Source organism: Magnolia sinica, chromosome 9, assembly GCF_029962835.1.
Source record: "Magnolia sinica isolate HGM2019 chromosome 9, MsV1, whole genome shotgun sequence".
NCBI classification, from domain to species: domain Eukaryota; kingdom Viridiplantae; phylum Streptophyta; class Magnoliopsida; order Magnoliales; family Magnoliaceae; genus Magnolia; species Magnolia sinica.
Genome location: NC_080581.1, coordinates 33,528,201 through 33,600,289, shown reverse-complemented (window position 1 = coordinate 33,600,289; position 72,089 = coordinate 33,528,201). Strand labels below are relative to the sequence as shown.

Below are 72,089 nucleotides of genomic sequence, written 5' to 3'. Positions count from 1 at the left end.
AATACACTAATCCATTCATCATTCAACATCAAATCAGTGTTTGTCTTTCTTTGCTGGTCTACTTGATGCCTCTTCTCCTTATTTTTTTGGGAACGCAGCACCATCTGCTCTTGTCTACAGCAGACAGTCATATGCAATCATCTTTCTAAATGTTGGAATTTCCTCCTACAGAATCAGAACGAACTGGTATTAAAACAAGGTACAAAGCAATCAAGATTGAACATAGACAAATAAATATATACTTACATGCATAAAATCAAGTGCACTCATACTGCACAAGAAATCTGTATATTTCAGCATGAATATGCCACAATCGTCCGAGTTTTGTTGTGTAGGCCTGTCAGCGGATGGCTTCACAATCCATGGCTTCTCCCACCTAACTAATCTGTCATCAAGAACATGAAATAACCACCTCAGTCTGTCCATTACCTACATGACAACTAGCTCATTTTTCTCTTCCAATTCGGTACTCAAGCTGTCGTACAAAGTGACCTTGGATTGGCTCGGATAAACAGCAGCCATCAGCCAGTGTTGCCCCCTCACATTAAGACGGATGCACACCTATGAAGCACAAGAAATATGACAACAATTAAAGCATTGCCCTTCCAAAAATGGATCTAATCATTTAAGTCTATGTACATGTGTAAGAAACTAAGATCTTACCACATCATACCTCCATAGAGGTTTCGGTTTATAGTCGATTATTTCTATAAGCACTTCAAACAACCTTTCAAACTTCATTGTCCCACGATCCTTATGGTTCCCAGCGCCATAAGTTCACAACAGGTCAAGTTGTTGTTCCATGCATTGCTATTGATATATTGAATATTGTTAGAAACATAAATGATTGATGACCTTTTAAAGATAACTATGGTCCTCAAATTCACATTACCGAAAATAGCGACGAGACGAATGCGTAGTCCTGTCTACCTTGTGTTAGATCGTCCTGACGCACTGATAGGTATCTTACATATAGGTCTATGGCCTACGTAATGAGGAAAATGTGTGATGTAACTATAATATTCATACATTGATATGAAACAATGAAGGAGAAAGGGTAGAAACTTACCTCAGAGTCAACCCATGTATTTAGGTCATAGACACATTTTAACCAGACGAGGGAACCTGACTCTCTGACAACTCTCAACTCGTCATCTTCGGCATCGGTTAGAGCTCGGTAGAGTTCACTGAGCCCCTGACAAGGCTCTTTTACAGTTAGAGCTCTGTCAGGATCCGCTGTATCGTGATGTGGTTTCCCTTCCTCACTCAATTGTAGGGCAACGATGTTGAGGTATAATAAAATAACATATTATCTATGGAGATCATAATATAATGTCCAATTTAAACCACGATCCAAATGTAATTTCACGTACAATTGTCTTATTAACTTCATCCTTTAGCAAGTTCATCTCCTGCTTCTTTTGCACCCGTAGCACAGCATTCTCATCTTTAAGAGGGTCATCCCAGCTTCAAAACTAGAGAGCTGGCTGATCCCAGCCTCGAAATTGGAGCTGTTGACCTGTTATAAAATCATATTAGAAGACATTACATATATAATGACTTGTTAGTTATTAAACCAAAGACAAATCGCGTACATATTTTGTATGTATATCCTATCTCGTCCACATTGGGTCGTGCATCAACTCAACCCATGGTGAATGATAACCATGACCAATCACACATGACAACAACGATCCAGCATTGACATTAACCATTGACCAAGGTGGAACACAACAACGACCAAATTTCTATTTCATATACATTTATTACTTCTACCTCCTCTCTAACCTGCACCATCTCCTCATTTAAGTAAGCATTCTCATGCCTGAGAGGACTCGTTGAATGGGCAAGGACATGTAAAAGCGACCCTCACTGGATCATAACCACGACCAAAATAGGAACACAACAATGACCAAATATGACAAGGGAAAAATTCAATTTTATATACCTTATTCCTTGTATTTCCTCCCCAAGCCACCTCATCTGCTCCAGCAGTGAAGCATTCTCTACGGTTAGAGGGCTGGTCCAAGGAACATTGTCCTGTAATAGAATCGTATATCAGAAATGGTTATTAGGGCCACGGGAGCCTGGTTGTCGTCCATAGTGGGTCGTGGTTCACATCCATGGAGGTTCGTGGATGTCAACAACGATCCACTATGTATGATAATCACAATCCACATTAGATGAGAATAACGATCGTGATGGATGATAATAACAATCCACACTGAACAATAATCACGATCCACATATCATAGAAACCACGTCACTTATGTAGATAGATGACTATCATGTTCTATCAATCGCGACTCATCCACGATCCGGTGTGCATGTCAACCATGATCCCTGGTGTATGATAACAACGATTCAGGATAGATTCAACTTTGTATACCTTCATTGCCCAGATCTTCTCTCTGACTTGCTTCACCTACTCCTGCAGTGAAGAATTGATCTCCTCTCTGAGTTGTTTCACCTGCTCCTGCTGTGAAGCATTGATCTCCTTCCTGAGTTGCTTCACCTGATCCTACAGTGAAGAACTGATCTCCTCTCTATGCTGCTTCACCTTCTCCTGCAATGAAGCATTGATCTCCTCTCTATGTTTCTTTACCTGCTCATGCAGTGAAGCATTTTCTGCTTTGAGAGAGCTGATCAAAGAGACATTGTCCTATAATAAAATCACTATTATTATGTATTTCAATATGTCTTTCTACAAGGAACCCAACCATGATATCATGTATGTGAACCACGACACACTGTGGATGACAACAACGATGAACTAAGCGTCGTGGCCATTACAAACAGTGGATCGTGTTTCTCAACTGCATTAGGTCGTGGTTAAAACAAATGTGGTTGACAACTACGATCAAGATTAGGGTCGTGGTTATTACGACTAATGGGGCGTGGTTATCGTCCATGTTAGGTCGTGGTTCGTCTACACGAACCATTGTGGATGAAAACCACCACGATCCATTATGTATGATAACAACGATCCATATTTCATTTAAACCATGAACCACGTTAAACGGAAACCACGACCCTAGGCCATCAATGTTGGGTCGTGGACCCTAGGTGCATGAAAACGATGACCCTTCTTGTATGGTAACAACGATCCTATGTGGACGACAACCATGATCCATTTTCCATTTTCCTTCACAGTAAGTTATTAACAAATAGGTTAGATAAAGCAAGGCGATTTCATATACCTGGTTTGTATTAATATAATCTCTCATCGACGTCACTTCTTGTATAAAAGCATAATCCTCCTTGAGGTACTTTATTTCTACTCCAAACTCATCAATCCGCTTCAATTCACCCTTTATTCCTTGCAGTATAGTGGCAAGTAAATCAAACCGTTTATTACATTTCCTTATTACGGATCTTTTTTTTATTATTATCTTCCAATACATTCCTAAGATCGGCAGATTTCCCATTAAGCTCAATTGTATCTTTCATTTCCAAGAGAGAGGCTGTAAGATCAGCCTCAACGTTATTTCTTCCGTCATCCTTCGTTGTCTCTGCCGTGGGTGCTAACCGTAAAGCCTTGTCCTTCGTATGAATGTCGTTGTCAGTTATACTCATGATAGCCTCAGTCTCTGCTTCTTCAACCGTTGGTTGAAGCTCTGGAGCTAGCACCACCTACAGGAGCAAAATTGATTTATTAATTATAAACATACTTCACAATTCAAATACACTACTAACTGAATAAATCTTACCGGCACAACTGTGAAGATGACAGATATGGTTTCATATCTACCTTTTTTCTTGGTATCCCAATTTAGTATTCAAGGAATCCTTGTAGGCAGTCTTCTAATGGCCCACCTACGGTCACCAGTGAGTTGAGGGAACCGTTCGTAGGCCCAAATCTGTTTAAGAACAATTATCATGCATTACATATTAGTTGACATGTATGGAGGAAAAAGGGAAAAATTCAAACTCAAAGTATGAATCAGGACAAGAATAACGTACTTGTAGGGCAAACGCGCATCTGCATATGTTGTATGATTTGGGGTACTAGCCAGTCGCCCTTTCCCCCTGAATAATGCCAAACATAGCGTTAACCCCTTTCTTCAAATAATCATACCCCACACTACCCCAGAGGTAGTTATTAAAGTAATCTAAGTCATCAACCATGTTAATAAACTTATCAACACAGTTATTCTTTTGCGAAGATCCAACTAATAGACTCTCAACAGAAATTAATAGAGCTAGCTTCACCATGTCCATATGTTCATCTTTATCGGTGAGTGACAAATAGGCTTCTTTTAGTTTTTATTTACTAACACCCCCTGCTCTCAAGTAGGTCTCCCTAATGCCTTTTCCTACCTCTGCTCTTCCGGCCTCGGCACGACCGCCACCATCTATCCTGAGTGATCCAAACTTAAGAACCATTTTAAGCGTAAAATCGAGGTTTGTATATTTTATCTTGGTGCCATGAACATCAAATTTTAGATCACCAACATGCCTTTGCATCAGGTAATGCATGATCTGAGACTATGCCGTCTACTCGACCACTAGCCAGTCAAAAAAAAATCCAAAACAGGTGTCTCTAAATAGTTTCTTTCTATTAGGTTTCTTCTCCATATCGTCAACCAAGACTTTTAGAAAACTGATGGAGCATTTGGGAGAGACATGTGCCATTTCAAAGTCTAAGCATGTGGTCATAATTGGCTTCTTTCAACCTGCATTCCAATATGGTCGTGGATTGTTAATCAATAATAAGATGGTCTTGCAAAATCTAACATGGGTCGTAATTGTAATACACAGTGGATCAGGGTTGTAATCCATGAAGGGTCGTATTCATCACGACTTCTAAAGGATCTTGGCTATCATGCTACACCCACATAACAGGTGGGCCATGATACATATCATTGATGTCATCTGTATTGAGTCGTGGTTCACAGCCACGACCCACATAACAGGTGGGCCACGATACACTGACTCTGTCAACCACGATCCATTCGGCATATCGACACCGATCACAACAACGTTTGTGATTGTCATGCTATACATATCGTTATAGTCATATACATTGGGTCGTGGTTTAAATCCATGACCCACATAACATAATAACCACCATACACCGTCCCTGTCAACCATTACCTTACTTTACCATTTATATTGACTGAGCTGCACTGAACTTATAGATGTACTCGTTGAGTGGCGATGGAGGGGCCCAGTGAAGAAGATTCAAAATCAGTAAAAAGAATAGGGTTAGGGATAAAAAGTGAAGGGGTCCCAGAGAAGAAGCTCCAATATATAGTTGGCGTTCCGTACGGGCACAAGCGGTTAATGTTCTGTGTTTGGAATGGTAAGCGTCCGTTGATGTTCTGCGTTTAGAATCGTAAGTGTCTGTAAAAGCATCCGTTGATGTTCTGCGATTGGAATCATAAGTGTCAATAAAAGCATCGGTTGATGTTCTGTGTTTCGAATTGTAAGAGTTTGTAAAAGCGTCCGTTGATGTTCTGTAATTGGAATCGTAAGCGTTCGTAAAAGCATCCAAGATATAGTCGATGTTCCGTAAGTCACATCGAACTGCAAATATTCTCTAATTCGCATCGTTCATTTTATCTATAACATCAAGAAACAAAATTACCCAAAGAATAGTCAAAATATTCGAATCCAATAGACCACAACAATTCAACCAATAAATTCCATAAAATCCCATAATTTGTCATATTTACGCAGTGTGGGCCATTGATGGCTGGATACGTGTCACTCATAAGATTTTCGAAGAAATCCATCATCCATGAATAATTCCAACAGATTAGATTCATTTTATGATGGGCCATAGACTTGAACCAGATGATCGACGATTGATGTTCTGCGTTTAAAATCGTAAGTGAACTTCCCGCCTTTAGCATGCCATCTTTAGTGTATGTACATGCAACATATTAATTCAGTACAAACTAATATATATGGAGTCCACAGTGATATATAAATGTCATCTAAAGTGACCATCATATGTAATGTACGTGTATAAAGACATATAATAAAAGTAAGTTTTATCAGGTGGATGTACGGCCTACGTAGTTCTCAACACCTTCTAACTGTTTATTTCGGTTTGATCATGTAACACCCCGGATTTTTACTAACCTGGAGTTAGATGTCCTTAGGTAATGGGTTGATCCTAACACCTTATTAACTTCTCAAAAACTCAATCCCAAAGTCCAAAATCCCTTTTTTAACCCATTTCCTTCAAAATCTCACCTTTCACCACTTTATTCTTCAAATTTTTCTAAGTACTTTCATATTAGACACAAATCCTAAAGTTTAGGTGATGAAGAAAAATACTTAAACTAAAAATTACCATAAATAGTAAATAAATAAATAAAATGGGTTTTTGACCATTAACCGTTTGGAATCTCACGAAATAAGTAGGCTATTTGGATACATCAGCTTCTCTTACCCCAGTTTACATGTCAAATAAATCATTCCAGTTTGTAAAATATACCAGTTTCAAATATCGGGTGGTGAAACCACCACCAGACAAGATAGCGAGTCGGCGATGCCCTCGTCGTCCAGCGGGCCGGGCAGCCCGTTTTCTGCCCCATTTTCTGTAATTTTCGTCTAACTTCAAAAGGTCATATCTCCCTCGTTATAACTCTGATTTAGATGATTCAAAAGCCAAATTGAACCTTGATAAGTCTAGTTTCATATAAAAAAATAAGTTAAAAATTTTAATATATTTAAATATACACCGTTGTGACAATTGTCCGAAAATCATTAGTTTGGACAGCTAGTGCTTTTAGAGTTTTTAGAATTTTTCTACAACACGAATTGTAATAAAAAATTTTAAAAATGAAGTAGACTTGATGGTGAACTACTGAAAAAATAATTAAAATATTATACTAACTAAAAGTGTCAGAAAGGGTCGTAGAACTGCCCTAGGACCATATTCTGTCGTAATTAGGGCATAATTTAGTTAAGTACTAAACTGAATAATTGGTAGAATTAGCTTGAACCACTTTCTATACAAACTACAAGACCCAAAACCTTTAAAATCACTAACTCAATCTTACTTAAAAATATATGATCAATCTCAAAACCCAGTTGCTCTCGAGAGCATCTTGAAACTCCGTATCGAACCTGGACCGCGCGTCGAAAGTCTGATTACCGCAAAACTATACGGTTATCACCACCTTATTAGGCTTGACAACCATCCCAAAAATTAAGTCTAAATAGTATCCTGAATTGTACAACTTGAGCCCGGAGCAAAGTGTGTGAGAAACGCGCATATCTTTAGGAAATGAACTTAAACTTAAGTGATTTGATCCGTTCGCTTGCAGGCCAAATTTATGGTTTCAGACCATCAGATTCTGACCCAACTACACCCATGGATCAGAAAAAATTTTCAACACAGGTCGATGTACTTGTGGCCCTGATCGAGTGTCGATGACCGTTGAACTGAAACTATTCCTCCGCGGTCGATCTGTAAATCTGATCTGACCGAAAACTTAACTGGACCTAGATCCAATGTCGGGAAAAATACTTTTGACCGTACGCAGAAAAGAGGCCTCTGGATGTGCTCTGTTGGACCAAAATAGCCAACTTTTGGCTATAACCTAAGTATATCATGGCCCTTGGGCCATTCCCATCAGTTCTGGGCTTATATAAGGGCCTTAAACCCTTTCTCTCCCTTCACATACGAATTTACAAACCCTAGGAGAGAGAAGAGAGCAAAGAGAGAAGGAAAGAGAGAGAAAATGGGAGACTGTTCCTAGGATACTTCCCTATCACTCTACGTGCTTAACCACCGCTTTCATGTCGCTATATCGGCGATTCCGATTCCGTTCTTGAGTAAGAAATCCTAACCTTAATCTGTTTTAGGGATTCAAATAGAGTGAATGATGAAATAGCAAACCTATTTCATGCTATAGGTTGCCGTTGTGCCGTAAGCGAGGACTTAGTGTTTAAACTGAGTTCGTTACGAGTTTACTGGCGAAAGGTGCAGACTATAAACATTTAGGTTATGGTTTTCAAGGCTTTCAATGTCAGCAATGATTTATGTCTGACTTGATTGCTATCACATATGCTTAGATACGATGTTTTCCATATATTACACATATATGTAAACTATGTTGATTTTAAATGCTTTCCATGTGCTTGTTGAAATGTCTGAATGAGTATGAAATTATGATTTGTGCTTGCCATGATTTTTTATTGAAAATACATGATTATTGTACGTGTGGCAGGATTTGCTATAATATGTGTTTTAACTAATATATTATATGTATGTTGATATGTGTAAACTAAGTGTTTGATAAAATGCCTGAATGAGAAAATGCTTGTTAAAATATATTTAATGAGGGTGTTGAGATAGGATTCTCAATTCCCTTATCTATAGTTACAATTTTCTGTATATAACCTATCTTTCTATTACATGATTTATGGATGAAATGCCTATGTATGTTGACATGTACACTATGCATTTGTTAAAATGCTCAAATGAGATTTATATTTGGATCAGTTGCCACATGTTGTCTTTGACTATCACATGTGAATGCTATTGTTTTGGAGTGTGATTGGGGCTACGATGTAGTCCAGGCAATCGGTAACGACTTTCGATCGAGTAGCTGAATCAGTTTAGCCACCACGGACACGTTCGATGAATCTGAGTCATACAGAGATTAAAGACAGTGGTTAGGCCACAAGGAGTGCATATGTGCTCCATGTTGATTAATTCAATGTACACTCGTACTAGTCGAGCTTGTCAAGTAACCTGATTGGCCTAATGTATGTTCACTATGTATGGACGCTACTGCTTGAATCTAAGGTACCAAACTCACCATGAAAGGCCCGTTTAACCTTGGTACTTCGATCCGGTAAGACTCATGAGCCGGGCATGGTGGTATGGGACACCGTGGTCGAGCTATCGGCCTATGCTGGGTCGAGGAGCCTCCCCGTGGTGACCAGTGAGTAACCTAAAGTCGTGAGCTAAATACGGTGGTATGGGACACTATATTCGAGCTGTCAGCCTATAATCAGGTGACGAGCCCATAGTGACCTCGAGTATACACTGGGACTACGTTAAGGTAACGAGCCTTACCGTAGTAATCTCGAGTATAAACTAGGCCTACGCTGAGGTGACGAGCCGCTCCACAGCTACCTGGAACTGTTCTTCGTATGTGACTAACTAGGATTGACAACCTAGATGGATCAATGTTTGGGTCAATGAAATAAAGGGAGGTACCTTAGCTTTCCAATCTTACTATATGAGTATGCTTAATTAAGAACTTGACTAATCACGCACATGCACCGCAATGCATGTGCCTTTAGCGTTGGAGTTGAGCATAGCGGGAGTGTTGCATGTCGTAATCATGAGATGATGTCACAGAGGGAGTGTAAGAGAGGGCATACATCATTATCGCATTTCATACTTGCATTAACAAGAGTACTTTGGACATGATTATTGTATTACTTTATCATTACTACTTAACTGAATTGATAACATGTTAACCTTTGCCTTATAGCTCCACTGAGTTAATCACTCACTCCCACTCTGGGATGGTGTTTTAAAATACCAACCAAACTCTGGCTTAGTTATAGATGATGGCGATGCTTACGAGGCGGAGCCTAACTTTTATGATGATGAGGAGTTCTCCTACATGTAGTTATCAGGCAGGTCTATGTAGGCCCTATTCTGATCGACGAGGATTACTGGGATACTGACTAGATGACATTGCACATTTTGTATATTTTGGGAATTTTACATGTAATTAATTGACCTGGTAACATGATCATACTCAGGAGTCTTACAATCACTTATATGCTTTATATACTTATCACAGTCTTCCGCTTGCGTAATTCAATTGTCTCTGGAGTATGATATGTTGTTTTGGTATAATTCCACTCATGTTTAATGCACTAATATGGACAACATTTAATCATCATTATCTATGTTGCATAAGTGATGTGTTGGAACTCGGGAGTTGGGCTCCTGCTCGACCCCGATTTTCAGGGCATTACATATCAACTACGTGATATATACAATGAAAACCATGATATATATCATCCTGTCAACTACGACTCATTGAACATTAACACCACAACCCATATAACATAACAACCATGATACAGAGTTGTGGGCCAGAGACTTGGGCTTCAAACTGGATATGGTGAGGGCTTTCATTGTCACAATTTCATCAAAGTCATCTCTACCTTGCACAATGACAAACAGGACCCTTCGTAGATGACAACCACGATCCTTCACGTTGGCAACGGATCGTTGTTGACGCTGTCTATTTTTTTTATTTTTTTAGTGCTTTTCATGTAAAATGGATTGTGGTTGTTATGATATATGGATCGTGGTTGTCAAAGTTACATGGGTCATGGTGTCGGTTTCTATGGGTCATGGTTTTCATATTTTATGGATCGTTGTTGTCGTATTATGTGAATCATTGTTGTCATGTCATGTGGATCGTAGTTTTCACATATTATGGATTGAGGTTGTCGTGTTGTATGGTTCGCTGTTGTCATTTTACAATATATCGAGTTCGTTTGCCTGGAAGCCAGAATAGGCCATTTCACATCAGCCTGGAATATGATCGTGGTTGTAATCTTGTATAGGTCGTGATTGTCATGAAATATGGATCCTGTATGTCATGTTATACGGGTCGTGGTTATCGTGTTGCATGGAACATGGTTGATGATTCACATGCGTCGTGGTTGTCATATTTGTAATGGATCATGGTTATCATCCGTACCGGATCGATGTTGACAACCATGACACTGAGTAAAGCACGACCGATTAGCATGACAACCACGATCCATATATCACGAAAACTACGACCTATGTTATGTACGTTATTCTGATCTTTGGGTTCGTGGTTCATATGCATAAAGGCACTTGATTATCGTCCACATTGGGTCGTGTTTGTCATGATACATGGGTCCCCACTATCATTGTATATGGGTCAAGGTTGTGAGGTTGTATAGGTCATGGTTGTCATGATACATGTACCCTGAATGATATGTGGGTCGTTGTTGTCGTGTTATATGGGTTGTGGTATACATTAATCATTGGTCGTAGTTGATATGGGTCATGGCTGTAATGTTAAATAGGTCGTGGTCACAATGTAATGGATCATAGTTGTCGTCCTTGTTGATCCGACGTTGACAACCATGACCCTAATGAGAAACACGACCCATATAACATTTCAATCACGATCCTTTTTGTCATGACAACCACGACCCATTGTTAAGTTCACGTTTTCCTATATAAGTCATGGTTCAAATGCACAATGGATAGTGGTTAGCATCCACATTGGAAAGTGGTTAACATGCAGCAAAGTTCATGAGTCAATAAGTATATTACAATTCACATTACCTTATCACAAGCAATAAAAATAATAAGTCATCATTAGCCTCCACCTCCTCCTCGGCCAGCAGGGACAAAAGTGCATCAACGCCGGTTGTCACCTATTCGTTTGCATCTCCAACATCTGGGTGTTGGCCTATCTTCTCACTGGGATGTAATAAAAACATTTTTGGTTCTCCCATTAGATCTTCTAGTTTCTTGAGGCTTCATATTCTCACATAAAACATTCACTACGGCTGAAATGTCCCTTTGTGTCTTCTCAAGCACTGTATAAACTGGCTGCACGTAGACTTCATTTTTCTTAGATTCACTACATCGGTTATTCCCCGTGTGTGGTGACTTGCAACTCATCCGCTGAAATCGCAACACATTGTGTCTTTCGGACTTCCAAGTTACATCATCGTACACAACTTTAATTATCAAATCGAATTCAACCGACGCAGTCTTCGTAATCTTATGGTAATGAAGCACACTAGGTCGTAATCTTATGGTAATGAAGCACACTAGATCGTGGTTCTCATACACATTGGATCGTGGTAATGAAGAACACCAGATCGTAGTTGTATCCAGTGCCATATCCCTGACGAGCACGATCCATATAACATCACAGCCGCGGTCGTGACAAGTGGTAGCCACGATCCAAATACTGTCACAAACATGATGCCGTGACTGTCTACCATCCAATGGTGGAGGTTTGATCAAGGTGTGCCCTACGTTACACTCCCTTTCACATGACAACCGAAACCCACAGCTTCTCGACTCTATTCTTCTTTTACCTTGGCAAATGTCTACCTACAATTGAAACAAAATAAAATACAAGCCTCATAGTGGAAGAGGCTGTTAGACAAGTGAAACGACAAGGAGAAACAACGTCACTCTCTTGTTGTTGGTCCCTGGATCTTGGCTTCTCTAGGAAAACAAAAGAAGAGGAAGGAGAGGGTCTTTCAAATGTACATAAGTGCAACATTTGCCCCTTCCGAAGCTCGTGGTGCAAGTGATCGGTGGTCTATGGGCCCCAACATGATGTATGTGCTTTGTCCATGTCGTTCATCCAGTTTAAAATATCACTTTATGGCTTGAACCGAAAAATGAGAGTGATACAACTCTCCAGTGGACCACACTACAGGGAAATTATAATTATTGGATATCCACCATTAAAATCCTCCTAGGGCCTACCATGATTGGATTATGCTCATTTTTGGTCTCCTACCATAAAATGATCTGTAGAAATATATGGACAGCATGGATGAAACACGTACATGGTGGTGGGGCCCATAGAGAGCTGAGCACCAACCATTGGTCAGTGTCCCAGGGAGTAACCGATCCGTCCGTTTCTTGGGGGTTGCAACAACGGGTGACTTCTACTTCACGCCAGGACTGTGCAAGTCCTAAACCAAGGTCAGGGGCATTTTCATCCGAAAGAAAGTCCAAAAGCTGTCAGAAGGCCCTTTAGGGAATATATGGAGTGTCGTAGAGTTCAAGGTAATTTGCCCAAACTTCGAGGTGAGTACGGTCAATTTCCCAAACAAAAAATAAGGGAATTTCTCATCTTCGTCTTCCCGCTAACAGAGATTTTAAAAATGGGCCCACTGATTGCATCCCAATCAATGATCAGACCATCCATCTTGATCAACGGACCAATCCTACCAGGACTATAGGCGTTTCCACAGGAGTTTCAGGCACACCTGTGAACAACTCCATCTGCAAGCAGGGCTTTGTGCGCATGAGATTTCTAAAAATAAAAATCTCATTTCACTGCCAATGAGCTGGCGATCCATGTGCAGGAAATCCTCCCACCCTAACCACACACTAAGAAAATCCAAACCTTTCATTTTAGGGCGCTCATCTCGTTCTTTTGCCAAGAGACTTCACCACCGCCGCTTATTGCACTCGAACCATTAGGGAAGTTAATGACCACCCAAAATGTGGACCCCACAACAATCAGCGGACACATCCAGTCCGTTCAGAAGCATTGGATCATAGGTTATGGCCGTGGAGGAGAATTTACCATGAGCGGCCACCTCATCTCCTCTGCCTAACCGTAAAAACCCACCATTGTGTAATGGGCCTTATTTCACAATCTGAGACCTTCACTTGGTAGGCCAGGCCATCAAAAACATATTCATTGCATTACATTATTAGCAGACAAATAGGATTTGATTAGATCAACTCAAACCAGTGTCCTAACTCTATAGTTAATCCCAGATTAGTTACATCTGAAAGTTTTAGAAAGGCTTTTAAGAGTTATAAAGCCCTCTTTCTATTTGGGTAGCCGGCCCTAAAAATCAGAGAGAGAGAGAGAGAGCATGGATCGGCTCTGAGTTGTGTCACACCCACCGTTCGAGTCATGGCCGAGTCGTAGCAGAGCCAGGCTCCGTCTGGATGCAAGAAGAATGAGCCAAAAGAAGAAAGGAAGGAGAGAAGAAGCAGGAGAAGAAGAAAGGAAAGAGAGAAAGGAGTAGGGGCGTGGGATATGATCTGTTGTTGCCATGCCGCACCAAGACTCGGCTCGAATCTGCCGAGTTTGGGGAGATTCAAAGTCGAGTCCAGTTGCTGGACATTTGCAATAGGGAAGCAAGAGGTGGAAAGGAAGAAAGGGAAAGAGAGAAGAAAGGGAGAGGAGAAGAAGAAGAAGAAGAAGAAGAAGGGAGAGAAATGAAATGGTAGGGGGTGGGGTAGTCGGACTGAGTCGACTCACCGAGTTGTCGGGTGAGTCAAGTTGAGTTTGGCTGAGTCTGGCTGACTGTTGGACATTTCGACAAGGAGAGATAAAGAACTCGAGAAAGGGAATGTAATGCCCTGAAAATCGGGGGTCGAGCAGGAGCCCAACTCCCGAGTCCAACGTATCACTTATGCAACATAGATAATGAAGATTAAATGTTGTCTATATTAGTACCTTAAACATGAATGGGATTATACCAAAATAGCATATCATACTCCAGAGACAATTAAATTATGCAAGCGGAAGACTGTGATAGATGTATAAGATATATATAACTGTTGTAGTCTCCAAAGTGTGAACATGTTACCATGTTAAACATATACATGTATACTCCCAAAATGTATAAAATGAATATACATGTGTGCTCCAAAATATAATCATAACGAGTGTAATGATATCTAGTCAGCATCCCTGAAAGCCCCGTCGATCAGAGCACGGTCTATATAGACCCGCCTGATAACTGCATGTAGGAGAATTCCTCCTCATCGTCGTAATAGTCTGGTTCTGCCTCATAAGAATTGCCAACACCTGCAATTAAGACAGAGTCTAGTCGGTGTTTAAAACACAGTCCCAGAATGTGGGAGTAAGTGATCAACTCAGTGGAGCTATAAGGCAAAGGTTAACATGTTATCAATTCAATCAATCAGTAATGATAAAGCAATACAATCAAGCATCCCTAAGTACTCTGGTTAATGCAAAAATGATATGTCTTAATGATGCACGCCCTCGCCTACACTCCCTCTGTGATCTTCCTCTTACGGTCACGGCATGCACCCCTTCCTCTATGCTCAACACCAATGCCAAAGGCACATGCAATGTGGTACATGAGCGTGATTACCGAGTTCTTATTAGACCTTTTCATACAGCAGGATTGGGAAGCTAAGGTATCTCCCTTATATCATTTCCCAAACAATGATCCATTCCAGGGTCATCAGTCCTAGCTAGTCTCATACAATGTCGCGGTTTCAGGTCGCTACAAAGGGCTCGTCACCTCAATGCAGGCCTATCTTATACTCTAGTTGATACAGAAAGGCTCGTCGCCTCAGCGTAGTCTCAGAGTATGCTCGAGGTCACTATGAATGGCTTGTCACCTAGTCATAGGCCGACAGCTTGAATACAGTGTCTTATACTACCGTATTCGGCTCACGAGTTGGTTTGCTCACTGGACACTATGGAGAGGCTCGTCGCCCCAGCATAGGCCAACAGCTCGACCACGGTGTCCCATACCACCATGCCTGGCTCATGAGTCTTAGCGGATCAAGGTATTAAGGTTAAACAGGCTTTCCACTGGTGAGTTTGGTACCTTAGATTCAAGCAGTACCGTCCATACATGGTGAACATACATCGGACCAATTGAGTTACTTGACAAGCATTACTAGTACGAGCGTACATCAACTTAATCGACATGAAATGCATAAGAATTCCGCGTGGCCTAACCACTGTCGTCAAACGACGTACGACTCGGATTTGTCGAACGTGTCCGCCATGGCTGAAACAATTCGGCCACCGATCGTAAACCGTTACCGATTGCCTGGGCTACATTGTAGCCCCAATCACACTTCAAACATTAACATTCACGTGTAACAACCAAAGCTAGCATGTGACAACCAAATCTAAATATAAATCTTATCTGAGCATTTCAACATAACACATACTACACATGTTACAATACATAGGCAGTTCATCCATCAATCACATAGTAGTAAGGTAGGTTACATAAAGAAACTGTAATCATAGATAAGGGGATTGAGAATCCTATCTCAACACCCTCATTACATACATTTAAACCAGCATTTTCTTATTCAAGCCTTTTATCAAACACCTAGTCTACACATATTACATACATGTAATAAATCAGTTAAAACATATATTATAGCAAATCCTCCTACATAGGAGTTTCCACACACACAACGATCATGTATTAGCCATCAATAATCATAGTAAGCATAAATCATAATTCCATATTCATTCAAACATTTTAACAAACACTTAGAATGCATTTGAAATAGCATAACCTACATATATATGTAATATGTTGAAACATCCTAACTACGCATATGTTATAGCACTCAAGTCAGTCACAAATCATTGACTAACATTGAAAGCCTTGAAAACCATAACCTAAACATTTATAGTCCGCACCTTACGCCGGTAGACACGTATCGAACTCAGTTTGTATGTCAAGTCTTCGTCTACAGCACGACGGCCAACTATAGCATAAAATAGGTTAGCTATTTCAACACTTACACTATTTAAAACCCTAAAACAGATTAGGGTTAGGTTTTCTTACCCAATAACAGAAACAGGATCATCGATATAGCGACACGGTAGCGATGGTTAAGCGCGTGGAGTGGCCGGGAAGAATCCCAGGAATAAACTCCAACACTCTCTCTCTTCTCCTCACTTTCTTCTTCTCTTTTCTCTCTCCTCTCTCTTAGGGTTGTAAATTCGTATGGAATGAGAGAGAGAGGGTTTAAGGTGCTTATATAGGCCTAAAACTGATGGAAATGGCCCTAGGGCCATGGTATACTTAGGTTATAACCAAAAGTTGGTTGTTTCGGTCCAATGGAGCTATTCTGGAGGCCCCTTTTCCACATGCGATCGAACTTAAGCTTCCTGACATTAGATCTAGGTTAGGTTAAGTTTTTGATCCAATCAGATTTACAGATCGACCGTGGAGGACCAGTTTCAGTTCAACGATCACCAGTATTCAATCAGGGCCACAAGTACACTGACATGTGTTAGAAATTTTTCCTGATCCGAGGGTATAATTGGGTCAGATTCTAACGGTCTAAAACCTCAGATTTGGCCTGCAAGTGAATGACTCAATTCACTTAAGTTTCAGTTCATTTCCTAAAGATATTCACGTTTCTCACACACTCCGCTCCGGGCTCAAGTTGTGTATTTCAGGATACTATCTGGACTTGATTTTTGAGGTGGTAGTCAAGTCCAACAAAGCAGTCATAACCGTATAGTTTTAGGGTAATCGGACTTTCGACGCACGGTCCAGGTGTGATACGGAGTTTCAAAGTGCTCCCAAGAGCAACTGGGTTTTGAGATGGATCCTAAGTTTTAAGGTAATGTAGCGTTAACGGTTTTACTTGTTTGGGTCTTATAGATCGTATTTAAAGTGATTAGTACTAATTTCATAGGTAACCTAGTTTAACACTTAGTTAATTCTCGTCTAATTGTTAAAGGATTTGGTCCTTTGTGATATCTACCTGAAGTGGTACTCGGGTCTTCGTATGGATTTTTTTCGAGACATTACAGGGAAGGAAGGGAGTAGAAAAAGGGAAGGAAAGAAAAAGAAAGAGAGGGTGAGAGAGTTGTGGGTTGCCTAGTTAAATCGAGTTGACTCAGTTGGACCTTTCCCAAATGTTCCACATTTAGTTCCTTGGTCAAGCAAGGCTTAAATCCATGCAAGTTCAAATTCATAAGGTGAGGAACATCCCCTATTGCTTCTTTCATTCATATATTTCCATATTAGCTTAAACTTCAAATGCAAAGAATTTTAGAGAATTAGAAGCATTAATTTCATTTGTGTTGATATTTATGAAGTAATTCTTTTTAATCCCTATTGCCCAAGTTCTATGACCATATGTATGTAATGTTGCCTTATGATTTCCATGCAACATTTATGATTGTTTGTCTATAGGTACTCTTCTACTAGTCATGATGTGAAGTAGGAATTTCCATGCAAATTTAGCTATAAATTGCATAGTGAAGATTTGCCTCCATTGTCCTTAACTTTCAATATTAGTTGGCTCTAACATATGGATGTCCCTTTTAATGAAGGTAGAAGGTAACTCTTAAACAATTTAAATGATATCACTCCATTGAGATTTATATGTGACCTTGTTGAAGGAATCCCTCTTGGCCTTCTACGTCCATTGATCTTTTATTTAGATAAATTGTCTTTATGAATAAATTGTAGATTATGGGAATGTAGACTCCTCCATGCTATTTATACTCCATTTTTTATGAGCCTTGAGAATCTAAATCTATTAGTGTTATATATAATATTTAATATTCTGATTTTAGATTTATTTCTACCATACGTACCTTAGGAACAAGAAAAACATGAATTCATTCCTATGTTGTATTGATGAGCATCAGGAAATACTTTATTCCCTATTTCTCAAAACTTAAATTCAATAACTAGGTGGATAGAATTTAGTTTTGTATTCCCTATGTCATATTAGTATTTGCTTGATTATATGCATATTTCAATTAGTAATGACAAGAGTTATGAAGTTTCAGTTCATTCTATCTTACAAATTGTACAATGAAGATTATGTATGAAAAGTTATTTTCTGTAAGAAACGTAGCCTGACCTTGTCAACAATTAATCATAGTTGACATGTCACATTTATGGGCCCTCATTTGGACCTAGAGAAATTAAAAAGGATTTATGATTAGCTCATGTTTGGATGTTTGATATCTTATTAAAAGACCTCAAGCTATGATGATGTTTATGAGAGCAATCTTGTCAATCCTGAGGAATGTACATGGGTATCATGGTGCATAACATCCATGCATGACATTTGAGCTTTACCGGGTGCTCAATATAAGTCACGTTCTGTTAAGTTACTAAGAGTTTCAATACTTTAGTTAAACCCTAGATTACATGCATTCGTACCACTATGGGCCGCTCTCTTTACATGAGGCTTTTCCAGGATTTTAGGACCTCCTCGGGCGTATCCTGAGTATTTTTCCAGGAGGTCAGACATCCTTGGGCGCACTCACCTACATGGCCTTTTCCAGGTATTTAATCTACCGTAGGCGGTCTTTTCTTTTGACATGGCCTTTTCCAGGTAATTAATCTACCACGAGCGATCTTTTCTTTTGACAGTTGGATGTGCATCCCCAAATCTGTGACTTGAGCATACATTCATACATTCATGCATGTATTCATATGACTTGGCCTTCATTATGATATTGTTGTCTTGTGAAATGAAAATGCTGGTTTAATCTACATTGGAATGATTTGATATGCTTGAATCTTTGAGGGAAGTTCCCACTAAGTTTTCACTCATCCAATCATGCAGTTGCACCAAATAGATGCAGATTTGAAGATAGGTGGAGACCCCTATGACGGGATCCTAAGGATGACTGAGGTGGAGTTTGGTGAGGGGGACCTCTATGCCGTTGGAGCTCAACCGATATTTTAGGATTTACTTGCTTTCATGCTTCAGACTTTGTATTTTGTTTGAATTGTAATAATAATTCCCTACTGTGGGATTTCATTTTGCTTTCTTTTAATTGTTTGAATTCCCTTGTTTTACTTCCATTTACTTGTATTAAACTTCCTCGTTATTACCCTTGATATCCTTGGTTTATGCAATGTTGCCTTACTTCATATTATGGAGGTGTTACAACTGCTTTCCTTGCATGACCTGCTGTCAAGCTACCTTGCCTAACTCTGCTTTTGTATGATGCATGAGTAGGCATATGCATTTTAAAATTGCGTCGATTGTCTAACACGACACCACGCTATGTGAAAGTTTCTGCAGCTTAGAATTATGGCTAAATCCTTGGGGGGAGGGGGGGGGGTTAGGTGAACAGGACCACTTAAAATTTATGTCACTTAAAAACTATTAACACTTAGGCTTTCAAGCTAGGTGGGTCCAATTGAATAGACTACAAATGATATAAAAAATTGAGTCACGAGGCTATGTACGAGATAAATATCTTGTGTGTGCATGTACAATCAATTAGATGCCTAACACACAATCCATTCAAGCATTCATATAATTCAACCAATTAAACTCATAAGCACGAATAGAAATATACACAAATCACAATCGTAAACACAATGATATATAGTGGTTTGGCTACTTGCCCACTTCACTCCCGGCAGACGCACTCTACTCGAGTCTACCAGATTTCACTCTCTCGAAGGTTTTCAATAAGTTTACTTCTAACCTTTACAAGCATACACTCCTACTGGAGGCTTCCATGGAGACCTACACATGTACACTACTGTCGGAGGTCTACACAAGGACTTGACAAACGTACACTCACATTTGAGACCTACACAAGGATTTAACATAGGTACACTCCCGTTGAAGGCATACATAAGGCCTAGATCTAGTCAATCATATACAAGTAAAGAGTATGTGACTATAAAATGACAACCTTGTTGGATTGAGCCCCTTTGTAGTGCCTTGCTTAAGAGCTTCTTCAATCTTGAATCGACTTCTTTTGTGTTCCTCCGATCTTTGAAGTCAGTCTTATTTTGCTTGAATTGGCTACCTTCCACTTTATGCTCCAATGAGAGTACCAAAGTAATAGAAGAGATGTTGAATCTTTTACAACTATGGGATACTTTGTTCCAATTGGGGGTTCACTTGGATGGATACTTTAGAGGTTTATAAACATTAGGATTTACCTATGGGATTGATGTCTAAACTCTAAAAAAGACTTGAGATCATGTTCTTCTTGCAATAGAGCTTGAAATACTCATCAGAGTGAAAAATCACTAAGGTAACATAAATCTCATTGGGATAGAGCTTAGAAGGTATGGTAAAGAATGGAATACATTAAGGCTTCTAATTCATCAAAATCCATCAATGCTCAAAGATCCAAATGCAAAATATATAGAGAAAAAGCTCCAACAGATATATAACGGCTAGTATCGATCAATCAAACTTAAGTTCAATTTAGGATTAAAATGTTGTTGAACATTTTTGCACACTTTCGATCGATCGATTGAATGGCCTTCGATTGATCAAGACCGATTAAAGGTTCGCTAGATTGATCAAAGATCAATCGAACTTGTGCATTTTGATTTTCATTTTATCAACGCACTTTACAAATGATCTAGCTGACACAAACTTGAAGACTAAAGATTTACCTATATAAAACAAATCATCTAAAATGTTTTGTTTTGGAACTAAAGGGACCAAAGATTAGGGTCACCAAGGCACATCAATTAACATATTTCTTCCTTCATTGTAATGCCCTGAAAATTGGGGATCGAGCAGAAGCCCAACTTTCGAGTTCCAATGCATCACTTATGCAACATAGATAATGATGATTAAATGTTATCTGTATTAGCACATTAAACATGAATGGGATTACACTAAATCGGCATATCATACTCCGGAGACAATTTGATTACACAAGCAGAAGACTGTGATAAGTATATAGAGCATATGAGTAGTAAGTCCCTAGAGTATCAACATGTCGCCAGGTCAAATAATTACATGTATAATTCTAAAATTTACAAAATGATTAAGTGTAATGTTCAACTATCCATATCCCTGTAGCCCCGATACGCAACTCCAGGCCTACATAGACCTGCCAGAGAGTTGCATGTAGGAGAACTCCTCCTCGTCATCATAGAAGACAGGCTTCATCTCGTAAGCCTCGTCATCACCTGAAACTACAACAGAGTCTAGTTGGTGTTTTAAAACACCATCCCAGAGTGGGTGTGAGTGATTAACTCAATGGAGCTATAAGGTAAAGGTTAACATGTTATTAATTTAATCAAGCAGTAATGATAAAGCAATACAATAAGCATTCCTAGGTACTCTGGTTAATGCAAGGATGATATGTGTTACTGATGCATGCCCTCGCCTACACTCCCTTTGTGACATCATCCCACGATTGCGGCATGCACCCCTTCCTCTGTGCTCAACTCTAACGCTAAAGGCACATGCAAATGCGATGCATGTACGTGATTAGCAAAGTTCATAATTAGACTTATTCATACAGCAGGTTTGGGAAGCTAAGGCACCTCCCTTTATATCATTTACCCAAATAATGATCCATCTAGGGTCGTCAATCCTAGCTAATCTCATACGATAGCAGTTCTAGGTCGCTACGGAGCAGCTCGTCACCTCAGCGCATGCTTAGTTTATACTCGAAGTCACTATAGAAAGGCTCGTCACCTTAGCGTAGTCCTAGAGTATACTCGAGGTCACTACGAGAGGCTCACCACCTAATCGTAGGCCGATAGCTCGAATACAGTGTCCCATACAACCGTATTCGGTTCACGAGTTTGGTTTGCTCACTAGACTGTACGGGGAGGCTCGTCACCCCATCATAAGCCGACAGGTCGACCACGGTGTCCCATACCACCATGTCCAACTCATGAGTCTTAGCAGACCGTGGTACTAAGGTTAAACGAGCTTTTCACTGGTAAGTTGGTACCTTAGATTCAAGCAGTAGCATCCATACATGGTGAACATACATTAGGCCAATCGGGTTACTTGACAAGATCGACTAGTATGAGCGTACGTTGAACTGATGAACATGGAGTGCGTAACCACTCTGCGTGGCCTAACCACTATCGACAAACAGTGTACGACTCAGATTTGTCAGAAGTGTCTTGTGTGGCTAAAACAGTTTGGCCACCAATCGTAAACCATTACCGATTGCCTGGACTACATCGTAGCCCCAATCACACTCCAAATCATAACATTCACATGTGATAGTCAAAGACAACATGTGACAACCAATCTAAATATAAATCTCATATAAGCATTTTAACAAACACATAGAGTGCATGTTAACATACGTAGGCATTCATTCATAAAGCACATAATAGTGAGGTAGGTTACATGAAGGAAACTGTAACTATAGATAAGGGAATTGAGAATCCTATCTCAACACCCTCATTAAATACATTACTGCAAGCATTTTCTCGTTCAGGCATTTTATCAAACACTTAAACTGCACATATCAACATACATGTAATATGGTAGTTATAACAGGTATTAAAATCAAATCCTTTCACAAGGGAGTTGCCACATGTACAACAATCATGTATCCTCAAACAGCAATAATAACAAGCATAAATCATAATTCCATATTCAATCAAACATTTCAACAAACACATAGAATGCATTACAATCAACATAGTACACATATATTTGTAATATACGGAAAACATCGTATCTAAGCACATGTGATAGCAATCAAGTTAGTCATAAATCATTAACTGACATTGAAAGCATTGAAAACCATAACCTAAACATTTATAGTCCACATCTTTCACCAGTAGACACGTATCGAACTCAGTTCGAACACTACGCCTTTGTCTACGGCACAACGGCAACCTATAGTCATGAAATAGGTTAGCTATTTCATCACTTTCTCTAGTTGGATCCCTAAAACAGATTAGGGTTAGGATTTCTTACCCAAGAACGGAATTGGAATCACCAGAATAGCGATACGGGAAGGATAATTCGGCACGTGGAGCGGTGGGATTGAATCCCACCAACGATCCCTCACTCTCTCTCTCACTTTCTCTCTCTTTCCTTCTCTTTCTTCTCTCTTCTCTCTCCTAGGGTTTGAAATTCGTATGGAATGAGAGAGGGGTGGGTAAAGGTCCTTATATAGGCCCAGAACTAGTCTCAATGGCCCTAGGGCCATGGTATACTTAGGTTATAGCCAAAGAACAACCATTTCGATCCAACAGAGCTCATCTGGAGGCCCATTTTTTGCATACGATCCAGAGAAAATTTTCTGACATTGGATCTAGGTCAAGTTAAGTTTTCGGTTTGATCAGATTTATGGATTGACCGTGGAGGACCTGTTTCAGTTCAACGGCCATCGACACTCGATCAGGGCCACAAGTACATTAACCTGTTTTGGGAACTTTCCCTAATCCGAGGGTGTAATAGGGTCAAAATCTAACGGTCTGAAACCTTAGATTTGGCCTGTAAGAAAACAGCCTAATTCACTTAAGTTTGAGTTCACTTTCTAAGAATATTCGCGTTTCTCACACACTTCGCTCCGAGCTCAAGTTGTACATTTCTACATACCATTAGGACTTGATTTCCGAGATAATTGTCAAGCCCAGTAAGATGGTCATAACCATATAGTTTCACGGTAATCAGACTTTCAACATGCGGTCCAGGTCCGATACAGAGTTTTATGATGCTCTCGAGAGCAACTGGGTTTTGAGATTAATCCTACATTTTTAGGTAATGTAGCATTAGCGGTTCTACTCGTTTTGGGTCTTACAGATCATATAAAAAGTGGTTCAAGCTAATCTACCGATTAATTCAGTTTAGTACTTAATTAATTTTCGTCTAATTTCTAAAGGATTCGGTCCTTAGCGATTTCTGCCGAAGGTAGTACTCGGGTCTTATTACGGATTTTTCCAAGACGTTACAATCTAACCCCCTTAAGAAAAAATTTCATCCTCGAAATTAGTACATTTTTGTACTCCTCGAGAATCTGAGGGTAGCTCTTGTGAACCTCGGCTTCGGTTTCCCAAGTAGCCTCTTTCTTAATGTCGTGTGTCCATAGAACCTTTACGAGCGGAATCACTTTACTGCGCAGCACCTGTTCCTTCCTATCTAGTATATGCATCGATTGCAGTACATAAGTAGCATCTTCACTCAACTGCACCTGCTCCCATTTGATAATGTGGGAAGGATCATGAATGTATTTCTTCAACATCGACACACGACATACGTTGTGCACACATACGAGCGGTGTGGGCAAAGTAAGACGGTAAGCTACCACACCCACTCGGTCTAGTATCTGGAATGGACCAATGAATCTCGGCATGAGTTTCCCCTTCTTGCCAAACTAAAGGACTCCCTTCATGGGGGAAACTTTCAGGAACACATGGTCCCTAACCTCAAACTCTAGCGATCGCCGCCTCGTATCGACGTAGCTCTTCTGTCTGCACTGTGCTGCAAGAAGTCGACGCTTGATAATGTCGATCTTATCTAAAGTCGCCTGAACTAACACTGGGCCAATCAGGCTTTTCTCACCAACCTCTGCCCAGCAATGCGGTGCTCAACAGGGGCACCCATACAAGGCCTCATAGGGAGCCATGCTAATACTCGCCTAAAAACTGTTGTTATAAGCGAACTCGGCATAAGAAAGACAGTCATCCCAATTGTCCTTGAAATCAAGCACAAAAGCTCGCAGCATATCTTCCAACACCTGATTCACCCGTTCCATCTGCCCATTCGTCTGTCGGTGGAATGTGGTACTAAACTTCAATTTTACACTCGTTGCTTCATGGATACGAGTCCAGAAGATAGATGTGAATCGCATGTCTCGGTCCGACATGATCTCCATAGGAATGTAGACATACTATCTCCTTGATGTACAGCCTGACCAAATTGTCAGCTGAGTTTGAAACTCTAATAGAAAGAAAATGAGCCGATTTCGTCAACCGGTCCACAATCACCCATATGGAGTCATGTCCCTTCCTCGTCTTCGGTAGCCCTGAGATAAAATTCATGGAAATGAAATCCCATTTTCATTCAGCTATGGGCATGGGCGGAAGCAATCTAGGAGGTCGGCGATGCTCTGCCTTGACCTGCTGGCACATGAGACAACGGGACACATAATCTGCTATGTGGGCCTTCATGTTGTCCCACCAGTACGACTTCTTCATATCTCGGAACATCTTTGGTCCACAATCACCCATATGGAGTCATGTCCCTTCCTTGTCTTCGGTAGCCCTGAGATAAAATCCATGAAAATGAAATCCCATTTCAATTCAGCTATAGGCATGGGCTGAAGCAGTCTAGGAGATCGGCGATGCTCTATCTTGACCTACTGGCATGTGAGACAACGAGACACATAATCTGCTATGTGGGCCTTCATGTTGTCCCACCAGTATGACCTCTTCATGTATCGGTACATCTTCGTACTGCCAGGATGCGTTGTCATCCTCGAATTGTGAGCAGCCTCAAGAACTTCCTTCCTCAAGTCATAAAGATTTGGGACGCATAGGCGGCCACGATAACGTAAACCCCATCCATACCAACTCTCCATTCTGAGTCTTCATTGTCACTAACCCACTTTTTCAACTCTGCCAACCCTTTAGCTTCCTTCTGAGCCACAATGATTCGGTCATCAATAAGTGGTTGAACCCAAATATGTACGATGCTCTTGAATGGCTCCTCCACCGTAAGTTTCTGCTCAAAGTCTCGCACAAACTCTACCAATCTCATTCTGCCATCATCAACGGAGCCACAAATGTTATCATCTTCTTACGGCTCAACGTGTCTGGCATAAGGTTAACCTTACCAGGATGGTAGGAGACCTCGAACTTGAAGTCCTTCAAGGTTTCCAGCCATCGCTGCTGCCTCATATTCAAGTCTCTCTGCATGAATATGTATCTGAGGCTCTTATGGTCGCAAAAGAGTTCGAACTCCTCTCCATAGAGGTAATGTCTCCAAAGCTTCAATGCAAAGATGATGGTCGCTAACTCTAGGTCGTGCGTAGGGTGGTTTTCCTCGTGTTTCCTCAACTGTCACGAGGCATAGGCAATCACCCTGTCTTTCTGCATCAGGACACAACCCAAACCAACTCGAGAAGCATTGGTGTAGATGGTACACTTGACCCCTTGCTCTGACAATACTAGCACAGGGGCAGACATCAACTTGTCCTTCAGCTCCTAAAAAGATGCTTCTGCCATCTCATTTCAAGCAAACTTAAGATCCTTCCAAGTGAGCTAAGATAATGATCTGGCTATCTTAGAAAAGTCTCTAATGAATTGGCGATAGTAGCCAACAAGTCCCAGAAAGCTCCTCACATCCGTAACCGAACCGGGCTGCTCCCAGTCCTGAACTGTGGTCACCTTAGCAAGGTCCACAACTATCCCTTCCTTGGACACCACATGTCCCAGGAACTTGACTTCTTCTCTCCATAAGTTGCACTTCTTATACTGCGCAAACAATTGGTTCTTCCTGAGCGTGTCAAAGACTGCTTGCAGGTGTTCCTCGTTCTCCTCCCGACTCTTGGAGTATATTAAGATGTCGTCTATAAACACGATGACGAATCAGAATAGATACGACCGAAACACCCGGTTCATCAAGTCCATGAACATGGCCAGTGCATTTGTGAGTCTAAATGACATCACAAGGAACTCGTAGTGCCCAAAACTGGTCCTGAAAGTTGTCTTCTGTACGTCCTCATCCCTGACGCGCAATTGGTGATACCCTAACTGTAAGTCGATCTTTTAGAAATACTGCACCCCCTTCAACTAATTAAACAGATCATCTATCCTGGGCAAAGAATACTTGTTCTTCACTGTCACTTGGTTCAACCTGCGATAATCAATATACAAACACAGAGATCCATCCTTTTTCACAAACAACACAGGTGCTCCCCACGGAGACACGCTAGGCCGTATAAAGCCTGCATCCAACAGATCATCGATCTATTTCCTCAATTCCTCCATCTCACACGGAGGCATGCGATACGTCGGTAATGAAATGGGTATCGCATCGGGCACTAGATCAATGAAAAAATCGATCTCGCGCTGAGGAGGCAATCCAGGTATCTTTCTGAAGATGTCCTCAAAATCCTGAACTACTGTCGTGTTTCCAAGCGTCGGACCATCATGATCCTTTAATAGGGCAGCATAACAAAGGACTCAGAAGGGGCAACTGACCTAAACGGGGAAGGTGAAGGTCGTGTTTTCAGGCCCGTGCGCCGTCACCAGTCGGGTCTCGTAGTCGATCTTGGCCCTCATTTCAGTAAGTCAATCCATACCAAGGATGATGTCGAAATGGTATATCGTAGTGACAATCAGGGTCAATGCATATCGTCCTACTCTCTAAATCTATCAAGCAACCCTCACACAACTTGGTAGCATCTGTAAAGGTTCCTTGTGCTGCTATAACTCTCACCCCAACCATCGAGGTCGTATTCAGCCCTAAGCGCTTGACTGTAGAACATGATATCACCAAAATAGTTGACCCGGTGTCCACTAACAGAAATATGGGGGTACCTTGGATGTGGGCAGTGACCTCGAAGGCTAAAGGCACCATAGCTGCTGAATCAGATGCTTCAGCTGCAAGTGCATGTACTCTCGCCTGCTGAGAACAGTTCGGTTGCAGTACCATAGGTCACTGAGGTGGCCTAAATCGAGGTGCAGGTGGCCAAAAAGATGAATGTGCTAGTGCTGACCATAGAGGTGGGGCTACAATAGCTTGAGGAAGCTGGCGGTCGATCCTCTAAGGCGGCGAGAAGCCGTTGTCCCTCATCCTGGTGAAACAATATGTGTCTGAATGGCCTGACCTCTTGCAGTATGTGCACCACAAATCTGCTCACCTCATCTGGACTGGTGGAGCCGCAAGCCTGGGAGGCGAGTCTGCACGGGGCCTCTTGCCGAGGAACGGCCTGCTCGGTAAATCTGATCGCGGCCTAGGAACCATAGGCACACGAGTGTAGGATAATTTGTCCCCATCCTGTTCCGCTCGCAAAGACATGCCCACTAGCTTAGTATAATTGGATATGTTAGCGCAACACATCTTCAAGCGTATATTGGGTCGTAGACCCTCAGAAAACCGCCGTATTTGCATCGGTTGGTCTGCTAATATCTGGGGAGCATATCTGGCCACCTCTGTGAACCTGTTCTCGTACTCTGCTACTGTCATCCCTCCCTGACGGAGGTGAAGAAAATCACTCTCCTTCTTATTACAATATGTGAGGGGGAAGTACTTCTCATGGAAGCAGATCTCAAAAGCCACCCACGTCCATACATAGCCAACAGCAATAGTCCGAAAGACACTGTCCTACCAGAGGCTGACCTCCTTCTTAAACATGTAGGTGACCAACTCCACCTACTCTGCCTCAATGCAGTGCAGCGGTTTCAGCATCTTAGAGATGCGGTCGAGCCAATACTCGGCCTCCTCGGGTCTATGAGTACCCACAAAAGTAAGAGGTCAAAAGTGCTAGAATTGCTCAAATAAGCCGTTAGCACCCACGTTTCTAGTAAGGTACATAAATGGTGCAAGTGGAACCACACCCATGCTCTAGGCGAGGGCCCCTGCGATGGTGGCCAAAAACTGTTGATGCTACTGTTGTTACTGCTGCATCAAGAGCATCATTTGCTCCAACCTATCAGGAGGAGCCGACTGAGGCACATGCGGCGTCGAGGTAGACGCGCAGTTCTGCTCAGGAATCGGTGGTGCAACAGGTGGCGCAAGGTGCCGGCCCATTAGTGGGGCCAGTGGCCGGCTGAGAATCCGGCATAGTCTCGTGGGTCAGGCCCAAACTGGGGTCCATATGGCTATCGCTGAGGGGAGGTGCCCCGTCAATCAAGTCGCCAAGTGTGAGACGTGTCGTACTCCACGTGCTTGTAAGTGGCATTCTCTATATACAACATAGGGTGCAACCCGTGTAAGATTTAGCATAGTAATACTCAATTAATCAAGCATTCTACACACTTCATAACAAAGGAGCTGCATGCATTTCATTTAAAAAAATTTATCACAATACATAAGATATAGTTTTACATGAATCATGACAGGAAACGCATGTCAGCTAATCTAATCAAGGTTTCTGACACTAAAGCATGCCAACCACTCTACCACATTACTAAGCCTATCAATATTGTACATAGAGACAAGAAAACAAGTAACAAAGCAAACTAAAAGACGACTACACGTGTGTCTAGTCGTCTGAATCTAGAGATGGAGGAGGTGCACCCTTATCCTGTAGACAACACAGGATAGCCTTCAAGGTGCGAGACACCTTGCTAAATTTCTGCTTCATGAAGGCCTTGTTCTCTTCAAGCTCTTGCCTTACCTCGGCCCGAGTCTCTTTGACTTCCTGTCACAAGGCGTCTTGGCCCTCCTCAAGTTGAGCTAAGAGGGTTTCAAAAGCAGCCCGATTAGGATGTGTAATGCCCTGCAAATCAGGAGTCGAGCAGAAGCTCAGCTCCCGAGTTCCAACACATCACTTATGCAACATAGGTAATGATGATTGAATGTTGTCCATATTAGTACATTGAACATGAATGGGATTATACCAAAACAGCATATCATACCCCAGAGACAGTTAAATTATACAAGCGGAAGACCGTGATAGATATATAAAATATATAAACTGTTGTAAGTCTCCAGAGTGTGAACATGTTACCAGGTTAAATATATACATGTATACTCCAAAAATGAACAAAATGAATATACATGGGTGTTTCAAAAGTGTAAAATAACAAGTGTAATGGTGTCTAATCAGCATCCCTGTAACCTCGTCGATCAGAACATGGTCTACATAGACTCGCCTGATAGCTGCATATAGGAGAAACCCTCCTCATCATCATAAAAGTCCGGCTCCGCTTCGTAAGCATCGTCATTATCTGAAACTAAAACAAGGTCTAGTTGGTGTTTAAAACATCGTCCCGTAACGTAGGAGTGAGTGATCAACTCAGTGGAGCTATAAAGCAAAGGTTAACATATTATTAATTCAGTCAAGTAGTAATGATAAAGCAACACAACAATCAGGTCCTAAGTAATCTTATTAATGCAATGATGGTATGTGATAATGATGCATGCCCTCGCCTACACTCCCTCTTGTGACAACATCTTACGATTGCGGTATGCACCCCTTCCTCTATGCACTTCCTCACCAAAGCACATGCAATGTATGTATGATCGTGATTACCGAATTCTTATTTAGGCCTTTCCATACAGCAGGATTGGGAAGCTAAGGTACCTCCCTTTATATCATATACCCAAACATTGATCCATCTAGAGTCGTCAATCCTAGCAGTCACATACGATAGGCAAGTTCAAGTCACTACCACCAACGCCCTACCAACTGGCAGTCTATTTTCGAAGGCTCGTCACTAACCCGACTGGGGACCACAGCCAGGCTGTGTCGGGGTAGGCCCATTTCATACTCGAGGCCACTCTACTAACGCCCTACCAACTGGCAGTCTATTTTCGAAGGCTCGTCACCAACCTGATTGGGGACCACAGTCAGACTTCACCAATGGAGGTCGATAACTCGAATACAGTGTCCCATACCAAAGTATTTGGCTCACGAGTTTGGGTTACTCACTGGTCACTACGGGGAGACTCGTTACCCCAGCGTAGGCTGACAGCTCGACTACGGTGTCCCATACCACCATGCCCAGCTCATGAGTCTCAGCAGATCATGGTAGCATGGTTGAGACGGGTCTTTACATTAGTAAGGGGTACCTTAGGTTCAAGCAATAGTGTTTATACATGGTAAACACACAGTGGGCAAATCAGGTTACTTGACAAGTTCAATTGGTATGAGCGTATCCTGAATTAATTGACATGAAGCGCTAACCACTGTCGACAATCATCGTACGACTCGGATTCCCCGAACGCATCAATTGTGGTGAGACTAGCTCGGCCACTCAAACAGGAATTGTTACCGATTACCTAGACTACGTCGTAGTCCTAATCACAGTCAAATGTAAAAAGTAAGCATACATGATAGTCATACGGCATTTAACAACCAATTCCAACATACATATCATTTGAGCATATTATTCAACACATATAACATGATATTCTACATATACATTTGCTACACAAACATGCACTTGAAAGTAAAGCTACATGAAGAAAAGTACACATATAGCTAAGGTAGTTAAGAATGATATCTCAACAACCCTCGTAAAAACAAAGCATCAACCAATTACTCATACAGGCATTTTGTCAAACACTTAGACTACATATTACACATACGTGTAATATACTAGTTCCAACAGACATTAGGGTAAATCCTTTCACAAAGGAGCTGTCACTCATACAACGATCATATATTCTCAATTTACAAGCATGACAAGCACAAATCATATTTCCATAGTCGTTCAGACATTTCAACAAACACATAGAATGCATTATACTCAACATAGTTTATATATATATATATATGTAATATATGGAAAACATCATATCTAAGCACATGTGACAGCAATCAAGTCAATCATAAACCATTACTGACATTGAAAGCCTTGAAAATTATAACCTAAACATTTATAGTCTGCACCTTTTGCCGATAAACCCATACCGAACTCAGTTTGAACACTACGTCTTTGTCTACGGCACAACGGCAACCTATAGGATGAAATAGGTTAGCTATTTCACCATCTACTCTATTTGAATCCCTAAGATAGATTAGGGTTAGGATTTCTTATCCAAAAATGGAGTTAAAATCGACGGTATAGCGATGTGGGAGGGTGAATCGAGGCGTGGAGTAGCAGAACAGAAGGACGGCAGCAAACTCCAAGGATCTCCCTCCGATCTCCACTCTTTTCTCTCCATTTCTCTCTTCTCTCTCCTAGGGTTTGGAGAAATTCGTATGGGAGAGAGAAAGGTGGGTTTAAGGGCTTTATATAGGCCCAGAACTGATGCAAATGGCCCCAGGGCCATGGTATACCTAGGTTATAGCCAAAGGGCATCTGTTTCGCTCCAACGGAGCACATCTGGAGGCCCCTTTTTCTACAGGCGGTCGAACTTAAGCTTCCTAACATTGGATCTAGGTCAAGTTAAGTTTTCGGTCTGATCAGGTCAGTGGATCAGCCGCGGGGGACCTGTTTCAGTTCAACGGTCACCGGTACTCGATCAGGGCCACAAGTGCACTGAGCTGTGTTGGAAATTTTTTCTGATCTGAGGGTGTAATTGGGTCAAATTCTGATGATCTGAATCCTTAGATTTGGCCTGCAAGCAAACGACTCAATTTACTTAAGGTTCAGTTCATTTCCTAAAGATATTCGCGTTTCTCACACACTTCGCTCTGGGCTCAAGTTGTACGCTTCTGGATACCTTTAAGACTTGCTTTTTGAGATGGTTGTCAAGTCTAGAAAGGCGGTCATAACCGTATAGCGTTAGGGTAATCGGACTTTCAACGCGCGATCCAGGTCCGATATGGAGTTTCAGTGTGCTCCCGAGGGCAACTGGGTTTTGAGATGGATCCTAGATTTCTCGGCAATGTAGTGTTAGCGATTCTACTCGCTTCGGGTCTTGTAGTTCATATAGAAAGCAATTCAAGCCAAATCCATCAATTATTTAGTTTAGTACTCAATTAAATTCCACCCTAATTATGATAGAATAAGGTCCTAGGGCAGTTTTATGCCCCTTTTTGGCATTTTTGGTTAGTATATTATTTTAATCATTTTTCTAATAGTTCTTCATTAAGTCTACTTCATCTCTACCAAATTTCATTATATTTTGTATTGTAGAAAAATTTTAAAAATTCTAGAAGCATCAGCTGTCCAACAGACAGTTGTCACCACAACCTATATTTAAATATATTTAAATTTTTATTATATTTTTCACTTATTTTTATATGAAACTAGACATATTAAGCTTCAATCTGGCTTTTGAATTACCTAAATCGAAATTATATTGAGGGAGATATGACTTTTCGAAGTCAAGCTGAAAGACTATAGAAAACGGCAGAAAATGGGCCGCCTGACCTGCTGTGGCCTGCTCGGCCCGCTGGCTGGTGAGGCCTCGCCGTCACGGCAATGCCATCACCGCTATCCTGTTTGGGGGTGGTTTCGCCATCCGATATTTAAAATGGGAGTATTTTGCAAACCGGAATGAGTTATTTGATGTGCAATATATGATTTTGGGGTAGGAGAAGCTGATCTATCCAAATAGCCTACTTATTTCATGATATTCCAAATGGATAATGGTTAAAAACCCATTTTATTTATTTATTTACTATTCATAGTAATTTTTAGTTTAAGTATTGTTCTTCATCACCTAAACTTTAAGATTTGTGTCCAATATGAAAGTACTTAGAAAATTTTAAAGAATAACGTGGTGAAAGGTGAGATTTTTGAAGGAAATGGTTAAAAAGAGATTTTAGACTTTGGGATTGAGTTTGGAGAAGTTAATAAGGTGTTAGGATCAATCCATTGCCTAAGGACATCTAACTCCAGGTTGGCAAAAATTCGAGGCGTTACAGGATGGCTTGCACGTGTACTAGGAGGAGAGCCCTTATCGGTGTCTTAGGCCTCTTCTTCCTCCTCTTCCTGCTCTTCCTCTTCCTCTATCTCGTTTTCTTCCTCTTCTCCATCAGTTTCCTCTTCCTAACTCCTTTCCTCTTCACTGCCTTCCTCGTCCTCAGACCCATCACGTTGCAGTCGCGGCCCAATCTTCATGTTGGCGAGTGTAGTGTCATTTATAAAGTGAATCGGCACCAACTCATCAGGGCTAAGTCTGTAACCAAACTCACAAGTAAGCTTGCATATGAGTCGGCCAAAGGGAAGTGAAATAGCTGTCCTAGTAGAACGGGTGGTCAGGACTATCTCCCGTAGGACGAAGGTAAGCAGGCACAAGTTGTCTCCCTGCCCAACACAGTACAAGAAGTCTACCAGCAAGCGCATGCACTCGGTGCGGTTGCTCCACCTAGGATATACATTATATGTGAATATGTGGTGGAGGAGGCAGAAATCAGGAGTCATCTTGGTCACTGGGAGGCAGTTGTCGCGGTTCCAGTGGACTAAGCGGCCACAAAGGAATCGCGTGCTGCGATCCCTTTCACGCACACTCTTAAAATACTTCTCATCAGCATGCACCTCATCACACTGTATCCCCATGATCCGAGCTATCAAACCGACATCGACTACTGCTTCCCACCTTGCCACGGGAATCTTGAACTACAGAGGCTCCAGCGATGGGTCCCATATATGGGCGTAGAGGGCTCGGACAGTGTCCACAGTCCCACGTGACTTGCCTTCAAAAACGGGCCCCGTCTGGCGTCTGACAGGCGATCCATCAGCAGATAAAGCCCAAACAGCTTCTCATCCACATGCACTTCGAAGAAAACCCTACGGCCTTAAAATCTACCATGTGCAATGTCAGGCTGTAGAGCTCTCTCAATGGGAACCTGGGGATCGAGCTCCCACTTCGTCCTCAGCTCTTGTGCGGTGCTCGTACTTGGCTCTGCGCCCGATCTCTTCCTTGGATGGGTTGGGCGGCTAGGCCTACCTTCATCCATAGGAGCTCTCTTCTTCCCTATAAGGGAAAGAATTGTGGAGAGAGAGAAAATGGCAACCACAAGCTCAAAAAGAGCCATGAAAACCAAATAACCTTATAATGAAGGTGGATTTGGAGGCTTTTTGAAAGATGAGACACAAAGCTATGGACTTTATGCCCAAATAAGTAAGAAATGGGGAAAATGGAAATAGTAGAAGATAGGGTTTTGAGAAGGATGAGGGAAAGAGAGTATGTAGTGAAGAGAATGAAGAAGATAGTAGAATGGAGGGAGATTTGAGAGAGGAATGTGAGGTTTAGAGAGATTCGGAAAGCTTGGAAGGGTAGAAGTGAAAGGAAAGAAGCAAATAGGGGTAATATAAGGAGTCCCACATGATTTCTTGGGCCCCACAGCTGTTTACACTCATCGATTCGACCGGCCCGGGGGATGCATCCTTGAACCGGCGATGGCATCGTCCCCCCCCCCCCCCCGGGACACCGGATGTGCGCTGGACCCACCTCGGATCCCCTCGATCTGTGTCGTTTGGGCCCCCGAGTCCATTTGAGGTGTTTTCGGGTCGCATCACTCATATATTCACTCCTTTCGGGTTCTTTAAGTGCGAAATGCACCAAATCTTCATTTAAACTTATTGATTGACGGTCTGGGAAAGGATTTAAGGCCATCTCATGTGATCACAGAGGCTTACGGCTCAATTTCAACAGTCAATTTTGGTCACTTCCTTCGATTGGCAAAACTGGGCATCCTATGACTGTTTTTACGTTTCATCACACCCTCCTAAGTCAGAATACGTTAGTGTACATCATGTGACCTTAATCCAGGTTCAGTTTAATCCAAATCATGCTCTGATACTAACTTGTAATGCCCTGAAAATCGGGGGTCGAGCAGGAGCACAACTCCCGAGTTCCAACGCATCACTTATGCAACATATATAATGATGATTAAATGTTGTATGTATTAGCACACTAAACATGAATGCGATTACACTAAATCGGCATATCATACTCCGAAGACAATTTAATTACGCAAGCGGAAGACTGTGATAAGTATATAGAGAATATAACTAGTAAGTCCTCAGAGTATCAACATGTCACTAGGTCAAATAATTACATGTATAATTCTAAAATTTACAAAATGATTAAGTGTAATGTTCAACTATCCATATCCCTGTAGCCCCGATACGCAACTCTAAGCCTAGATAGACCCACCAGAGAGTTGCATGTAAGAGAACTCCTCGTCATCATAGAAGACAGGCTCTATCTCGTAAGTCTCATCATCACCTGAAACTACAACAGAGTCTAGTTGGTATTTTAAAACACCTTCCTAGAGTGGGAATGAGTGATCAACTCAGTGGAGCTATAAGGCAAAGGTTAACATGTTATCAATTCAGTCAAGCAGTAATGATAAAGCAATACAATAAGCATTCCTAGGTACTCTGGTTAATGCAAGGATGATATGTGTTAATGATGCATGCCCTCGCCTACACTCCCTCTGCAACATCATCTCACAATCGCGGCATGCACCCCTTCCTCTATGCTCAACTCCAATGCCAAAGGCACATGCAAATACGGTGCATGTACGTGATTAGCCAAGTTCTTAATTAGACTTATTCATACAGCAGGTTTAGGAAGCTAAGGCACCTCCCTTTATATCATTTACCCAAACAATGATCCATCTAGGGTCGTTAATCCTAGTTAATCTCATATGATAGCAGTTCTAGGTCGCTACAGAGCGGCTTGTCACCTCAGCGCATGCCTAGTTTATACTCGAAGTCACTACGGAAAGGCTTGTCACCTTAGCATAGTCCTAAAGTATACTCGAGGTCACTACGAAAGGCTCGTCACCTGATCGTAGCCCGACAACTCAAATACAGTGTCTCATACCACTGTATTCGGTTCACGAGTTTGGTTTGTTCACTGGACACTACGAGAAGGCTCATCACCCTAACGTAGGCCGACAGCTCGACCACGGTGTCCCATACCAACATGCTCGGCTCATGAGTCTTGGCGGATCGTGATACCAAGGTTAAACAGGCTTTTTACTGGTAAATTGGTACCTTAAATTCAAGCAGTAGCGTTCATACATTAGGCCAATCGAGTTACTTGACAAGATCGACTGGTACGAGCATACGTTGAACTGATCAACATAGAGTGCAAAAGTACTCCGCATGGCCTAACCACTATCGACAAACAGCGTACGACTCAGATTCATCGGACGTGTCTTGTATGGCTAAAACAGTTCGGCCACCAATCGTAAACCATTACCGATTGCCTGGACTACATCGTAGCCCCAATCACACTCCAAACCATAACATTCATATGTGATAGTCAAAGACAGCATGTGACAACCAATCTAACTATAAATCTTTTATAAGCATTTTAACAAACACATAGAGTGCATGTTAACATACGTAGGCATTCATTCATAAAGCACATAGTAGTAAGGTAGGTTACATGAAGGAAACTGTAACTATAGATAAGGGAATTGAGAATCCTATCTCAACACCCTCATTAAATACATTACAGCAAGTATTTTCTCATTCAGGCATTTTATCAAACACTTAAACTACACATATCAACATACATGTAATATAGTAGTTATAACAGGTATTATAGCAAATCCTTTCACAAGGGAGTTGCCACGCGTACAATAATCATGTATCCTCAAACATCAATCATAACAAGCACAAATCATAATTCCATATTCAATCAAACATTTCAACAAACACATTGAATGCATTAAAATCAACATAGTACACATATATTTGTAATATACGGAAAACATTGCATCTTAGCACATGTGATAGCAACAAGTCAGTCATAAATCATTAACTGACATTGAAAGCCTTGAAAACTATAACCTAAACGTTTATAATCCACACCTTTCGCCGGTAGACACGTATCGAACTCAGTTCAAATATTACGCCTTTGTCTACGGCACAACGGCAACCTATAATCATGAAATAGGTGAGCTATTTCATCACTTTCTCTATTTGGATTCCTAAAATAGATTAGGGTTAGGATTTCTTACCTAAGAACAGAATCGGAATCGCCGGAATAGCGATACGGGAAGGATGATTTATCACGTGGAGCGGTGGGATTGAATCCCAGCAATGATCCCTCACTCTCTCTCTCACTTTCCCTCTCTTTCCTTCTCTTTCTTCTCTCTTCTCTCTCCTAGGGTTTGAAATTCGTATAGAATGAGAGAGGGGTGGGTAAAGGTCCTTATATAGGCCCAAACTGGTCTCAATGGCCCCAGGGCCTTGGTATACTTAGGTTATAGCCAAAGAGCAGCCGTTTCGGCCCAATGGAGCTCATCTGGAGGCCCATTTTCTGCATACGATCCAGAGAAAATTTCCTAATGTTGGATCTAGGTCAAGTTAAGTTTTAGTCCGATCAGATTTACGAATTGACCACGGGGGACCTGTTTCAGTTCAACAGCCATAGACACTCGATCAGGGCCACAAATACATTGACTTGTGTTGGGAAATTTCCCTGATCCGAGGGTGTAGTCGGGTCAGAATCTGACGGTCTAAAACCTTAGATTTGGCCTGCAAGCGAACGGCCCAATTCACTTAAGTTTGAGTCACTTTCTAAGGATATTTGTGTTTCTCACAGACTTCGCTCCAAGCTCAAGTTGTGCGTTTTTGGATACCATTAAGACTTGATTTTCGAGATGGTTGTCAAGCCCAGTAAGGTGGTCATAACCATATAGTTTCGCGGTAATCGAACTTTCGACGTGTGGTCCATGTCCGATACGGAGTTTCGTGATGCTCCTGAGAGCAAATGGGTTTTGAGATTGATCCTACATTTTTAGGTAATGTAGCGTTAGCGGTTCTACTCGTTTTAGGTCTTACAGATCATATAGAAAGTAGTTCAAGCTAATCTATTGATTAATTCAGTTTAGTACTTAATTAATTTCTGTTTAATTTCTAAAGGATTCGGTCCTTAGCGATTTCTGCCTGAGGTGGTACTCGGGTCTTAGTACGGATTTTTTCGAAATGTTACATTGATGTTCCAAGACTTTGTGTCATCAGTCTTCAGCTTCTAAGGGCTCAACCGACTTACTAACAAACTAACACACGTGATTGACAAACATGTTCACTAACACATTTCACTTCATTAGTAGTCTATAATAAGCTTCTTAGTTTTAAGCCAAGTGTCACTATGCAAAAATAGTGAAAAAATGATAAAAACCATCTCAAATCTCAATATCCGATGGTTTTGAACCATCGCATGGGCCGTCGTATTTTGCTGTGTCATAAAAGTTCTCTTGATACCGTCGTTAAAAAAATAAAAAAGACGGTTGTAGACCGTCTTTAAAAAAAAAGATGGTTATGGACCATCTTTGAATTTAGATAGATAGACCGTCTTTAAAATGGACTATTCGTGACCGTTGTTAGATGCATTTAATGCCTCACCAAAACATTTAGAGAGTTATTGACCATCTATAAGCTCAATTTTTAGAAAAATAGAGACGGCCTAAAGCCGTCGGAAATTTTCCTGCATTAAAAAAATAGAAAAAAATTTCTTTTAGTGTTTCTTTTGTTAATTGCAAAAAAAAATATTCAACCAACAGAACATAGAATAGCTAAGCTTTAAAAGAAACTTAATTTGCTTTAAAAAAAAAAAAAAAAAAGGCTAGAGCACACCTTTTTAAAATTAAACTAATTGAAAGCAAATAATAAAAGTGGACAAGAAAATAATAATAATAAAAAAAAGGTAAGAAAAATCAAAGGCTTCCAATTAAAAAAATCAACCATAAAACAAATGTAAGTGATGGATACCTAGTGCATCAAGATTCGCATCACACGCTTTCATGGAATAACTGTATTTACCCCCATCAACCTCCCCTAATAAAAGGGGGTTCCGTTTGAACCAATCTCAACATACATTAGCCCTAGTTAGCATACCTCTCCAAACATCTGGCTAACTCTAGGAGGTAATGAAATCACCCCCAGCCCCAAAAACATGAAACTAGCAATGGGATGATGTGGATCAAAGAGACCACCCCCAAAACCTGAAACTAGCAATGGGATGATGTGGATCAGAGAGACCAGCCCCAAAAACATGAAACCAGCAATAGACGAGGAGTTTTTTCATCCCTATTTCAACTCTCCTCATTTCTTTGAGATCCACAGCTTAAGATTGTCTAAACTCGAACCAACATTTTCAGCAACTTTAGCTTTGATTAAGGGTTATTAGTGTGGTTGACCAGTTCATGGATGGTTATATTATTGATTATTGATTAGTGATTAGTTGATTACTAATATTAATTTGATAAATTGATGGTTTAGTGTGCAAGTTGATTTTGTATAATTGTCTTAGCTCCGTTTTAATTTTCGTTTTCCTTTGAAATTTGAATGGTGTTGATTTTGATTGATTGAAAAATCAGCATATAAATATGTAAATATTAATATTTATTATATATGTAATGTAAACATTATTTGTTATTACACATTTTAAAGAAAATTGCCTCATAACACCAAGCGGCATTCCCGGCGCTCTAGGGGCAAGTGCACCTATCCCCTTTTTAACTACATTGATTGGAATCATTGAACCTGAATCTGAACTGATTATCACTTGAGCTCAAAATGTGGATACTGAAAGTTAGCAAGTTCAGCATTGACTTTCTAAATCACGAAGCACCTTAAGCACTAACCTTCAATCTCTGTTTTTTTTTTTTTTTTTTTTTTGCAGACTGCTCAGCCTTTGCAAGTAGGTGAGCATCAGGAATCCTGTCAGCACCAAAAGTAGTTTGAAGCCTTGCCAGCCGAGCCTCTAGAAGAACCACAGCCATGTTGGTCTTTGATTCTCATAAAGAATCCAAGAAGGTTCCAGTCCTATCAACCGTTTTGACTTCAATCTGCACAAAATTACAGAAATTTAACAGCACTGAACTTAAAGTCAAATGGAATAAACCAAGGCAGAACATGGTACCTCTACATTCCTCTGTAAGATCTTTCTTCTCGTGAAAGCAATCACTTCATCTGAGAAAGGCTCATCGCGGCCAGTGTAAGACCCGTATCCTAGTCCATACTGTTCCGTCGACTCTCGTGATCCTTCTCGTCGAAGTCCGGCAACCTGCGACGTATAATCGACGTTTGCGCGTGACCCTAAGTCGTAACCTATAGATCTGAGTCAGTTTAATCTGAGACTTGTATCATTGCGACCGCACCGTCGCCACTATTCCAACGCCGCGTTTTGCGCACCGATCCGATACTCTGGCCAAAAGATGTGGGCCGGCGTTTATTTTGAAGAAACACCGCGCGTTTGCAATCCCAAGAGAATCTCTACAACATGTCTCATCAATCAATCACTCAATCAATCAATCAATCACCTCATGTCAAGTACAAGAGCACCCATACTTTCTTTCTCCCCAAGTAAGCAACCACCAAGTCAACTCTCTCTCACCATCTCTCTTACACACTCATACATGTCAAGTATACCATCACCTCACCCATCACTCACATCCATCACCCATCTCTCACTCTCTCTCCTTACAACCCTCTCTCTCTCATTTCTCAACACACTTTCCAAGCAAGGGAAGAGAGTGCACGTCCAAGCCATTTCAAGAGAGAAAAGAGTGAGTTGTGTGGCCCACTTTCTCATCCCAAAAACCTTCATCCTAGCCATTCAACTCTCATCACCCTCCATCAAAGTGAAGCACAAGGAGACCGGCATTCCAACGAACCGAGAAGATTAAATGGTGGGTGCTCTATTAGGCCTAGATTTTCTTTTTTTTTATGAAGGACCAAGTAAGGCCTACCGATTGATGGTATGGATCTCACTTTGGACCCTAGGTGTGGCCGATGGCCCACCTTGATCCACATGATCATTCCATGATGGGGCCATTCTCCATGGACCCCATCATGATGTTTATTTTCTTTGCATGGCTAGAGGTCATCTAGACCTTCCATTTTGGTGGAGAAGGAATCTCCACCGATGGGCCCACATGTTATGGGACCCACTTGATGTATGATTGATTACTAAGGAAGGCCCATAGTGTCGGGGTCCCTCCATCACATGTCTCTCTCTCTCTCTCTCTCTCTCTCTCTCTCTCTCTCTCTCTCTCTCAATTTTTTTCTTGTTTTATGTAATGATGTGGCCGTGTGGCCCACCCGGATCGACCCCACCATAAGGCATGTATTTTATCCAAGTCATCTATAGATGGGGCCCACTTTATGAGTGTTGTATCCACACCACCCATCATTTGGCGGCCCACGTGGGCAGCCCACTTGAAATGCACGCTGAATGGAAAACACAAATATTAGCTTGGTGTAAAGCATTTAGGGTGGGCCACTTGTGTAGGCCCCACCTTGATGCATGAATGTAATCCATGTCGTTCATCCTATTCTTCAGATTATTTGAGGCGTTGAGCCGAAAAATGAAGCCAATCCGACTTTCTGGCAGGCCATAGCATAGAAAAACAGTGGCTGTCACCATTAAAAATCCACATGATGTTTTCACACCCCTAAATATATTGAATATTGGGCTTGTTTGGCTTGTCTTGGGCTATGGGAAGCAGTGTATGGGGTGGATTCTTCTGATGTGGGCCCCACGCATGAAAAACCTCTAAAAAACTAGATTTCAAAAAAACAAAAAAAATATACATATGCAGCAGACGCTGCTGCTGCTAGAGGCACGCAGGCAGCACCTGCGGCGTTCAACGGGCGGATAGCAGGGATCCACAATCCTAGCCGTGGGCCCCACCATGATGGGTGTTTGTCATCCAAACCGTTCATTTGGTGGGCCCCTTCTTGAAGTAGGCTCCCTCCAAAAATCAGCCCAATCTGGATCTCAGATGGCCCACATCACAGGAAACAGTGGGGATGTAACGTCTGCCATTGAAACTCCTTGGAGTCCAGGAGTTTTGGATCATTACGAAATCTATTTTTCCTGTTCATCCAGGACCGTGTGACCTTATCAACGGTTGGATGATAAATAAATATTATGGTGGCTCCACGTGGGACCCACCAATGATGTATGTGTTCATTCACACCGTCCATAGTGGACGGTGGAACCCACTGTGAATCTCACCACACCGTCCAATGGTGGACGGTGGGACCCCAATGATGCATGTGTTCTCACCACACCGTCCACTGGTTGGATGGTGGGGTCCACCATGATGCAAGTGTTGCATCCAAACTGTCCACCATTTGGCAAGCTTGTCTTACAGGCTTGAGACTAAAAACAAGACAGATCTATAGTTCGAGTGGACCCCACCTTGGTATATATATGAGGCCCATGTGATTAGGCCCATTTTGATGTATTTGTGGCCCGTTGTCGAGGCCCACCTTGATATATATGAGGCCTAAGTTATGAGGCCCGTTTAATGTATTGGAGGCCCGTGGGTCAAGGCCCAATGGGATGTACATAAGGCTCATTGAATGTGATTCCACCGTGGTTTATGTGTTGACCTTTATGGCGGGCTATGCCTTGGGAGCAATGATGGTTTGACGTCCACAGTGTAAGTACAATGTTGGTTAAATGTCAGTATTGTAACTCTCCTTAAGGCCCATCGATAGGCCCATACTTGTTGATAATTCATCACTTTATAACATGCTTAGTATAACTCCATGATTCATGCCCATACGCATCATATGTATGCTTGATATGAGGAATGTTTAATCATAGCATAAGCCGTTGGGCTGAGACATTTACGGGACTCCTTATAAGACGAAGTGCCCCATATGATCGCGCGGTACGCGCAGGATTGCTGCATGACTGACGGTGTGACTCATACATTTCGCATTGCGTGTCATGATCACTGCACGCCCTAGCAACATCAGGGTTGTGGCCTCCACAGGCACATCATGAATGGTCGTATCGGATACCAGAAATATTGGCTCTAGCATTATGGGCACTTAGGATGTCCTTGGGTGAAAATCCCAGAACCTTTTTGGTACCAGGAGATGCTCCAACGTCTAGATTGAATGGATACACGAGCGCCGGAGTGCCGAATACCAATAGGCCGCATCTCCCACTGTCGTGGTCGGTTGGAAGGGGGTGTGGCCTTATCCGCCCGAGTGAGAGGGCTATAAGCTAGGCTGAGTTTGACCAGCTCGCAAATGAATCCGCTATCGACGAGCCGGGTAGGTATTGACAGACTACTGGTCAGGCGAATAGTGTAGTCTCTTCCACTTGCTTGGCTGTGCAGCTAAGGAGGAGGCAGTCAGTGTGAAGTGTATTAGGCCCCGGTGATATCCAGAGAGGAACTGTACTGATATGTGTACTTGATGAGGACTGGTATGCTTGCTTTGTATCTCGCATATGACATTTAGCCACATAGGCTTTGCATCGCATGGCCTTGGTATGGCCGATAGCATTCATGCCTTGTATCACATAGCTTTGGTACAGATGATAGTATACATGGACTTACCGCATATTTTCGCATTACTCTGATATTGTATACTTGGCACTTGCCTTGCGCACACACTTACACCACCCTCTAAGCTTTTGTAAGCTTATGCACGACCGTTGCATGCAGGTGGCATTAGATCGAAGCAGCGCTGAGGCAGGAGCGCACATCAGATTATTTTGGAGTTTTTGATCACCCTGTATTTCCCTTTCCGTATTGTACTTAAATTTTTTGATACAGTGGATATATGGTGATGTTGTTTTGTGACTTGATTATGCTTGTGGTTATGCTCCATTACAAAAAAAAAATCATACTGAAAATCCTCCTTGTAAGATCCCAGGATCAGAATCGGGCACGTGAGTGCCGGGATCCGAGAATGGGGCACTACGGAAGCTGTCGGCGCCAAATTCGACGATCGAAAATTTTGTGAGCCCCTTTTCCGAGTTTAGGGCGTGACAGCCAGGGCATCTAACACTAGAGAAGGAGAATGCAATGCTGCAAGTTTCCTTAGGGATCAACAATTTAAACCGATGACTACTAAGGACTTAATCCACAACATAGCCTTCTACTCTACAAGAACGGCAAGAAATCTTTAGCTTCTTTTGCGGATGCCTGAAAGTATATTTTTTTACCAAGTTCTGATGGAACAATTTTATTCCAGAAGAGATCATTTCATAGAACCAAACGTGATAGAAAGTATAAGGAAACAAGAAGGTTCAGCTTTCTCACTGTCAGCAGGTCAGTTATGTGCATGACTGGGGGATCCTTTGCAGAATGGATCCCTTTCTTTCCATTGATTGCACAAGATTCAGCAGCAAGCTACGCATCATAATAATTTGAACTTTCCTCAAAATCTCGGTGCCTGATAACCGTGCCAAAGCCACGCGCAACAACCAACTCAGCAACATTTATTCCTGCTAGTTGGAGTAGGTGCTGTGTCATCACCATCAACCTTGGATGGAGATGCAAGAAAGACCGATCCAAAATCCATGATTCTTGAATTTGAAGAGCCAGCTGTAGGCACTGGATTGAGTCCATCAGCCATGCTGACCTTCCTAGAATATTCCATTGAAACATTTACCTGAAAGAAGGCCAACCTTTAATTCAACTTTCTGGAAACAAATTTGAATGAAGTCCCTGTAGTTGTCAGCTCATTCTTGACAAATCTCATCGGACGTAAATAGGCACTTGAACACATACCTGATGGCCGATAAGGCATTGGCGCAGGAATTCTCGAGCCCCACGGGCAGGGTGCTGGTTTTTCATCCCTGCGAGGATTGCCCATTTTGGGTGACCTGATACTCGAAAGATTCACACGCCATTCAGCTGATGGGCTGCCATAAGGAATGGAGTCATCGGCAAATATGGTCCAATCCCCACTCACAACCTCCACCACCTATAGAAAGTAGAAGCATGCAAAGGAATGGAAAATTACACAAGGATTAATGGAAAGAGGAAACTACTTGTAAACAAAAGGGAAAGCCACTCACCTTTCTTGTGAAATTCTGATCGTGAATCGCCTTTGAGATTGTAGCTGGAGGAACATAGTTATGTCCAGATCCGTAAACGATCCTTCTTTGCTTGGAGCTCAGCAGCCCTCAACTTATGTTTGGCATCGTCCTCCATCATATTGGCACTCCATTCCACGAAGTTAGCCAGACCCTACATGGGTATCCAATTTAGTATGATTGGCTAGAAATTCCTCAGCCACCTGCAAGATAAACATATAATGATTGGAAATAACAAATCAGAGACATAAGAACATGGAAGGGAGCTAGAAAGACTTTGACAAAAAAACCTCCCAAGTTATAATGAAAATTTACTGCTGCTGCAGAAATTAGTAACTGATGTTAAAGCAATGTCTTCAAATCGCAGCAACAAGATGAAAGACCAAGCAACTAAATAAATAGGCAAGCAACAAATGATTGAAGGTCTCAAAGGAAATAGAATGTGGGAAATTAACAAAAGAATTAAAAATAATTATTACAGAATGTCATGTTTTGCAACTTTTTGAGAGTAATAGTTCTTAAGTGCTTTTAAATGGGAAGTACTCGATAGTTGGAATCGTAATACTCATGGAAACATCCATTTAAAGGACCATCTTCCAAACTTGTATCAGTGAGAATCAACATAGTTTCAAATTTGTCACATGAGCAGATTTAAAATAAGGCACAGTAATCTTCCATTAAAAAACCTCAATACAAAAGGCTGAGTGGAACCCAATCCATGGCTTTCATCAACTATACGTTTGTACAGTACCAAAGAATTGTAGTGTTTTTTAAAATTAAAAAATAATAAATTTCAAAAGTAAAAGTTTATTTTAATAAGTAAATAAATATATTAATAATTAAAACTTTTCATAAATAGAGTGTGCAGTCAGATAGTAAGAGAAGGGGTTTTTGCTTTTGCAACCAGGGTTCAAATCTTCTCAAGGAGTCCACGCTCACGCGCGCAGCGTGGGTTGTAGGGATGCTTGGGTGCTTTTTGATGCTTTATTAGGCGCACTTAGCACTTCGCATGGAGCCAAAAGAGCCTTAGTCTTTTTGACACTAGTTCAAATCATTTTGAGCCATGGTGCAACTTGAATCGTACTAGGGTCTACCATGAAGTATTTTAACCTTAGTATTGATTGAGAGTGACTGTGACATAATTGTACATATGGCACCTATGCCACATGTCACATATGTGGCAACAGTTAGGATGATTAGATCATGTGGCTACAGTTTTTATTGTTGGATAACTGTTTCTGTCTGAATGGTTACAGAAATAACTGTCATAAGACAAAGAGTCATGTCTTTTCATGAAAGACAATTGTTTGTTGTGAATGAGTATGGATTTCTTATAGAGGCACATTAGCATCTCTTCATGAAGAAATCCATGACCCTTCAATTGATATAAATCCTGGATACTATAATCCAGAAGTTAATACTCTTAATTCTTAAGATTATATCATCTTCTATGCAAGTACTCTTGATCTGACCTCTTGCTAAGCTTTTTCTGAATGACTTAAAGGCATATCGATGTCAAATCTAGAGATCTGTTCAACACTTAAATGTGTAAATTTTCGTGTTGAAATTTGGATTGAGAGTTCATTGTATCTTGAAGACAATTTGCAGATTTCTTACATTTTGCACTTGCTAGAACTACCAGAAAAAGGGCAGCAAATCTGTCTTGAGATATTGACTATTCAAGTCAAGCCTTGATCTCGATAGATCTGATCGTCTCGTTATCTTTTTGTTCTATCCTCCTTGTGTACAAGAATATCTTCTTTTCTAACAAGAATCCCCATTAATCAAGCTGTCGTATTCCTGATTTTTATCCATATCTCAATTGCAATTTGATTGTAGCTTATTTTTCTGGTATTGGAAGCTAGAAATTTCAAAATGCAGTCTCACCTTTCAATGTTTGGATCATAGCCATGATTTACATCCTCCAACTAAGGTAAATGACCGACTTACATTCTCAAAATAGACGTCATCAAATATCAACAAGATCTGAACATGCTTACAACATCTAAGCCAAACAATTGGGTTCATATATCACTTCAATACTGCATCCGAAAACAAATTAACATGCATCTCAAGCCAGGAAGGACGTACTTGAATTGTGTGGCCCACTTGCAACTTGTTATGGGAAAAAATGAACTGATCAGAAAGATGAGGTCGGCTCGGATATCAGTATACGTCGCGTGGTCGGCATGACCAAGGAGCTCCTCAACGACCAGAGTAATAACGATCCAACACTAGGAGATATACCCGCCCGATGGCCTCGTCCACCAGAAGATGAAGTATCTCCGCTTCTTGTGTAAGGGGACGAGCTCCGAGCCCTCTCACAATCCCATCCATTTTCGAGCTCTCGTTGAGCTCCTACTGAGGTCTTCTGAAGGTCATCCGAGCTGTAATCCCATATGCGGGGCTGCATGGCTCGGAACTTACAAGGAAGTCCTTACAATGTACGATAAGATGAAGAGGATGGTCATCCATGGTGCTTTCAAGACACCGATAAGGTCCCAAATGGAGGCAGTTCGGCTCTATTGCTCAGATATATGGCTGCAACCCAAGAACTCGATAAGAGGTCGAGTTATATTGGAAAAATAACCAACATATCCTACAGAGTGCCTAGTCTAAGAAAATCGTTGTCAGAACGGCCATAGGATTGATTCCGAAGGTCAACTCGGATGCTCGACCTCGGCCTCTGACCACACGTGTCTTCAGAGCTCGACCACTTGATCTTATCATCGTTGACAATCTCCCTAAATGGTTGAGAAACAGTAGCCATCCGCACCTACTATTTAGGGAGTGTTTCTCTCCATGTAATCGACTCTTAGTCTATAAATAGAGGTCCCACCTATAGTGAAAGGTACGTACCAGTAAACCCTCAACACTACCGGTCCCAAATTGCTTGATTCTGACTTAGGCATCGGAGGGTCCCCATACTATAGCCATGGTCTCCTTTGTCATCTTTGTGTGAAGGTACTCGAAGGTTCAGTGAGGGTTAACCAAATTTCTGCATCAACAGTTTGGCGCCGTCTGTGGGAATGACATCAAGCTGCTCTCATCTTACCAGGGTTCTACAATGGCGAAGGGAAGGAAGAAAGCTCCAACTGCCATTGTTGCAGTGCAAACCGAACAATCCTCTCAGCAACGAGCTAATTCCACTCCAGTGGCACCGGCACCCAGATCTCGTAACTGGGGAGGTCGGCTGGTCTCTCTGGAAAATCATGTCGAGACTTTGAACAACAACATGAATTGACTGATGCAAATCCTAGAGAGACAGAACCATCTCCCTTGTCGCGAGGCAGAAGACAGTGCTGCCATTGAGTAGTCCCGACCTCCGCGTCACCTCCCGATCCCCAGGAGGTCGGACCGCAGCCCAGCCAGATGCCTGCTCAAACCACAAGAACGGCCACTCTCTTTGCTTCTGACCTGCGTCACATGCTAGAGAATCAAAGGCGTGGAAAGACTCCTCAGGTGGTAGGAGAAAACGAAGTTCCCTAGGAAGCCGAACTCAAAGAGCTGCAAGGTTAGATCGGTGATATACGCCAGCATATCGCGCGCAGATTCCAACCTCGATATAAGCAATGCTGAAGGAAACTGAACCACCATTCACCAACGATATCATCAAGATCAGCTGCCACCCATATTCAGGATGCCATAAATTACCCCCGACTCCTGGTCTGCCAACCTGACCGAGCATCTAGAATCTTTCAGTGCATGGATGGAACTTCATGATGCCTCGACCACGGTGATGTGCAGGGCATTCTCCTTAAATCTGTCAAGGGTAGCTCGAAAATGGTTTGGCAGTTGAACTGAAATCCATCAGTTCGTTCGCACAGCTTAGCAAAATCTTCATCACTCAATTCATTGGAGGAAAGGACAAGTGGAAGCTGGCGACCCACCTCCTTACTATCACCTAGAAGGAAGACGAGCTATTGAAAAATTACATCAAATGTTTCAACCAGAAAGCAATGCAAGTGGAGGGCTATTCAAATCAGATAGCCCTAGCTATCATGATGGTTGGTTTGAAGGAAGGAAGATTTCTCTTCTTGATCGGAAAAATACCCCGGCGACATTGGCTGACCTCCTCAACCGAGCTCACAAGTATTCCAACACCAAAGAGTTGTTCAACTCTCGCAAAGCCACCCGGAGTGCCGGGAGTTCGGCTAAGGAAAAGAAGCGCAAAGAAGAACCCCCTCCCAGTGTTAACAATAAAAGGAGGAGAGATGATGACTCGTCTAGGCAATGGCCGAGCCAATGACCTGAAAGCAGGTTTCACACCTACGCCCCTCTGACCAATACACCTGAGTAGGTCCTCATAGAAGTTCGAGACAAAAGACTCCTGAAATGGCTGAACCGAATGAGGACTGACGCCGAAAAATGGGACAAGCGAAAGTATTGTCATTTCCACCGCAACCACGATCATGCCACCAGCGACTGTTTCGACCTCAAGGAGGAGATCGAAGTCCTCATCCGCGCCAGACATCTGCAGGAGTGTAGGTAGAAGGCAAGAAGGGCCAGAACGAAGGAACGAACAACACGGATATAGGAACGACAACGAGGCTACGAAGGAAATCCACACCATCTTTAGTGGGCCTGCGGGGGGAGGAGATTCGAACCGAAATCGCAAGGCTCATGCCCGAAGCATCAGCCATAATAGATCGGAACATCATATCCAACTTACCTGCCGACCTCTGAAAGAGTAGAAGATGGTCCCCTGCGAACTAACGTTCATCGAAGAGGACGCCTGTGGAGTCCACTACCCCCATGACGATGCCCTAATGGTGGCCATGACCATAGCTAACCGTGAGGTGTTTTGAATGTTGGTGGACACCGGAAGCTTGACCGGCATCCTCTTTGCCGTCCACTACTAGGAAAGCAGTAGTTAAATATCTATGGCTACGGTTATAGTCTGTAGCAGGACCATCGAATCCGTAGCTATAGAAGCTATAGCTACGAATTATATCCGTAGCCATACCTTCTGTAGTGAAATGTATACACAACTACGGATAATATTTGTAGCTGAAAGTTAAACTCATCCGTAGCAATAGGCACATTAGTATTAGCTACGGTTTCTAGCCGTAGCAATTGCCTTTATTTTATTTTTTTTTTAGCTGGTACATTCCCACATACGATCCTTCTCTCCAGTTGCACTGCCACATCTCAGTTATGCAAATAATCAGTTAATCAACATCCTCAATTGGGACTGAAATTGCAGTTAATAAAATATTAACACCCAAATGAAGGAAGAATGTCCAAACTTTTTTTTAGAAATCAACTTTTGGAATCCAACCATGCCAGTTGTGAAGAAAAAGAAGATTTTCTACCAAAGAAATACAAAATTGAAGCCCAAGGAAATAAATATAGAGAAGCACCCAAGTGGATGTACCATAAGTGACATGGCAATACTTTCAAGGATCCAAGTAAGATTAAGAGCTTACCTCAAATAATTGCAAAAGGATAATTTGACACAGTACAAGGATCGTCAACTAAATCCAGCAGTGACTTCACCATGCCATTTCTTGTACCTGCACTCGAAATAGAGTAACTAAGTCACGAAACAAATTGGGGCTGCTTGTCTCCCACAGGGACCACATCCATCTAATTCTCCCACTTCTGGACAGCAAGCATATCAACAAATTCCTCAGCCATTTCAACCACAACAACAACAACCTGCACTTCCACAACAAATGGTCTTTCTACCACTTCCACCTCCAATCATGGTGCATAAGCAATTCCCCATCAAATTTGTTGCTGCTTCCACATACTCATTTACTTCGCCCTCCACCACCCATTCACATGACTCCAACTATCCCATCTTCAATGCAAAGATCAATGCATGTGCTCTCATCAATGGTTGTGATGGTGCCAGTGCCACATCTTGGTCCAATGGTACCTTCTCTTTCATTATTGTCATTATTTCTTAGTTACTGTTTTTAGTACTCTGTGACTAGACTCCTATGTTCTTCCATCATTTCTTAAATGGTGATGACTCATCCTTGGTACACATGGCATAGAATGTGCATAGATTAGACTATCCAAGTTGTTGGATTTGTTGTGGGCAGAAAAACATTTTACATAGGAAAAGCACATATAGTTGAAGAGAAATAACATTTTGTTTTGGAAGGAGAAGTTATATACAAATGAGCTCCAATAAAATCAATTTAAACAATATGGGAGTAAGTTCTTAAACATATATTCCTGCAGCAAATGAGAATTCTGTTTGTGGATGCACTGAGATTTTAACCATTTACTGAGGCAAGCAGTCCTAGTAATTGCATGTAAAAAATAATTTTAAAAAAATATATAAATAAAAAAGATAGAGAACCATCCAAATATTGACCCTAAAAATTTACATTGACTTGATTGCCTAGCTGTCCAGATTTGCAAACATTTAATTGACAGTTGAATGAAAAGCATCAAATGGTCCTAATTCAGCAAAAGGGTTTAGGAATCAAAGTCTAAATCCATTATACAAGTCTTATTTTTGGGATACCACCTATATACATTTAAATTCACAGAATGGATGGTTTAGTTTGAGTTTTCATTGTGCTGCATGTACATTGTCCGAGTGCCTGCATATCAACCATCACATTACTTCTTTTAAGGACCAAGACTTCTATGTTAGTTTTTAACCATTTAGAAAATGGTGGTAACTCATCCTCCCTTTAAATCTGATTGAAAATAAACAAGCTCCCTAATCTAATTGAAAATAAAGGTAAATACCAAAGACTGGCAGATTTTATTTTATTTTTTTGCAAGGTTCAGATTGGTAGAATCTGATTTGCAACAATATTAAAAGAACTTTTAAAAGAGCCATGTGTCACGTTTTAAGCCCTCCAACAGGATTTAGTGGTCAACCAATAACATGGAGTAAAAGAAGTACCTGACTGCAATAACCAAGTTTTTTATATACATACCCCATCCATGTTGTTGTTGCCCACCAAAAAGAAAAAGGAAAAATGTATTGATTCATGGGAAGATGAAGCTGCAACAACCTAAAACAAACAAAGAACTGTTAAAATGGAATAGCCATCCACAACAAAGAAACGAAAAAAGGGAAATGTATTTGTTGCCTTTTCTTGCAAAAATACATATCAGTAGGGGTGTCGACTTGTTGGGTTTGGGTAGGGTCTTATAGTATCCACTCTAGGGCTAACTAGTTTAGGGACTTGTCAGGTTGTGTTCCTAAGGCTCAAGTCTAATTCATGAAGACCCAAACTTGGATCCAATCAGTTTACACATGGGGTCTTTGGATCTAGGTTTTGAGTTGAGTTTGGGTGAGCCAGATGCATGAATTTGATCGCACGCATATCTCACTTTAACACATGCATGGTGGGTAAATAAGCTCTCTTATATATGTGTGGAATAGGAAATCTCATTTCTTTAACCCGAAAAATCAATATATATATATATATATATATATATATATATATATATATATATATATATATATATATATATATATATATATATATATATTAAACACATATAACTTTGCAGTTAAAATTAATTGGATCCCACCAGACTGATTAGCCAAACTAATAAGATCATCTCATGAAACTGACCGGAACCTACTAGACCTGATTTTAATTGGGTCCAAAAGGCAAAAACCAAACGAAACCTACTTCTTGATGGGTTAAACAAATGGGACCTGACCTGTTACAATTATATATGCCAGATGTACAGGAAACTATGAGTCCGAGTACGGCCACTGTTTGGAGATTGAAAAGGTGAAGAAGGGCGCATATGCCATTGTGACATATGTTTGGGATATGCGGTTCATTTACAAGGTGGGGCTCTATGTGACATGCCCTGTGAAAAAATTCATGCCAGCACACTCATAAGGTAGGCCATGCATGTATTTCTAATGGTGATTTTTCTTTCCAATCATCCATATATTCTCACCTACCTCGGTGACCCACCTGATGAGGTGATTGGTCTGGTTTATAAAGCAGGGCATCTTCACGGTTAGCCCCTTCTAACTATTGGTCAGATTTCTGCCATGTGTTATAATGTAATACATATACTTCAATTTTACTCCATCTCTCTTCGCTCGGATTATTATGTCATGTGATCTTAATGGAGAGCCCTACCAATTTAATAATGTTTTACCTGAGTGACATGTTGGCAGGAAAAATTAGACCGGAATAGTCTACACTTACCATACACGAGCTTTTGGGATCCACTGTGTTGTATATATAAAACACACTCCATCCATCAAGTGAAAACCATTATTTAGATTGTGCATGCAGAAGTTAAACTTGATTAATAATTCATATGATCCCCTATCTACGGGAGTAGTGTAAATTTTGTCCTAGCAGCACTAAGTTGGCATGGTGTGGCCTACCTAGGCATTGTATCAGATTGATTTTTGTATTGTCTCCTCATCCTTGTGATTTAGACCTGATTAACTGGTTTGATGAAAGATAAACACTATGGTAGCACAACAACCAACCTTGTTGGCATCCCATCCCAATTATTCTACATGGTGTAGCATGTTTGAGTTATGGATATAGGTGACTTGTAGAAAAAGAAAAAAGAAAAACTCATTATGATTGGAAGCTAAGTGGGCCTACCATGATGTTTGTGACAAATTCACCCTGTCATCCATTTTGTCTAATGATGTTAGGGTAGGCCCAAAAAAATGAGGCAAATTCAAAACTCAAGTGGACCCAACAGTAGGAAAACAAAATTGGTTAGGGAAATGCCTATGGTTGAAAGCTCCTTAAGTCCACCATAATGTTTAAATGTCATCCATACCGTTCATTAGGTCATTGCTAATCAATAGGTTGGATGTCAAATAAACATTAGGTGGACCCGATGAGGTCGTTAATAGAGGACATTCAATCTTTATTGTTGTGTGGTCCACTTGACATTTAGATCTACCTCAATTTTGGAATTAAGCCCTTAAATGATCTGAAAAAATGAATGGATGGCGTGGATAAAACACATACCACAAAGTTAAAATGCAGCGGGCTGCGGTGGAAATTAAAATGCGGGACCGCTTTTCAACCGGGCCTCACTTAGACCATGTACAGCCCAACCCAAATGTGGCCCAACTCATCTATGACTATTGGAAGGCAATCCTGTAATAAAAAGAAACTTATGTCAGGATGGAAAAGGTGTGACTATTAGAAGGCAATCTTGCAATAAAAAAGAAATAAGAAAGAAAAAAAAAACTTTAAGTGGGGTTTGGGTCTACATTGAACGATGAGGGCTAGCTTGGACAAATCTTAGCCCATCTAGAGGCCCAAGCAGTTGACACCCCTAGTTGAATAATTGGCCCGCTGAATAATTATGGTTTGTGTTAGAAAGATAACAAGTAACCGTAATGCTTGGGATTTCTTGAGCATAGGAGTATGGGTTAAAATTGCATGGATAATCTAAGATGACACCACACGCTCTATGCGGAAGCTTGGCGGAGTGCATAATGGCCAAGTCCTAGGGGGTGAATAGGTCCACTTAAAATTTTGTCAATTAAAACTAATTGATACGTAAAATGTTTTACCAATTCAAACAAAGCATAAGGGTCCAATTCTCATAAACTACAATTAATGCAACTAATTGAGCAACTAGTCTATGTGCGAGATAGGCATCTTGTGTGTGTGTGTGTGTGCAATCAATCAAATGCCTAGCATACAATCCATTCAAGCATTTATATAATTCAACTAATTAAACTCATAACCATGAATAAAAATGTGTTCAAATCACAATCACAATCATAAATACAAGCATATATATTGGTTCGGCTACTTGCCTACTCCACTCTCGGCGGATGCACTCTCCTCGAGTATATTAGATTTCACTATCTCAAAGGTTTTAAATTAGGTTTACCTCTAACCTTTACAATCATTTCTCCTAGGCTAACCACTAACCTACACGTACACTCCCTTGACGGAGGACCACATTTTCACTCATGTTGGTGGCTCCTGCAGAGACTTAACTGGTTTTCTATCGGCTAACCAATTACCACTACGGTCCTAATCCAAGGACCTACGTACATTCTTGCCGGAGGCTCCCTACAGAGACTAATACGTACGCACTTGTGTCTGGTGAATTCAGTCCTACACAAGAACCTATCGAGTTTGTGTCACAAACTCTACACTCAATCCTACACAAGGAAACAGTGTATAGATTTTAAATTGACAACCTTGTCGGATTGAGCCCCGTTGTTGCACCTTACTTGAGATGCTTAATTGATGCACTCCCGTGCTCTTCAATCAACTTATCAATTTCTCCCACGATTGTTGATGTGAATGTTTCATCTCCTGCGATCAATCGCCTTGCATTTGACACTTCGATGAGGTGACTAAGGCAATGGCAAGATAGTGCAATCTCCTACAACTAAAGAGATTGTTGTTTTTTCAAATAGGATTTACCTAGATGGGTGTTTAAGAGAGTTTAGACAAGGATATTCCTATAGGCTGTGTCTAATCTCTAGCAGATGGTGGAGATCAAGTTCATCTTCAAAGGGAGGTTAGAATCCTCATTAGAGTGGTAAATCTCATGAAAGATAACTTGAATCCCTTAGATTTAGAGGCTTCAAAGTGGGATTAAAAGTGGGGAATATCCTAAATTCTAATGACACCAAAAATCCATTCACTTGTCCAAATACCGAATGCCCTATATAAATGATTTAAGTTCCAACGGTAAAAAAAGGGATAGAAAATGACACCTTCGATCGATCAAGTGATTCTTTTGATTGATCGAATGACCCTTTGATATGATCGAGAAACTTCAAGTTAATGCAATTTTCTTATTGGACATTTCTGAGTATCTTCGATTGATTAAGCTTGGAGCTTCAATTGATCAAGGGTTAACTTAAGACCCATCGATGGACCATTGATGGAATCAAGATTTACTTGAAAACTATTGTTTTTTGGGCTATGTGTTTATAAAAGCATTGCACCTCTTCAAAGCTTAACTGACCATGTTCATTAAGGGTTTAAGGCTAGGTTTAAATGAGTCAAATGTTTACTTGTGGGTTGAATCATCTAGAGGTGGGTTGTTTTGGCAGTTAAGGTGGTCTAGGGCTAGGTTTACCAAGGCACCTTATGAGTTACCTGTTGTTTTTGGCCTTGATGATTCAAGTCTTCGAGTATTCGGTCTTCAATGGCTTAACCAACTCAAGACACCCTAGCTCATGTCATTGACAAAATCAAGGCACCAACAGGAATCACGCCGGTTAGCTCTACCATAATGTTCATGTGAAATCTACTTTAACAACTAGATGCTCACACATGTTAGGCCCAATGCCCAAATATCAGTCCCATTCGTGATAAAGGTGGACCCCGCAATTATAAACTGTGTATAAGGCAACACTCACCCTCTTAACTGTTTATCTTGGCATGGCCCACCTATATCATAGATGGGCTTGATGTTTGGGCCCTACACCTAAATTTTAGTATAGTGCCTAATGGTTGGAGTGGACTTCATGTAATCATGGCAGTGAACCCTATAAAAATCAAGGGTGAATGTCTCTCTATAAATTGTTTCCTTTGATGTGGCCCACTTAAATTATGGTTTATCCTTATTTGTTGGCAATGGACCTAATGTGGGACTATATATCTAATGGTCGAAGTGGATCTCACATACTCATCACAGTGGGTGATGGGTCTATCACAATCCATATTTGAGATTCACTCACCATTAGATGTGTAAAACACATTATGATCACAAAAAAAAGGTTGACCTCTGATTCAGGTGGGCCACGCCAAAGGAAATAATTTGGAGAGAGATGTCCACTTTTGATTTTTTTACCGACCTTATTGTGATGATTATGTGGAATTAACTCAAACCATTACATGCCATGTGAAAATTTAGGCTCATGGCCCAAGTATTAGTCTCATCCAAGATTTAGGCGGGCCATGCCAAAGGAAAGAGTTTGGAGGGTGAGGGTTGCCTTGTACACTGTTTCCAATCATGTGGTCCACTTAAATCATAGATGGGGCTAACTTTTTAGGCTATTGGCCTAACATGGGTAATGCACCTACTTGTTGGGGTGGATTTCACATAAACATCATTGTAGGGCCCATCCAATCTGTCCACTCCCTTGCTTGCAAGAACAAAGCCTAACTTCTTAATAATTATAACCAAAGGTACTCGATTAATAATTACTTAAATTAATAAGGTAACTTAAGATAGGTACTTGAACATAAATTCTATAATAAGTAGGTAGTATTTTTGTAAAATTACAATTTTCTTTTCTTTTCTTTTTTGAAAATTCGGATATGATTTTATTTGCACGAAGACAAGTTTAAGGAAATATGCATGCTGCAAACATGTGACAGATATGGACCACTCATCCATGTCCCCATTATGTTCATTCCCGCCTTGGCTCTGAAATTAGTGAACTACACAAGTAGATAGAAATATAAACGGTGCAACTCATCTCTTTTTCTTTTTTTTCTTTTTTCTTAAGTATTCATTTGTGAGATACACATGACTCACTGGATAGTATGGACCAACCCGATTTTTTATCTAGGTCCCGATGGGGGAAATCATAGTAATTTTGTTTGATATGTGTGAAGACCATGGTAGGTGGAATCAAAACCATGTTTCTGGTACACCTCATCATGTTAGTCGTACTAGGGTTCCAATCTCACATGCTATTTGAACATAGATCTTTTTTACAAAGCATGCCCACTAAGTCTATCCACGGCCTTAACATCTTTACTTCACTAGCATTTCTTCTAGTGGAGAAAATTGCATGGGCTATTTTGAGTATTTCGTTACTAGCTTTGATCCAAATTCGTACTTCCTTGCTACATTATATGCTTTTCCCCACCTGGTCTTGGATCAACAACTTGTTGTCACGTCAATAAGATCTTTTAGCCAATGTGCCTCAGATGGCGCATATCATTAATTTGTTTGAAGATGCACAACAACGTCCTATATTGTGTCATCTTATTGAATCATCTACCATATTCAGTCCACAATCACAAGTCTCCCTCACCATTCAAGGTGACAAGATCATCTATCAAGATCACATCCAATTCATGTTCTTAATAGCATACAAGTTCTTGTTGAACTTATTCATGATCGCATTGCCCCATCAAAATTAACAAGTTATTTCTTGCGGACCCATCCGTTTAAGTCAACATCCAAATGTAGTTGCCTTTTTCTCTCTTACTTCATTGCTCCAACTTAAATGGTGGCTTAAGGTTCTATCTTCCTTCGAAAATGGTTTTGTTCCTTACATTTCATATTTATTTTCTTATTGCTTTGTAGCTATATAAGTTGTTAATTATTTTTTTCTAGCTATATGAAAGAAATTGTAATGTCCCAGATTTTCGATGTTTTGGATTTCCAAAAATCTTTGAAACTTTTCACTATAGTTAGCTCACATTGTCAATGACTGACTCTTAATACTCGAAATGAGCCTATACGTGGGTGGTGCCGGTAAGGAACCGCACAATCCGATTAATCAACCGTAGGAAGCCAATGAATCCGCCCAATCACTTAAACATCGAGTTTAGCCTCGTGATTTGTTCACATAGGGCCCAAATCTATTTGACCTATCACTGACTAATCAAGACAACCATAATAAATAAAGATCTACTCAAAGGTGAGACAACCAGGGATCAGATCTTAATTAACAACCAAACTGACTCGATTATCCTTTTAGCATAAGAATCGACGGTTTATGGTAATTATGATCAAATCGCTATTTTTGTTAGTTGTGAATAGGCCACACTATGAACTTAGCCAATCCAAACCCTTATCATCGTGCATAAGAAATCTAGATACCCAATTCATTCCAGAAATGCCCTGATTATCCAAACAAACTCTAAACTGCTCGTTAGTGGTCCATTAAATCTAAGACTATAAAAAAATATTCGTCTTACTGGGCTTGACGTCCATTGCGGGACATCGAGCTAAGATCGCATCTCGAATCACTCAAGTTGGACTTACAAGGCTAGTACATGAGATGTGTGAATATTATTAGAATTAATCTAGAACTTAAGTTAGTTGCTTGTGTCCAGTCTTTGCCGAAGTTGTGGCTTTTGGGCCGTTAGATTGTGATCAAATTTAGGGAAACAATGTAGAGTATTATCCTACACAAATCCGTATAGTCGCGGGCCCGATCGATGTTCGGTGACCGTCGAACTGACTTTTGGTCATACCCGTTAATCGACGCGTCCAAATGACGGGCTGATTATGTCTATGCATATATCATCACTAGGACCAACTATCCTATGGTGGGTGTCGACCCCTACGCCCTGTAGTGACCCCCAAAGGGTAGAAACACACTCCCCTAGGGTTAGTCTAGTAAAAACCCAGCCCTTATGGCCATTTGCACCAAATTTGGCATTATATAAGGCTTTCATTTAGGCACCCTCTCATCCCCTCTTTAACCGCCTCGCCATAACAAGAGCCATCATTTGTCCCTTTCCTGACAATAAATGGAGGTAAGTGTTGAATCTCGCTTATAATTTAGGGTTATCAATAATTATTTTTCCTCAATCTCACAAGCTTATATGCTTGTTTCAACTTTTCAATGATTTTTTCTAAAACCTTAACCTAAGTGGTAGGATGTGTTACTTTGTCGATGTTCACATGCTTGATCTATTGTCTAAGTGATTGTATTACTTTATGCATGCTCACATGTTTGATTTAATGCTTTAATGAACGTAATACCCTATAGATGCTCACATATTCAATGAAATGCCTAAGTGGTTGTGTAGTAGAACCTATACTATAATTGTGTAATGTAACGTTTAGACCATAGCGATACTTAGAATTGTTATGATATTGGGTCAGTTGGCTAACTGCTCGAACTAAAGGATTGGCCCGAATTGGGGCAGCCACCATAGGCTTATTCGATCGACCCGAGTTAAACACAGACAACCGACAATAGCTGAACTACACGGGATGCTTGCACCCAATGCCGGTTGCGCCGGGGTTCTCCTATGTTAATCAAATTATTCCACTAGTCAACTGATTATGTATGTTCAAAATGTGTGACACAAATGAATAGATTCTAGGATACCATGTTCTCAATGGATGAGTCAATTCATAACCGTTAGTGCGATACAACCCCATTAAGACTCATGAGCCGAGCATGATGGTTTGGGACATCGTGTCCGAGCTATTGGCGTATGCTTGGGTGACAAGTCTCCCCGTAGTGACCAGTGAACACTAATGAAGGTGATAGATCATTGTTTGAACAACCCTTGTCAAATTACCCGGCTGATGTTTCCGTGTCAGAGTTTCCTTCGAACAACTTGGGTGTGAATGGAATTGGGTGACGAGTCCTTTCCTTTGTGATAAATCAGTTTCATTGTGACAAGCCCACACCTCGGGATTGAGTGATCATACTCAGTGTTTGGGTGAAAACTCATACCGAGTTGATCCTCATACTTTTGGGTATCATGCCATACATTTGGAATCGCTGATTTCTAAGATAAACAGGTGATCCTAAATTTGAAGCAAGGGACACTGGTGAGGAGCCACCATGTGCAGCAATGAGCTATGTGATTCGGATAAGGATTCATGATATAATGTCGGTATCCTAACTTCGTCAATATGCTGGATGAATAGAACTTAATAATTACTCGGCTAACATGAACATTCATCGTATTAGTTTACGTTATGGTGACTTGGGCATTGTAGTCGAGTGAAGAGGGAGTGTTGTTATTTGCGAAATACTTATTAAAGTCGCGTGTGAGGGAGTGTTGGATTGTAAGGTGCATGCATCATTTCATATTCTCAAATGTGCATTTACAAGAGTATTTAGGAAATGCTTGATTAATTGTTTATCATTAACTGCGCTAATTGTGTCGATGATATGTGTAACTTAGGACTAATGGAACCACTGAGTTAGTTACTCACTCCCACCTGGGATGGTGTTTTAAAACACTAACTAAGCGTCGTTGTTGTTGTAGGTGCTATCGAGGCCTCCTACAGGTGGTCTTAGATCGGCTTATGCCACCACCAGTATGTTTTAGAGGATTAGGTGAAAACTCAAAATTTTACGCTTTAATCGTGTTGGGTATGTATATCGTGGCTTCTATAATCTTCATTTTGGGCGATCCTTACTATTGGAACTGAATTTTTACTCTTAACCTTATATTTATGGATTTTTGTTATCTCTACCTCGCTTTGGTTTCGTTAAGTTGAATTATGCAACTCTGATTATCTGTATATGATATGAACTTGAATCTGAACGAGGTCATACATGCATTTTTATTTGGTTGACATCAAGGAACTCAGGATCAGAGTTTATGTACTCGAGTGCCGATTTTCAGGGCGTTAGAAGTTGGTATAGAGCGGAGTATTGAGATAACCAGGACCTTGGGAATAAGGACTATAAAAACCACAATAACTAGGTCCTGAGACACTTAAAATTTGATGTTTGAACCTAAAAGAGGATTTCCCTATTTTTAGAAGTATTCAATACTATAGGAAATACAGTAAACTGGGGACAATGAACCAAGGACCAAAATCCATACTTGGTTGTGTTTTGAAACTCAAAACTTAGAAACTAAATTCTAGGATAAAATCACATATTGTTAGATGATTTTGAACTTAAACTTAGAAATGATGAACAATAGGATCAAATCCCCAATTTTTGATGCTTTTGAACCTAAATCTAGAAATCAGAGATTTAGGACTGCCCTGATTAGTTTTGTTGTGTACAAAGTGTTTGAGTATGAGTGATTCCGACTTAAAATGAGTAAATTCGGCAAATCCCTATAAGGAATAAGATTTTGCGTAAGGGTTCAAAGACTTAGTAAGATGAGTGATTCGGGCTTGGTAGAAACTCGACCAACAAGTACAAAGTTGAAGTTTTACAAAATATGGATAGTGGAGCTCTGTTCCTCGAAGTTATAGTTAAGGGTCATTTAACACCATGGATTTGGAGGGATTTGAGGGGATTTCAATTCCCATGGTTGTTTGATGCCATAAGGGGGCGTTTGGTGCAAGATATTAGATGGAATTAGGTGGGATGGAATTGCATTTGGTCCCATGTAAGATTTTCCTAATTTTGAAATTCACTGCACATGTGGGCCCCACATTGATGCATGCGTTTATCCATGCCATCCATCCACATACCCTGTTTACACGTGACATTCTGGTTATACATGTGTACAAGTGAATGGCATCTGTTGTGAATTTGGTCCATTGATTACAATTCCATGGTCCACCAAACATGATTTGGCTTAGTCCGATGTTTTCCCGTTGCAAAAATTTTATCCCAAGCATGGAATTGGATGGCTACAATACCATGGTGTTTCCAAACATGCAATCATTGTGCAATAATGATGTTAATCCCATTTAATACAATTCAATACTATTCAATTCCATGGACCAAACACACCCTTAAGTATTTTGGGGTTACAAATCCACTAAAAAAGGAGGTTTGGAATCCTCGGTGAGAGCTTGGATTACATCTAAAATGCTTCCAAGAGTTACATGTGTGATATGAGTGTCACTAAACTATTAAACCATTAAACACATGACCTCTAATGATATCCTAAAATAACTAGATTATCAATTGCATCACTATAATTACTTTAATATAATGATCGATGCTATTCAAACACTATCCATGTAAATCAACGGTTAAAAATCATTTACTAGTCACTAGGACATGATCTTACTCTTGTGGCCCATCCAACACTTGGAATCTCGGCATTTTTGAGCAAAGTATATATTTCAATGGGCTTATTACAACCATTAGGTCAAACATTACATACGTTCACTAATTAGAGATATTAAAGTTGATTTAGTAATTAAATTCAAACCCTTGTAAATATACCATGTATAACTACTCTGAATCCACGGAGCTTCCCTTGATTCCCCACAGAGAGGGAAAATAAGAAAATAGAGATAAATTCTATAAAATTTGAAATTTCATTGGTAGATAATAAAAATGAATTTCAAATCCTTTAAATAGTGATACCAAACCTTGTAAGAAGTTTCAAAATCAAACTCCCTAAAATTCGTTACTTAATATAAATAGTAAATTTATTAATCATAGTAAGTGTTGTAAGTGTCTTATCTGGCTTAACCATTTTATTTTTCTAATTTTTCTAAGGACTTTTCATATTGCACACAACTCCTAAAGCTCAAAGGATGAAGAGTTATAATCAAACTAAAACTTACTATAAATAGTAAAAATGAGAATAAAATCAATTTTCGATCATCGACTGGATGAAATCTCGCAAAATATCTAGGTTGGTTGGCTAAATTAGCTTCTTCTACCCTAAAATCATATATGATACGTCGCATAACTCATTCCGGTTTGCGAGATATGCATATTGAATAAATAAAGAAAGAAAGAAAGATAAGGGAAAAAAATATTTATATGCATATATGTACATATTTACATATACTTGTAATCAAGAAAAAGATAGGATTTTTTTTTTCTTTTTGTAAAAAAAATAATAATTAAAAAATAAAAAATTTCGGCAAACTGTCAGAGTGGCGGCCTCATGCCAGACCACCAGACGGTGGCAGTGCCACTACCAGATCGGCGGCGCCATGCCGGATTCCTCTAGCGGCAGCGGTGTCACCACCGGAGTGGCAGGGAGAGGTGGCGGTGCCACTGTCGGAGTGGTTAAAGTGGCGGCACCACCGCTGGATTTTTTCAGAAAAAATCAGATTTTGGGCGAACTTTAAAAATTCATATCTCCTTCAATATAACTCCGATTTAGGTGATTCAAAAGCCAGATTGAAACTTAATAAGTCTAATTTTATATAAAAATAAATTAAAATTAAAATTAAAATTAAAATATGGTTAATTTTAAGACGTTTTGACAACTATTCAAAAATCATTAGTTTCAGACAGTTGTTACTTTTAGAATTTTAACAATTTTTACAACTCCAAATTAAATAAAATTTTATGGGATAAGTTTAAACTTAATGTTAAATATTATAATTTTTTAAAAATAATTCAGTTATTAAAAGTACAAGAAACGTTACAAGAAATAAAGACGTTTTGCAATCATACATAAAATCATCGGTTTTAGACAACTGGCACTTCCAAAAATTTTATATTTTTTCTGGAACTTCGAATGAAACGAAATTTTTTGAAATAAAAGTAAGATTAATAATATATTATTATAAAAATTATAAAAATAATTTGGTAACTAAAAGTGACAAAGATGTTACGAACAATAAATGGCTTGGAACCAAAAATTTCTGCAACTTCGAGTTACCTATGGACTAGATGTATCTTTTTTATATTTGAATTTTAGAACTTTGTCTTTTTAGAAATTTCTTCTAATCATGCCAGGAATCGTCCTGTATTATTAAATTAGATCATTTTTAGTGTATTTTTTTATTTGAAGTATTTTATAGTATGGTTTAACTACGACTCTTGAGTGGGGCTAAATTTAATTGTTTAAGACTTCATAAGTTCGTATTCGAGGCAGACTTTACTAAAATATTATAAGTTTTCTTATTTTCTTATCAATTCAAGATTCATACCACATAAATATCTTAAAACTTCTGATTCTTCATTTTCTCTTGAAATCAACGAAACCAAAGCGTGATCTGCTTATAACTCACTGACCATAGGATCAAAATGGTAACGTCAAGAGAAAACCTAGTCCCTCAAAAATCTTTCTAGGATAATCGTTGGATCATAGGCACCATGGGAGACTCATCACTACGTTGAACATAAATTAAACAATAACCCTCCTTTAAAAGACCAGATAGATAAACTTATAAACGTGAAACTTGAACTTCCTAATAAATTTTAATATTCCTCAAATAACTAAAATGATTGGATTACGGATTTATGGAACCATACACATGCGAGGCATTCATGGCTTGACCCAATTCTCAATCCTGAGCGATTACCAATAGATTACTGCTTTCACCGTGCAGAAAACCAGAATCCACTAGGACTAGGAATGGATATAACGAGCTTTCTACCTTGGTCAGGTAGAGGATTGACATATTGGATTCAAGCCCAGTATAACCGTTTCTCCGTGTTAGCCGAACACTAAAAACAAAACAAAAATTTACTTTCAATAGTAGGGAACTATCGTCATAAATCCTAATCCCTTATAAATTTTTAGGTAATCTCAATGGTAAAATTTTTAAGGAGGGTAGACTATAATAAACCAGGCTTGTGTACTTAGTATATGCATACGAAATTAGAATGACTTACATATTAATATTAGGCAATTTCGGAGATGAAATTGTTTTTAAGGGGGAAAGATTGTAATGTCCCAGATTTTTTATGTTTTGGATTTCCAAAAATCCTTGAAACTTTTCGCTATAGTTAGCTCACATTGTCACTAACTGACCTTTAATACTCGAAGTGAGCTTATACGCGGGTGTTACCGGTAAGGAACCGCACAAATCCGATTAATCAACCATAGGAAGCCAACGAATCCGCCTGATCACTTAAATATCGAGTTTAGCCTCATGATTTGTTCACATAGGGCTCAAATCTATCTAACCTACCACTGACTAATCAAGACAACTAAAAATAAATAAAGATTTACTTAAAGCTGAGACAACTAGGGGTCAGATCTTAATTAACAAACCAAACTGACCTAATTATCCTTTTAGCCTAAGAATCGACAGTTATGGTGATTATGATCAAATCGCTATTTTCACTAGTTGCGAATAGGTCATACTATGAACTTAGTTAATCGCACAAGAAATCTAGATCCCAATTCATTCCAGAAATGCCCTGATTATCCAAACAAGCTCTAGACTACTTGTTAATGGCCCACTAAATCCGAGACTATAGAAAGACATTCGTCTTACTGGGCTTGACATCCATTGCGGGACATCGAGCTAAGATCACATCTTGAATCACTCAACTTAGACTTGCAAGGCTAGTGCATGTGATGTGTGAATATTCTTAGAATTAATCCAGAACTTAAGTTAGTCGCTTGTGTCCGATCTTTGTCGAAGTTATGGCTTTCGGGCCGTTAGATTGTGATTAAATTTGGAACAACAACATAGAGTAACGTCCTACACAAATTCTTATAGTCAAGGGCCCGATCGATGGTTGGTGACCGTCGAACTGACTTCTAGTCATACCCGTCAATCGACGCATCCAAATGACGGGCTGATTGTGTCTATGCATAGATCATCACAAGGTCCAACTATCCCACAGTGGGTGTCAACCCCTATGCCCCGTAGTGACCCCTAAAGGGTGGAAACACACTCCCCTAGGGCTAGTATAGTAAAAACCCGGCCCTTAGGGCCATTTGCACCAAATCTGGCACTATATAAGGCCTTCATTTGGGCACCCCCTCCTCCCATACGAATTTCAACAAGAGAAAATGAGAGAAAGGGAGAAAGAAAAGAGGAGAAATGAGGAGAAAAAGAGCTTGGGGTGTGAGTGTTGGTGCACCTCCACCCTCTCATCCCATCCTTAGCCGCCTCGCCATAATAAGAGTCATCGTCGAAACTTTCTCGACAATAAATGGAGGTAAGTTTGAATCTCACTTGTAATTTAAGATTTTTAATAATTATTTTTCCATAATCTCACAAGCTTATATGCTTGTTTAGGTTATTCAATGATTTTCTCTAAAACCCTAACCCTAGGAGAGTCGTGAAGAAGGCGAATTGTCATAAGGTGCGGACCATTATGCTAGGTTTCCATTTATCGACCCTTGAGGGTCTTAGTTAATGATGTCTTATGCTGAATGGGTTGTAATAGCTAGCATGTTCATATTCCATGTTTGATTGTATTATATGATATTGGTTGGATATAGATGCTCACATGTTCGATGAAATGTCTAAGTGGTAGAATGTGTTGCTTTATCGATGTTCACATGCTTGATCTATTTCCTAAGTGATTGTATTACTTTATGCATGCCCATGTGTTTGATTTAATGCTATAGTGAACGTAATACCCTATGGATGCTCACATATTCGATGAAATGCCTAAGTGGTTGTGTAGTATTACTTATGCTATAATTGTATGATGCAATGTTTAGTCCATAACGATAATTAGGATTACTATGATGTTGGGTTAGTTGGTTAACTACCCGAACTAAAGGATTGGCCTGAATTGGGGCGGCCACCATAGGCTTGTTCGATCGACCCAGGTTGAACACAGACAACCGAAAGTAGATGGACTACACGAGACACTCACACCCAATGTCCATTATGCCGGGGTTCTCCTATGTCAATCAAATTAGTCCACTAGCCAATTGATTATATATGTTCAAAATGTGTGACACGAATGAATAGATTCTAGGATACCACATTCCCAATGGATGAGTCAATTCATAACCGTTAGTGCGATACAATCCTACTAAGACTCATGAGCTGAGCATGATGGTATGGGACAACGTGTCCGAGCTGTCGGCCTATGCTGAGGTGACGAGCTTCCCCGTAATGACCAGTGAGCACTAATGAAGGTGATGGATCATTGTTCGAACGGCCCCCGCCAAATTACCCAGCCGATGTTTTCGTACCAGAGTAACGTTCTAACGACCTAAGTGTGAATGGAATTGGGTGACGAGTCCTTTCCTTTGTGGTGAATTAGTTTTATTGTGACAAGACATCACCTCGGGATTGAGTGGTCATACTCGATGTTTGGATGACGACTCATACCAAGTTAATCCTCATACATTTGGGTATCATGTCGTACATTTGGAATCGCTGATTTGTAAGATAAACAGGTGGTACCTAAATTTGGATCAAGGGATACTAGTGAAGAGCCGCTACATACAGCAATGAGTCATGTGATCCGGATAAGGACTCGTGATATAACGTCGGTATCCTAGCTTCGCCAATATGCTGAATGAATAGAACTTAATAATTACTCGGCTAACATGAACATTTATCGCATTAGTTTAGGTTGTGGCGACTTGGGCGTTGTGGTCGCGTGAAGGAGTGTTGGTATTTACAAAATCGTTGTTGAAGTCGCGTGTGAGGGAGTGTTGGATTGTAAGGTGAATGCATCATTTCATAATCTCAAATGTGCATTTAACAAAAGTATTTAGGAAACGCTTGATTGATTGTTTATCATTAACTACGCTGATTATGTTGATTGCATGTGTAACTTAGGACCAATGGAACCATTGAGTTAGCTACTCACTCCCACCTGGGATGGTGTTTTAAAACACCAACCTGTCGTCATTGTTGTTGCAGGTGCTATCGAGGCCTCCTGCAGGTAGGCTTGGATCGACTTGTGCCACCACCGTTATGTTTTAGAGGATTGGGCGAAAGCTGAAAACTTTACACTTTAATCATCTTGGGTATGTATATTGTGGTTTGTATAATCCCCATTTTGAGCGATCACCACTATTGGAACTGTATTTTTACTCTTAACATTATATTTATGGATTTTTGTTATCTCTACCTCTCTTTGGTTCCGTTAAGTTGAATTGTGCAACTCTGATTATTTGTATGTGAAATGAACTTGAATTTGAACAAGATCACTCGTGCATTTTCATTTGGTTAACACCCAGGAACTCGGGATCGGAATATATGTACTCGGGTGTTGATTTTTGGGGCTTTACAGAAATATTAAATGCAATCGATTTTAATTGATTTCAAAAGGCAATTGTGCCATGAATGGTATTGTTGTACGGTTAATTTGATTCACATACCTTACATCTGAACAAAATCTAAAAGGTCTTGCAATACAATATTTTGCTTTGATTAGTTGTCCATAGTCCATTAATAAGTTATTCTGGAAGTATAATGTATCTCAAGCAACTTGTTTGAGATGTTATTCTCATACTTCAATTATAAATCCACTTAATGTGTGTAAACATATATTAATGCTTTATTCTTTTGTTGGAAATATTTTTTAAATTTTCAGTCATGGACTTATTATGGAGAGAAATTAGGAGGTCCTCAGTCTCGACAAATACATAGGCACCCCATTGTTCAATAATCTAGATCAATGGTCTGATTAAGCACACTATAGGTGGGGGGCTTCCGAAAAAATTATGAAAGAGGAAGATTCCAACCCTCTAAGCAATCTGATCAAGTTCATATGCAGTTATGCAAGCATGTGTGGGACATCCAAGTTGTGGATTAGGTGGCTCTATTCTTGTAACACCCCGACTTTTCAGGACCTGAGTATATGACTCCTTTCCCAAAAACCCGAGTGTTAACCTTAAAGGATAGTCAAATTCGAGTATATATATTTTTTCCAACTATCAGAGTAAGTAGATGAGCGTAAAATGAACAAGTAAGCATAAAGGAAAATTTTTAATTTTCATTTAGAATATACAAGATGTTGCCCATAAGGACTTTTATAAACCAATGTCTCCAAAATTAACAAATATAAGAATTACATGATCCAATACATGAGAAATAGTAGAATGCAAGTAAATTTAAGCCATAAGACCCCTCGGCTTCTCAAAGTAGATACAGTCATGCAACCCTGGCACTTAAACTTGGCTCCTCATCAGCCTGAACCTAAAAATCACTTAAGCCACCTGTGTTACCTGTATGGTTATATTTATTTAATGGATGAATAGCCAACTTAATGTGAATTCCCCTCAAGATTACACACCACCACATTAGGTAAGCATAGTTATAAAAAAAAGCATACAAAACAATACACGATGCAGGTCTTATTAGGTGCATGGATGCGTGAATGCAATCATCACCTCGGGGATGCTCATCCGTGCGGACAGTGGGCTCGTCACCCATGCAATCATCAAACCTGGGAAAAATCATCCAGTTGGAACAATACGTACATCACATACGATAGCAATAGATGCTAGTCTGTGCCATGTATGCATGATTAGCCAATCCGTTATTAATCCAATTACACTCAACCAATTTAATTAAGCTCACGGTCACTACAGGGAGCTCTTAGCCCAGCGTAGGCCGACAGCTCGGGTATAGTGTCCCATGACCACCATCCCCAGCCCATGAGACTACCATCTTAGGATATTTAATGGAAACCCGTCGACTAGTGGCCAATCATATTACTGTATATGGGGCTTACCATCGCATGGTTGCACAGTATAAAACATCGAACCCATATAGGAGAAATACCATGATAAAGCCACATAGGACGATATCAAAACAAGCCACATAGGGCAATTATCAAAATAGGCCACATAGGGCGAGTGTCAAAACCATGCGATAAAAGACCATCCTTGAAAACCACTTAGACACAACAACCCTGGATGGTATGCCCACATCAATGATTCATCTAGATTACTACTCAATAACCACTAGATCGAAGGTCCATTGCAATCACCATCAATCAAGTTACATCCCAAGTATGGGTGTACATTTATAAGTGGGGGTTTCTCACTGATGTACCAGTTTAAGTTCCATAAGCAATTCACAAATAATCCATGAGCATGAGATAATATGAAAGATAAATATTAAGCTTGAGATTTAGCAGTTCAATTTCAATGGTTAATACATATGAGTATAGAGTGAAGATATAATTATTAATAGAAATTTAAAATAAAAAACTATCACTTAAGCTAATGAGAAGATGGAAAGCTCAAGGGGAAGAAATCATCACCTGACTAGTCGAATCATCAATGCCAACTAAGGCTGCTAGGAAGCGCGTGCACCCTTAGAATCGGATCCTATCATGAATTGTGAAGTTGTGCGTGAGATCAATGTCCTACAAAGTGTCCATGGTCAAGATTAGTATAACCTAAGGCTTGGATTATCTAGGTTTTAGGGTATTATCTTAAAGTTCAATTCGATGCTTAGATTCTGGGATTTGATTCCTAAGCTGTTATTATTATTATTATTATTATTATTATTATTATTAGCATTATTATAATTGTATAATGGATCAATTAATGTTCATAATAAGAGTGTTAATCCATCAATGTTAATAATGATGGTTCACAGGTGGGTACTTAATTATTCCAACAATGCCTAATGTTCTTATAATAATTAATAATCTATTAGCTAATGGATGTACTAGAGATAGAATACTTACTATCAAAATGTGATGATGACTAATAATTATACTAACCCTATAATGAAAGTGGTAACATTTTGTATTGATACTAATAGTAACTATCGATGCTGAGTCCTTTTCATGATAATGCTTAAGGAAAGTAAATGCAATGTAAGCGCCTAATCGTCCTAGTTTTGTTTATAATATTAAATGCTGATGTGAAGAATCAGTCAATGGTTAATCCCGCTTAGTACATTGTTTATGGTTAGAGTCCTAACCCAGGGTTTGAATTTACCCAAGTCTAGGGTTTCACCCTAGAGTTTAGTTCTAGGAGTTGGACTAGGACATATGTGTAGCTCAAACACAATGTCAAGATATGGTTAGTTACAATTTAATGTTAATGATATAACCAATATTTGTGACCATGGTAATATTAAGCATTACAATCTAATAATGCAATCTATTTTGTTTTTATGATAATATCTTCAGGTGATGAATACTACACTAATATCATTAATGGTAATTTGTTTATAATAACTAACGTTAGCGCAAACAGTGCATTGATGAAGATCTGGGTTTTCATCGTAGAGTTCAATCCTAGGCTTGGATCATAGGATTGAACGTTAATTGATGTATGGTTAACCGCGACGTTAGTAATATTAATAATTGTAAAAC

At 40.4% G+C, this 72,089-nt stretch overlaps 1 long non-coding RNA gene and 1 pseudogene across 1 annotated transcript; both read right to left on the bottom strand.

Annotated features, from left to right (window-relative positions):
* Positions 1–40,206: 40,206 nt before the first annotated feature.
* Positions 40,207–48,011, bottom strand: LOC131254943 (ribonuclease TUDOR 1-like; annotated as a pseudogene).
* Positions 48,012–53,594: 5,583 nt separating this feature from the next.
* Positions 53,595–54,601, bottom strand: LOC131256232 (uncharacterized). The gene is made up of 2 exons (XR_009176683.1): positions 54,544–54,601; positions 53,595–53,797 (listed from the first exon to the last, which is right to left on the bottom strand). It is a non-coding gene; the product is annotated as an uncharacterized LOC131256232 (long non-coding RNA).
* Between the last annotated feature and the right edge of the window lie 17,488 nt (positions 54,602–72,089).